We start from the raw sequence: 69,880 nt of genomic DNA, 5'->3' as shown, positions 1-69,880 counted from the left end.
CATCCATCTTCAACCTATCAAACTCTGTCATCAACGTCTGAAGTCTCGCCTCCCTTACACGATCAGCTCCTAGGTGTCGTGACTTGATGGCGTTCCAGATCTCTTTTGATGCGGTTTGTTCTCCCACCTGGAGAATCAAAGTCTCTGGAACAGATTGAAACAAAAGAGCTATCGCAACATCGTTCTTCTTTTGATCATCTGAACCGGGTTCGATTGTGTCCCACACTTCATGAACACGTAGTAGAACCTTCATCCTCATCGACCAAATTGTGTAGTTTGTCGATGACAACATCGGACATTGGATGGATGTAGATCCAAAGTCCTTCGTGCGTGGAGCCCTAGTCACGTCAGCCATCTTGCCGTCACGATCTCTTGTTCACAAGCACCAGGATCTTAAGCTACAACTTAAGCTTAGATCGAGTCTCCAACCTGGCTCTGATACCAATTCAAATCTCTTAGAAACACAAAGAGTTATAAGAACAACTTTTCTTATTAGCTTTAGAAACTACTCAAAACTAAAGCTCTCAATATGTTTCACTTAGATCATATGGAACACCTCTCCATTAGACCTATATTTATATGAAAGACAATTCCCTTTAACATGTGGGATATGGAAAACACAAACCTAACCTAAATAGAAACTTCCTTTTCCTATTTCTAGGTTTCCTTATTGTGTTTATCTTAATATATTAAACATCTAATAATATGTTAAGTTTCCACAAGCTTGGAATTATCCAACACAAGCATCTATAGTCAGTCAAAACAAACAAAGATTCTGCACCCTGGTCTTTATTTCCAGCTATAAACCAATCAGTATCACACAACGGGAAATAAAACGACAAGCCCCCAAATGAACAACACACCAAAATGACATAACACACGTAATAATTACAGAACATATGAAAAACAGAAAAAAAAAACAAGAAACCAAAAGCTAGAGATCATTCTTTTCCTCCAATAACCTCCTCTCTACTTTTACGGGGAGAAATCGAAAAAAAAATAAAAAAAATTTAGTCGGGAATCAACGAAACAAGAATATCGAAATTGATGAAAGTTAGACACGTTTTCCGATTAACACAAAGAATCACACAATTAAGCAAAATCGTGAGAGGGAGAAGAGAAGTGGTTTCCCGGTTAAGATCTCTGATTTTCCGGTTAACGAATCGAATCAAAAACCTTGGAAAGTGTTCTTCATCCTTACGAACGAAACGATGCAGCCTAATCTCTTCACAACGATGCGAAGCTTGAAGCTTATCGAAGGATGCAAAGCCACGCAGGTCTACCCTTCTTCCTCTCCCCCTCCTCCTCCGTCCACCGGCCTCCGTGAAAAGCTATTACATCATCTCCAAGACCACTTTCGCGTAAACTCAACCCGATCCAAACCCTCACATACTCACCAAAACGCTTCCGTTTCGTCAGACTCTCTCCTCCTCCCTCACGGCCTCCCCGTCTCCGATCTCCTCGAGCCTCACATCGATCCTTCCCTCAGATTCGTAGATTCGATCGAGAAGCTCGCCGAAGTCCACCGCCGGATAGAGAACTGTCCAAACCTCGAAAAGTCCGAAGCTTTCTTAGAGCAATGCGCGATCTTCAGAGGCTTAACCGATCCGAAGCTTTTCCGGCGGAGTCTCCGGTCAGCTCGGCAGCACGCCGTCGACGTCCACACCAAAGTGGTTTTATCCTCTTGGCTTAGATACGAGAGGAGAGAAGATGAGCTTATTGGTACCACCTCGATGGATTGCTGTGGAAGAAATCTCGGATGCCCTAATATGTCTCTGGTCTCCGGGTACGACCCGGAGTCCGTTTACAATCGTTGCCTCTGTTCAAGATCAGAAACCAACGGTGGAGATTGTGTTTCGGAATGTTCAACGTGTGACGTGGATTATGATATGTCCTTTTGTATAGGTGATGAGGAGGTTCGTTGCGTGAGGTACAAGATTGCTTCCTTGTCTAGACCCTTTAAAGTAATGCTGTACGGCGGGTTTAGAGAGACTAGACTCAGCGCGATTAACTTCGCGCTGAACGGAGTCTCAGTGGAAGGGATGAGAGCTGCTGAGGCTTTCAGTAGAATTCATAAAGTTGAGATCTTTTCTGTTAATATAGTCTTGGAGCTGCTAACGTTGGCGAATAGGTTCTGCTGCGACGAGTTGAAAGCAGCTTGCGATTCGCATTTGTCTCGTCTTGTTAAGGACCTTGATGATGCGTTGTTGTTGATTGAGTATGGATTGGAGGAGGCTGCGTACCTTCTGGTGGCTGCTTGTGTTCAGGTGTTCCTCAGAGAGTTGCCTAGCTCGATGCGTAACCCGAACGTTGTGAAGATTTTTTGCAGCGTTGAAGGGCGTGAGAGACTGGGTTTAGTTGGGCACGGTTCGTTTGTGTTGTATCTTTTCTTAAGCCAGATCGCTATGGAGGATGATATGAAATCAAACACAACGGTAATGATGTTAGAATGTTTAGTTGAGTATGCGGTTGAGGCGTGGCAGAAGCAGCTCGCTTGTCACCAGTTAGGTGCTGTGATGCTCGAGAGGAAAGAGTATAAAGACGCGGAGAGATGGTTTAGCTCCGCGGTCGAGGCGGGTCATGTTTACTCTCTCGTTGGTGTAGCAAGGTCTAAGTTTAAGCGCGGACATCGCTACTCGGCTTATAAGATCATGAACTCGCTGATCTCGGATTGTTCAGCTGCTACTGGTTGGATGCATCAGGAGAGGTCCTTGTACTGCAGCGGTAAAGAGAAGCTGCTGGATTTGGACATGGCCACTGATTTGGACCCAACTTTGACTTTCCCTTACATGTTCAGGGCGGTCTCATTGTCCGAGGAGAGTCAGTTCGGTGCTGCGGTCGCGGAGCTGAACAAGATCATGGGGTTTAAGGTCTCTCCTGACTGCTTAGAGATGCGAGCGTGGATCTCTATAGCTATGGAGGACTATGAGGGTGCTTTGAAAGATATAAGAGCGCTTTTGACGTTGGAGCCGAACTTCTTGATGTTTAACAAGAAGATTCATGGTGATCATATGGTGGAGCTACTCCGCCCGCTGGTACAGCAATGGAACCAGGCTGATTGCTGGATGCAGCTATATGATCGTTGGTCATCTGTTGATGATATTGGTTCTCTTGCTGTTGTTCATCATATGTTGGCTAATGATCCGGGGAAGAGCCTTTTGCGTTTCAGACAGTCTCTTCTTCTTTTAAGGTACATCCTTTGTTTGAGAAGCTTAGGTTTACCATCATTTATATAAGATATTTTAATTTTTGGGTTTAATTATAAAATTATTTTTGATGAATTATGAAAATCAGATATACAAAACAAAAATACAAAAAAAAAAAAAGACAATTTTGTGGATCTATACTAACATTATTACTTACTTCAGAAGATTTAAACTAATTTAAATTGATATAAACCGATTAAATTGATTTAAAATGGTTTAAACCGATTTGAGTCGTATAAATCCATTTTTTTTAAAAAGATCAAGTTTACCATTTTTAGAACCATGAGGTTTACCATTCAAGGTGGTTTCAGTCAGATAGTGGATGATGTGTTGGTTTGATGTTTCAGGTTAAATTGTCAAAAGGCAGCAATGCGTAGCCTTAGACTAGCACGAAACCATTCAAAGTCAGAGCATGAGAGACTTGTCTATGAAGGATGGATACTGTATGACACAGGCCACCGTGAAGAAGCCCTTGCCAAGGCTGAGGAATCTATTTCCATACAAAGATCCTTCGAAGCATATTTCCTCAAAGCTTACGCTCTTGCAGACTCCGCGCTCGACCCTGAGTCCTCAAAGTACGTGATCCAGCTCCTTGAAGAAGCACTTCGTTGTCCATCAGATGGTCTTCGTAAGGGACAAGTAAGAGTGAAAGAAACTGTTTCGGTTCATTAACATTACACTTTTATCATTTAACAGTTTGTTGTATTTTTTTTTTTTGCAGGCTTTGAACAACTTGGGAAGTGTGTATGTTGACTGTGATAAGCTGGATCTTGCAGCTGATTGCTACACGAACGCGCTAAACATCAAGCACACAAGAGCTCACCAAGGGCTAGCTCGTGTGTACCATCTGAAACACCAAAGGAAATGGGCTTACGATGAGATGACGAAGCTGATAGAGAAAGCTCGGAACAATGCATCTGCCTTTGAGAAGCGGTCAGAGTATTGTGACCGAGAGATGGCACAGAGCGACCTAGGGATGGCCACACTGCTAGATCCTCTGAGAACGTACCCGTACAGATACAGAGCCGCAGGTGCGCTAAGTTTCACAGTCCTTCCTTGTTTCTTACTTCTGTTTTTCTAATGAAACCTGTGTTTACAGTTCTAATGGATGACCATAAAGAAACCGAAGCCATTGAGGAGCTGTCGAAAGCCTTAGCCTTTAAACCTGACCTTCAACTGTTACATCTACGGGCAGCATTCTATGATTCAATGGGTAAATCCGCAGAGGCTATCAGAGACTGTGAAGCAGCTCTGAGTCTTGATCCCAACCACACAGATACCATCGACCTCTATAACAAAGCACGCGAACCACAACCATAGACAAACTAATGTGCAATCTTATTTATCTCCTGAACTACGGCAAGAGCTTCTTCCCTCTGAAACAACAGATACACTATGCTTATAAAGCCGTTTCATACCCATTCTGAACACTCCAATGGAAAACTAAAGCTTGGTTCTTTTGTAATCAAGAAGTTTTGATAGAAGGGAACTATATACTGGGAACAAACCAAAGGAGCAGCGACATAGATTGTAAATAAAAACTTTATATTTTGTGGTTTTGTGATTGATTCTGGTTTGTTGACCGGATAAGATTAATATATATATAGATATATATATATAGTGCATAGTGTTTTCTGGACAAAGGGAGAAATGAAAAAGAAAAATTATTGTTATGTCTTGTTCTTCTTAAAGGTGTTTCACTTTGTGATGTTCTTCTTTATGATGCTTCTTATTTGTCTGTCCTCTTATATATTTTCTTTTTTTGCTAAATACCATTCTTCTTATATATATTTAATGTGCAAGTGTATGTTTAACTTCAGTTTTCTCATGTTTGTTTTGTATTGACCAATGTTTTAAAAATCAGTTTCCTAGTGAACAAAAAAAAAACAGTTTCCTTTGACACCAAAATACTTTTATGCTTCAATGTCGTTTCATATCCGAACCGGAACATTCCAATAGGAAACTAAAGCTTGGTTCTTTTATAATCAAGAAGTTTTGATAGGAAATGTGAACTAACCAAAGGAGCAGAAACATAAAATTGTAAATATATACTTTATACTTTGTTTTTTTATTCTGATTTGATGATTGCATAAGGTTAATACTTAATTTATACTATTATTTGCGAAGTAAATTTTAACAACGGAGTTCTCACGTTGAAAGTTAGAGCGGTCAATATCTATACTATCCTTAACGAATTTAATATATAATTTATTATATAATCAAAAACGAATCTATACTATTATTTGCTAAGTAAATTTTAACAACAACTCTCACGTTGAAAGTTAGAGTGATCAAACACGATGATACCCTTAATGAATTTTATATATAATTAATTATTTAATCATATACGATTTTATTAATAATATTAATTTTTATTAAAAATAAAATAATTCTTATATATTGTGTTGTTATCTTAAAGCATATTTTTCAATTATAAAAGTTAAAAATAAGATATAAAAACAATTTAAAATAATTAAGTGGTTAAAGTCAATATTACCCTTAATGAGTTTATATATAATTAATTATATGATTAAAAACAAATTTTTATTAATAATATAAGAATTTTTTTAATAAGATAATTCTTATATATTGTGTTGTTATCTTAGAATTTTTATTAATAATTTTAGAATTTTTAAATAAGATAATTCTGATATATTGTGTTGTTCTCTTAAAGTAATTTTGTTTTCAATTATAAAAGTTAGAAAATAACATATAAACAATTTATAATTAAATATTAATCAACAAAACATTTTGTATAAAGATATCTCCTAAAATATTTCTAATATTTGAATGTAAAATTTCAACACAATAATAAATATATATATATATATATTGATGTTTGATTTATTTTTTTAAAAACATAAATAATTAATTATCATGCTAGTTTCTAAATTAATAAAAATATAATGTAAAACGATTAACCCAACACTAGCGGACCAAACATCTAGTATACGGTTAGTGCATAGTATTTTCTAGACAAAGGGAAAACTAAATAAGATTGTTTTGTCCATTTCTTTTTTTTTGTTATTTATGTTTCATTTGTGATGCTTCTTCATCTTTTAAGTGCAATTATATCTGTAACTTCAATATTCTCATGTTTGTTTTGTTCTGACTCTCATTTAAAACAAGAAACATAAAAGTGATTTGTAGTATTGAAAACAGTTCATATTTCTTTTATAAATTTGATAGTCTTGGTCAGAACATATATAAAATAATCAAACACCACAACTTCCACCTGGTCCTCCAAAAGAAAAGGAATTTCCAGTCTCATTGGTGTAATCCCGACTTATTAGTGTAAAACACTTAGAATCTGCAACCCCCATTTGTGTTTCAGCTTCGATGCTCTGATACTTATCATTCATAAGTTTCACTTGAAGAAAACTCGAACTCCTTTCATAGTCATAGATCGGAACATAACCATTTCCCATTGGAGGACTAATCCCATCTGGAGACATAAATGTGTTTCCTCCAAAACGCACCCGAGAAGCTCCTTTGTTCAAGTGTGTAAATAGCTCTCCGGGCCAATATCCAATTATTTCGTCGTCTACGTACAGTACCCAGTTTCCAAAAAAGCTCTACATAAAATATTGAAGCAAAAAGAAAAACAGTTAAGAAATACTTGGTAGAAACTACATACACTGTATACATAGGCGTGCCAATGGTATAAGTTTTGAGGTATTAGCCTCAGGCCCCACTTGGTTTAGGAAATTTAGGGGCCCCATATTTGTAGTCATTAGCAAAATGATAATGTAATTAGTGGCTTACTGGAAAAGAAAACCTATGTTTTCTTCTAAATAATTCAAACCTTTTCCTCTGGTTTCACTTATTGTCATAGACACAAGTTTTTTCTTTTTTTTGTACGTTGAATTTTTTTTTTTGTCAGTTTAAAAATTATATTTTTTTTTCCCATCAAAAGTATTATATTTTCACTGGTACTTTCTATAATTTTCCTTTTATAAAATAACTTCAAAATCTAAAATAACAAAATACCAACTTTTATTTAGATTTTGTATTAAAAATTATTGTTAGACTAGTATTAGAATTTGTATTATTATCTATAATAAAAAATTGGACAAATTTGCCTTAGGCTCCTAATACTCTAGGCACGGCACAGTCTGTATACTCCCATTCCCAAAACTAATGTCAAATAAGATGCATATAGAAGATTGTCAATAAATGTTTACCTGAATAACTTGTGGTGTGAAAGTTACTGGTTTGTCACCATACACAGAGGATTGTTTAAAAATGCTTCCAATCGAGGGTTTTCGAGTAATAATAATAAATCCAGGACATTCTGTATTATAGCATCCAGTTTTATAGCCATCTCCCTAATAAATGAAAGACAGATTGATACAATATATTATCCGTATTAGTATTATGTAGAATAAAAAGTATGGTTAGATACAAACATAACTAAGAAAAGTACTAGTTTACTCACAGTCCAATATATAGTCAATCGTGTAGCACTGTCTCCATACACTCTTGGATGTACCTACGCAAAATATGGGATGGGATGTGCCGTCTTGGTTCCACTGCATGTGTATTATGTATAAAGTTTATAAAGACGTACCGCCCAGCCAACTTGTATGCTGTTGAGTTCGGCAATAGGTCCATTCTCTAACCAAATTTGACTTTTACTGTATTGGTTATTTTGTAAAGTTAAGTTATGAATACTTATATCAGCTTGTGCTCCTCGATAGATGGTTTCAAACGAAGATGCATCCATCAACGCAAACTGTACAAGAATGTATAAACGTCACGTCTTGCAAGTTTCATAACACACTGAATAATTTGAATTATTTTTTTTATAAGGAATGAATATATACTCATTTTAAAAAAAAAGGGATAAATATATACTATAAAACAGGAAAAGAAGGATATACATGGTGGCCGAATTGATAGATTGTGTCGAGATGAACGCTCTCAGTTTCACTTCTTTGTCTTAAAATTGCCACGGTTCCTTTTGGACAAATTTGATCATTTGTTTTATATTTATTTTTTCTATCAAAACTTTCATTTGAAGTGAATTTTTCCTGAAACATAACAGAAGATAACAAGATTAATTTAAAGAAAAATATAGGTCAAATATTTCTAACTTGTCCAATTTATTTCATATTTTATTAAAGCAATGTCACTATCATACCGGAATCTTGTGGTGTTTCAACAATGGATGTTGAAAAGCGGGTTGTTTGTATATATCAACACAATCGAACTCCTGTAAAATTGATGAATACAAAAAAAAAAATCTTAAAAGATCAAGTGCTAAGAAATGGAAAACAAAGTAGAAGTCGTAAACTCTAACATCAATGTTTCCTAGGGTCATATGCGTGAGAACCACATAAGAAAATATAACCAGCATTTGACGTGTATCCATTTTAAAATTGTACTTCTATTTCTCCCTCAATATTTATCGCTATATATAATCAATCGGAGTCAACAACTAATCAATTCGTTGATATCCATATTAATTCACCTTTTATCTCTTACCAGAAGTATGATGTACAAACTCTTATTTAGATTTTCTTACTAGATTTGTTGAAATTTTTTTTGGTCAACTCTTATCCGTTTCCGTAATTATCAGTAAATGGATAACACTAGTTTAAGGTCCAGATCATAAGAATGAATGGAATGGTCAAGTCTTTCATTTCTTAGATTTGAAACTATTTATAAAGAATTTTTTCTTTAATGTTTCTTCTCATTCCTTTTAGTTTAAGGAAGCACAGAATAAAACTATTTCTTATCAAATCCGGGATGGAATAATAAAGAACAAGTTTTCTATTATTTTACTTTTTTCGTTACTTTCATTCTTATTCCTCCTATCATACTATCTACGTATTTTTTTTTGTGTTTTGTCTTCATTTTCTTTTGTTTTTGTTTTGACTTAATAAGTACTTTTACTCAAATCTATGGAAAGTAGAGAGAAAACATGAGGATGAGAGTTTTTTTTACTATTTATTGTGTTAATTTTGTCATTTTACAAATGAGAATATACATTTATATGAACATAATCTATACTAATAAAAGAAAAATAGTCCAAAAAAATCTATCTATGAAATGTTACTGCACCCTTTCTTTTTATTATTTTTTTTGATCTTTCCTTGTATATTATAACAGCCCGTGACAAATATTTCACCTTATATATGTATCCGGTTTTTACTCTAACTATAAATTGGTGACATTATTATATAATTGAACCATTTAAATCTATTAATAAACCATCGTACCAAAACAACCCTAATATCAACTTGTTATTACATCTTATATAAGCGCATGTCTCACAAATCTCACGAACATCGCATGTCTCACGAATCTCACGAAAATAAAACCTATCCAGAGAGACAAAACAATTAAAAATTGCCAAAGTGGTTCATGCACCCTGTTTTATGAAGTCATTGCAATACACATGGCCAACTCATGAAAAGGAAAGTTCACTCATGAAAAGGAAAATTCACGTTTCAACACCGCATTGAATTCTTTTAACCAATTCATCATATTATTTTCGGAAGGAGTTAGGCACATGACATAATGAGACATCTTCAGAGCATAAAAAACATATTTCATATGTGTTCATGTACGTGACTTTTACATATTTTTTTATAGTCTACTTTAATTATACTATCTTCAAAATCTTATTATGGTTTCAAATATGTTTCAGGGATCCACAATAAAAAAATTATTTTTCAGACCGGAGAACATTTTGTCAATCTCTTTGATGATCTAAGATAAATCTAAGTTTTTTGGTATGGATGAAAAATAACAAGTTACATCATGAAGTAGAAGATTTTGGGAATCCAGATTGATGTGCGAAAAGTAATTTTCTTTGGAATCCAAAATCTAAAACGTGGAAACCAAAATTTGAGATTTGGAGCATATTATCAATGCACTCTTTATTTGTTTTCTTATTCCTTTTTTTTAATTATATTTTATCAATCAATAATAAAAGCATTTGGTTATTGTCATCAATCAATATCAATAATAAAGGCATTTTCGTGATAAAAAAAATATCAATAATAATAATAAAGTCAATATTGATCTGCTTCAAAAGGATTGTAAAAGAAATATGGACATATAATCATCAATACTATTAAGATATAATAACGTTTTATCTACTTGCAAATAATCTAGGTTGGACTAATACATTAATTTAATTTCCTATTATTTCTCCTCCAACTAACTTAGTTATTATTAAATATACTAGAGACTTTTCTCCACTTCGCGCGGATTGTGTATTTTGAAATATTTACCATTTTTACTTATATATAAATTGTTGCATTTATATTATATTTAATTTTATATTTAGTATAGTCAATTTAGAGCTATTGTTTTATTTGGGTATGTGGCTTGAATCATCTAATTTTTTTTTACAAATCAAAAGTGTATCATTAATAAAAAACGGACTCATAAATGTATAGTAAGAAAAGTTCTCAAGACACTTACAGATATCTTTCTAAGTTTATGTCATCAATTTGAAATCGGTTGTTAAATGTGGTTTTAGGATTGAAACGATTTTTTATATGTTTGACGGTGCAATATTAACTTTACTAAAACAAAATCTAATAGGTTACAACATAATATGAATTATACGTATGTAAAATATAATATTTTATTTTATTAACTTCATTTTTGTTGCATTGATTTGGCTTTTTTCTAGGTTTCTTTTATCTAGAATGTTTAACTTTTCATTTAGGTGATGTTTATTGATGAAATAGAATTTTCAAGCATAATTGTTAATTACTTGCAAATTGTCTCTAGTTATGTTGATTATTATGACACATATAGTTTAATGCGGGAATTTTCATGTTTATCATTTTCTTGGTACCATTATTCATGTTTACCATAAATAAAAAGATATTTTGAAAAATACATTTTTTATTAAATGGTAAAAGATTTTGAGAAATTCCCTAGTATAATTCTTTTTAGTTTTTGTCACAAAAATAATATTCAATGAAGAAAATGACCAAAATAAGTTTTATTAAAGGGTAAAAATAAAACTTTATCTTAGGTTTAACTAATCTAGACTTAGAGTTTAGAGTTAAGAGATAGAGTTTTGGGGATATGGTTTCAAATTTTTAAAAATAAATAATAAATATTAAAAATTTCAAATAAAAAAAAACTATTTTGGTCATGTTTTTTCTTGTGGGCTATTTTTGTGACAAAAACTTAAAAATGACTATTTGAGAGAACTGCCTAAAGACTTATATACCTTTGTTATATATATATAATAATTATTTAAATAAATAAAAAAATTATGTTTTTGAATTATACTTTTTCTAACTTTAACTATGCTTTCTGTTCTTCTACTGGTCTTTATCATTTTATTGTTTGACTAAATGACAATCAAATACATAAATTTTAAGAACCTAACCTGATTTTACATTCGGCATAATGCGAGGCACAAAATTTGAAAATTGTGGTGGAAAGTTTAGCAAAAAAAAAATATTGTGGTTGAATTTATGTTTGTCAGAGCTTACACTTCATTAAATATTGTATTTATATTTTCATAATATGTTTAGAATTACGAAGTCATCATTTTACTTCCTTTTCTAAATGTATCTATCAGTATGATAATTGTGAAAACAATGCTAAAATAGTATTTTAGAGTTTGAAAAGAGATAGTATTTTCAAACATGATTTTGTTTTTAGAAGTTACTGGAAATGTGAGATATTTTCTTAACTAATAACTAATTTATAAAAATACTAAATTTTCCAACACGTCTTAGAAATATTATATTTGCGTAAAATTATAATTTAATTAAGAATGGTTTGACATTTTAAACGACTGAACATCAATCTTTTAGCTATTATGTATCTTTCAACTTTTCATATTTATTTAAAAGCCAGGTAATTATCCCTAACTGGACATTTTCTATCCCTAACTATTACAAATAAGTTTGTCAAGAATTATGGCTTTTAGGTTGTCAAAATCTTTGGAACTTTTTACAGTTTTATAAGACATAATCTATGTTCCTTTTTTTGTTAGTTAAACATTTTTGTATTGAATTTTCAGAGAAATATGATATTAGATCTATGTAGTCCTTGAGAATAATATAATTATATATGCCAATAAGCAATTGCTTTAACTTTCATTGAGTATGTGGATACTCCTCAGAATATATATAATGCCCTCAATACTCTACACTCTCCGTAGCAAAAAGATACTTACTTCTCTTAGCATCCAAACATTCTGCCTCATCATTTCAAAGTCGCATTTTAGATGTTTCACATGTTTATGGTGATGAGTTATGCATCAAAGTGACGCATATAAGGTTTTAATACCGAGTCCATCAAACTCTGAAACGTAGTTGGAGCATTAATATGGTTGAATGTCATCACTAAATAATTGTAGTGACTATTGTGAGTCTTGGAATTTTCTTTTAATTTGTTATTAGGTTAGCTATTTCGATATTAATTAATTATTTTATTTTGATATATATAATTTTTATATTTAGACATACTGTAGGATACATTTTTTCGAAGAATTTATGTTTGATATTAAATTTCCAAAGAGTTAAGTTAAAATTTTAGAAGGATATATGTTTTTTTTTGTATTTTAATTGTATAAATATGATTCTTTAGATTTACATTTCTGAAGACATAAATTACTTTCTATTTTTTTTTTTTACTTTTTAGTTTTGTTAATTTAATATTTTTATTGATGTTTTAAAGATGTGATTCTTGTATCACCTATCATATAAGAAAAATTTTGGACATAATATTTATGTTTTGTTAAACTATTTTAATGTTACTTTTTAATGAGTTAGCACACATGTAAAGTTAATTGTTAGATAATTTATGTTCATATAGTGATATTCTTTCAAAGTCTTGCATTATATAAAATCCTGCATTTTAAGACATATTTTATGTTCATTTTCCAAATATTTAGTATATAAATCAATTTAATTTCTTTTAAAGATTTATAGTTTGTTATTCTGTCTTATTTATATTAATTTCTTTTTTTAGTTTACCTTGTTTGATATTACTTTTTTTTTGAAATAAATATTTTTGGAAAATTTAATAAAATTAAATGCTGATTTGGCATAATTTTATTTTTTAGTTATGTGTGAAATTTCTCATGTCATATAACCTCAACTTTATTTTTTATTTTTAATATATTTTTAATTAATTCTTTGAAAACTGGATTTAAAAGACAAAAATAGTTTTAAGAAATATTTTAGTTATTTTTATGTAGGAGTTCCAAATATTTTGTATGGATAGCAAGAATTATTTTTTTGTGAGTTTACGTTATTTTATATTTATTTCCATTTCTAATCATTTCAGGATTTCTTGACATTTAAAAAATTAATAAATTAAAATAGGGATTTTGCATATTATGATTGATGGTTATAAATTTCGTGTGAACATTTTCAATAGTTTGTAGCTTCAACTTTTAAATAGTTATAGCTTTGACTTTTGAATACTATACCTTAAAATTGTTCTTTTAATTACATAAAATTGATAGAAGACTAATTTATATTTTTGGATTTTAAATTTTCAGTTTTGACCATTTTGTTAATTTATTGTTTTTAATGTTTGGTTGTTTTGTTTATATATTTTCGTGTAGTTTTATATTTTATTTGATTTTCCAGAGAGAAATATAGTCATAACTCTACATTTTCGTGTTTAAAGTTTATATGGTTTTACATTCTGCAAAAGCCAATGTCATTCTTGACCAATTTGTTTAAAAAAATCAGTTACTAAATATCATTTCCTTTGACACCAAAAATATTATTATGCTTCAATGTCGTTTCATATCTGTACCGGAACATTCCAATGGGAAACTTAAGCTTGGTTCTTTTGTATTCAAGAAGTTTTGATAGGAAATGTGAACAAACCAAAGGAGCAGCAACATAAAATTGTTAATTTAAACTTTATACTTTGTTTTTTTTGTTTGATTCTGATTTGATGACTGCATAACGTTAATACTTAATATACAGTTAGCGCAGAGTGTTTTCTAGACAAAAGGAAAACTAAATAAGATTGTTCTGTCATTTTCTCTTTTGTTATCTATGTTTCATTTGTGATGCTTCTTTCTTCTTTTAAATGCAATTATATCTGTAACTTCAATATCTCATGTTTGTTTTGTATTGACTCTCATTTAAAACATGAAACATAGAAGTGATTTGAAGTATTGAAAATAGTTCATATTTCTTTTGTAAGTTTGATAGTCTTGGTCAGAACATATATAATATAATCAAACACCACAACTTCCACCTGGTCCTCCAAAAGAAAAGGACTTTCCAGTCTCATTGGTGTAATCCCGATCTATTAGCTTAAAACAATAAGAATCTGCAATCCCTATTGTTGGTTCAGCTTCGATGCTCTGATACTTATCATTCGTAAGTTTCACATGAAAAAATTCGAACACCTTGAATAGTCATCGATCGGAAAATAACCATTTCCCATTGGAGGACTAATCCCATCTGGAGATATAAATGTGTTTCCTCCAAAACGCACCCGAGAAGCTCCTTTGTTCAAGTGTGTAAATAGCTCTCCGGGCCAATATCCAATTATTTCGTCGTCTATTGTCAGTGCCCAGTTTCCAAAGCCCTACATAAAATATTGAAGCAAAAAGAAAAACAGTTAAGAAATACTTGGTAGAAACTATATACACTGTATACTCCCATTCCCAAAACTTATATCAAATAAGATGCGTATAGAAGATTGTCAATAAATGTTTACCTGAACAACTTGTGGTGTGAAAGTTACTGGCTTGTCACCATACACAGAGGATTGTTTAAAAATGCTTCCAACCGAGGGTTTTCGAGTAATAATAATAAATCCAGGACATTCTGTATTATAGCATCCAGTTTTATAGCCATCTCCCTAATAAATGAAAGACATATTGATACAATATATTATTCGTATTAGTATTATGTAAGAAGAATAAAAAGTAGGGTTAGATACAAACATAACTAAGAAAAGTAGTAGTTTACTCACGGTCCAATATATAGTCAATCGGGTGGCACTGTCTCCGTACACTCTTGGATGCACCTACGCAAAATATGTGATTAGGTGTGCCGTATTGGGTCCATTTGCATGTGTATTATGTATAAGGTTTATAAAGACGTACTGCCCAGCCAAGTTCGCCAGGAGGTCCATTCTCTAACCAAATTTGACTTTTACTGTATTGGTTATTTTGTAAAGTTAGGTTATGAATACTTATATCTGCTTGTGCTCCTCGATAGTTGCTTTCATCCGCAAATGCGTCCATTGCCGCAAACTGTACAATAATGTATAAAAGTCACGTCTTGCAAGTTTCATAACACACTGAATAGTTTGAATTATACAGTATTATTTTTTTATAAGGAATGAATATATACTAATTTTCAGAAAAAGGGATGAATATCTATATATATAAAGAAGAGAAGGATATACATGGTGGCCGAATTGATCGACTGTGTCGAGATGAAGGCTCTCAGTTTCACTTCTTTGTCTTAAGATTTCCACGGTTCCTTTTGGACAACTTTGATCATTTGTTTTATATTTATTTTTTCTATCAAAACTTTCATTTGAAGTGAATTTTTCCTGAAACAGAGCAAAAAAATAACAAGATAAATTAAGAGAAAAATAAAGGTCAAAATATTTCTAACTTGTCCCATTTATTTCATATTTGATTAAATCAAGGTCACTATCATACCGGAATCTTGTGGTGTTTCAACAGTGGATGTTGAAAAGCGGGTTGTTTGTATATATCAACACAATCAAATTCCTGTAAAATTGATGAATACAAAAAAAAAAATTAAAGATCAAATACTAAGAAATGGAAAACAAAGTAGAAGTCGTAAACTCTAACATCAATATTTCCTAGGGTCATATGCGTGAGAACCACATAAGAAAATATAACGAGCATTTGGCATGTATCCATTGTTAAATTTTTACTTCTGTTTCTCTATCGAAATTGATCGTTATATATAATCAAGGGGCCCTATAATCAATCGGAGTGAACAACTAATCAATTCATTGATCCCCATATTAATTCGCGTTTTATCTTTTACCAGAAGTGTGATGTATTACAAACTCATATTTACATTTTCTTACTAGATTTGTTGAAATTTTTTTTAGTCAGCTCTTATCCGTTTCTGTAATTATCAATAAATGGATAACACTAGTTTAAGGTCCAAATAGTGATCAAAAGAATGAATGGAAATGGTCAAGTCTTCTTCATTTCTTAGATTTGATACTATTTATAAAGAATATTTTTTCTTTAGTGTTTCTTTTCATTCCTTTTAGTTTAAGGAAATACAGAAAAATTAACTATTTCTTATCAAATCCGGGATGGAATAATAAGGAACAAGTCTTCTATTATTATATTTTTCGTTCCTTTCATTCTTATTTCTATCATACTATCTGCGTTTTTTTTTTGTGTGTTTTTGTCTTCAATTTCTTTTGTTTTTGTTTTTATAAGACGTAATAAGTACTTTTACTCAGATAATATATAAGAGCCGTAAAAATGGGCGGAAACCAAAACTTGTATCAAATCTATGGAAAGTAGAGAGAAAACATGAGGATGAGAGTTTTTTTACTATTTATTGTGTTAGTTTTGTCACTTTACAAATGAGAATATACATTTATATGAACATAATTCATTTCATTAATTTAGATGGACCCAGATTTCTTTCCCCAAGTAAAAGAATTCTAATTTTTTTTATCACCAAGTTGTTTAGTTCTTCCTTGAGAAACATTGCCATGTGTTTGTAGTAGCTTATCCTCTGTTCTATGTCTTAGCAGCTTTAATGATGTTTACATGTCAAAACTTTGTGTGAAAGAACGAGACTAAAGCTTGGTTCTTCTGTAATCAAGAAGGGAACTGGGAACAAACCAAAGGAGCATTGACATAGATTGTAAATGTAAACTTTGTAGGTTTTGTGATTGATTCTGGTTCGATGACGGGATAATATTAATATATATGTATAGTGCAGTGTTTTCTGGACAAAGGGAAAACTTAAATATTCTCGTGTTTGTTTTGTATTGATACTCTCTCATTTAAAACGTGAAACATAAATGTGATTTAGTAACAATAAAATGATTTGTAGTATTGAAAATAGTTCGTATTTCTTTTGTAAATTTGATAGTCTTGGTCAGTACATATATAAAATCATCAAATACCGCATCTGCCACCTGCTCCTCCATAAGAAAAGGACTTTCCGTTCTCCTTGGTGTAACGCCGGTCCATTAGTCTAAAACACCTAGAATCTGCATTCCTTAATATTGTTTTAGCTTCGATTGTCTGATACCTATGATTCGTAAGCTTCACATGAAGAAAACTCGAACTCCTTTGATAGTCTTTAAGCGGAAAATGACCATTTCCCATTGGAGGACTAATCCCATCTGGAGATATATATGTGTTTCCTCCAAAACGCACCCGAGAAGCTCCATTTTTCAAGTGTGTAAATAGCTCTCCGGGCCAATATCCAATCATTTCGTCATCTACTTTCAGTGCCCAGCATGGAGTAAAGACGTCCTACATAAATATTGAAGCAAAGAAGAAAACAGTTAAGAATTTTCTTCTTTTTTTTTTTGAAAACTGGCCTTGTTAAGAAATATTTGATAGAAACTATATAATATATACTCCCCATTCCCAAAACTAATGTTAAATAACATGCATATAGAATATTGTAAATAAATGTTTACCTGATAAACGTGTGGTGTGAAAATAACTGTTTTATCACCACCATACACGGAGGATAGTTTAAAAATGCTTCCAATCGAGGGTTTTCGAGTTACAATAATAAAACCAGGACAATTTGTATTATAGCATCCAGTGGTTTTATAGCCATCAGCCTGATAAATGAAAGGCAAATTCATACAATATATTAACAATATTATTATGTAAAAAAGAAAAAAAGTATGGTTATCTACAAGCATAATTAAGAAAAAGTATTAGTTTACTCACAGTCCAATAAATAGTAAATCGTGTGGCACTGTCTCCATACAATCTTGGATGCACCTACGTAAACTATGTGATGAGATGTGTGCCGTATTGATTCCATTACATGTGTATTATGTATGAGGTTTATAAAGACGTACCGCCCAGCCAACTTGTATGCTGTTGAGTTCTCCAGGAGGTCCATTCTCTAACCAAATTTGACTTCTACTTAATTGATTATTTTGTAAAGTTAGGTTATGGATACTTATATCAGCTTGTGCTCCTTGATAGATGCTCGCATCCGGATATGTGTCCATTACCGCAAACTGTACAATAATATATTATATATCACATATAGAAGTCACGTCTTGCATGTTTCATAACACACTAAATATTTTTTTTTTAAATAAGGGATGAATATAAACTATAAAACAGGCAGAAAAAGAAGGATATACATGGTGGCCGAAATGATCGTCTGTGTCGAGATGAAGACTCTCAGTTTCACTTCTTTGTCTTAAGATTGCCACGGTTCCTTTTGGACAACTTTGATCAGTTGTTTTATATTTACTTTTTCTATCAAAACTTTTATTTGAAATGAATTTTTCCTGAAACATAACAGAAGGTAACAAGATTAATTTAGAGAAAAATATAGGTCAAAATATTTCTAAATTGTCTACACTAATTGATTTCTTATTTGATTAAATCAAGGTAGTGTTAAAAAAAAGATTAAATCAAGGTCACTGTCATACCGGAATCTTGTGGTGTTTCAACAATGGATGTTGAAAAGCGGGTTGTTTGTATATATCAACACAATCAAACTCCTGTAAAATTGATGCAAATAAAAATTCTTATAAAATCAAATACTAAGAAATGGAAAACAAAGTAGAAGTCGTAAAATCTAACATCAATGTTTCCTAGGGTCATTTGCGTGAGAACCAAAGAAGAAAATATAACGATCATTTGACGTGTATCCATTGTTAAGTTCTACTTCTATTTCTTAATCGATATGGATCGGTATATATATAATCAATCGGAGTCAACAACTAATCAATTCATTGACTGCCATATTAATTCACCTTTTTTTTTTTTATCTCTGACCAGAAATATGATGTACAAACTCGCATTTGAATTATCTTATTAAATTTATTTTTTCTCTTCTGTTTTTGGTCAACTCTTATCAGTTTTTTAATTATATAGTTATGACATTAAAGGCAAGGCGCGGATGACATATACTTTCTCATAATAATTCCTTGTAACTTCAAAATAACTTAATTAGGATTGTATCACGCAAACTTCCAGTAATTATAATTCTTTTAAATATTAATATTTTAATATAAGGTACTGTTATGTTCATATAAATAAGTTATCACTAAAACCGTAACCCTAAATTTAATACAGTTGACTAAAATATGTTATGCATGTTAATAAATAAAACGTTATCTTATCATAAACAAGACAGTAAGACTAATTTAATTTTACTTTTATTTTGGTTATGTCTTCATTTTTTGCTTTTGTTTATATAAGCGCGTAACAAGAATTTTTACTCAGATAATATGTAAGGATTGTAAATTTTAGTGGAAACCAAATCTTGTATCAAATCTATGGAAAATGAAAAATAAAAATGAGATTAGAGGGAGAACATGGGATGAAAGTTTATTTTTGGAAAAATGATTGCTGACTACATTAAGTATTGACCATCATATAGATAGTCATACAAACTTAATTAATGTATATGTAACTACGTGAAATATATGTTACGGATGACAACATCCCTCAATTTAATAATGTAATGTAGTTCACATCACAAGTTTAATTTCGTTCATCTAAAAACTAATGTAGATGTTAGAGAATGTTAAAATATCTCGTTTCATCAATTAAAATATGATTGACTCGATCGTAATTTAACAGAATAATATTTTGATCCATGTTTTAAAAGAGTAATATTATTTTTAACAAAATCTAATTTACAAAATCAACATGTTTTAACATCTTTTGATAAGTAGTGTTTTAACATTTTTATTTTAGTGTATTTAAAAATATATAATTATATTTATTTTATTTATGTTAAATATAAAATTTATATAAGATATTATGTAATTTTGTTTTTAATGATTTTCATCTCTTTTCTTATGAAATTTTAAAAATATTCTGGAATCCATTTTATTAATTGTATGATATATAATTATTTAATACATTTTTAAACAGATGCAATTTTTGTTTATGAAAATATAAATAAAATAATTCATTAATTTTGTTAATTTTTGTTTAAAATTTTATTTTTTAAAAGCGTTTTATTGGATAGTGAGATGCTCTCCGAAAATAAAGTATTTTCTATGGCAAATGAGATCAGGGTGTATGGCTGTGAAGAAGAATTTGCAAGCGAGAGGAATACAAGAAGATATATGTTGTGTTCGATGTGGAGCTGATGAGGAGTCAATAAATCATGTATTTTATTAATGTCCTCCTGCGCATCAAGTTTGGGCGTTGTCAAAGACACCGTCAAACCCATATCTTTTCCCTACTAGTTCTCTCTTCACAAATTTGGATCATCTTTTCTAGAGGGTTATCCTGGAGATGGAAGATCATCATTTTGCGTGGATATTATGGTACATTTGGGAAGGTCGGAATAATAAATTTTTTAGTAATTTGGATATGAACCCACGAGATACACTTAATCTTGCGAAGACCGAATCAAAACTTTGGGTTGGTGCTTTATAGATGGTTTGTGGAAAGATAAAGATCATTATTCAGACCATGGTTGGTATAGTATTCTTAAGGGATTTGATGGGTTTTTTGGTGCAAGGAATATTCGGGCAAGTCTTTCACCCCTCCACTCGGAGACGGAAGCGTTAATATGGGCAATGTCTACATCAATATCAGGTCACATTTGCTACGGATTGTTCTCAATTGGTGAAAATGATTTTGGAACCAGAAGAATGGTCGGTGTTTGAGAGTTATCTGGAAGATATAAAGATGTAGAAGACATGTTTCCTCAGCTCAGAGATCATTCATGTACCCCGGACAGAGAATCAAAAGGCAGATAGTCTACCACGGAGTGCCATAAAAAAATCATCTTTCGTCGTTCACATGGATGCAGAGCTACCAGTTTGGTTCACAGAGTCAGCATGAGTCTGTTTGTTTGGTGACAAAAAAAAAGATATGAAGTTAGTTTTATAATAAAAAATTGAACATATAAGTATATATCACACAATTTATCAAATGATTACAAGTTTTTTATTAAGAGTTAATAACAAAACATATTAAAATAATTAAAAAACCAAAATTAAATAAAATCTTGTATAACTTTCATATTTAGTTAAATTTACCGTCAGGTACATCATATTTTAAATGATAAAAGCGGGAGATTTAAACGACATCTGACATTAGTGCTGGGAATATTAATAATTGCCCGTGGGCCCCATTTCGTTTGACCCGCCGCGAGGCGGATGCGGTTCGAACAATTTTAAAATTGTTAATCGCGGGTGCGGGTCGAGATTATTTTAATCGGAACGGATACATGTCAGCCGAAATTGAGTCGCGGGTATCCGTTAACACGCAAATTTATTTAAAAAATAAATAAATTTAAATTTTTTTTGGAAAAATATATAAAATATTATAAATATTTATATAATTTAAATTATGAATATATTATTTTAATATATATTTTTTTAAAAATAATTATTTTTAACTATATAACAATTATTTTTAATATAATTATATTATCCACGGGTTTGACGGATTACCCGCGGGCTTTGGCGGGGCGGATGCGGGTAGAAAAAAATTTGTATGTGGGTTATGCGGGTTGAGTTTTTGAATCAAAAAAATGATTCTATCCATGGCGGACGAGGCAGGTCAGGGCGGAATAACCCGCAAACCGAGCACTATATGATATCCACATCAAGTTTTGGATAAATAAAATTAAACTCGTGATATTAACTACATAACACATTAAGTTGAGGGATGTAATCATGTATAATATATATTTCGTGTAAATGTATACATTATTTTAGTTTATATGGTTAGCCATGTGATGATTGATACTTCGCGTAGTCAATAACCATTTTTCCTTTATTTTTTACTATTTATTATGTTAAATTTTAGTACCTTACAAATGAGAATATATTGAGATATGAACACAATCCATTTCAATAATTTAGATGGACCCAGGTTTCTTTCCCAAGTAAAAGAAATCTAATATTCGGCCCAATACATACCCTGCTGGTTTCAGGGATGTTGTGTCTATCCCAAAGACAAATGAGAACTTCCGTCTTCTCTATGACACCAAGGGACGCTTCCGTCTTCACTCCATCAGGGACGAGGAAGCAGATGTTTGGATCTCTTGTATGTTCATTTACTTGATTACAGTTAACCTATAACATGTTTCCTTGTTTAACTATTGTGTAGTTCAAGCTGTGCAAAGTGAAAACTTATGTTCTGTTTTTTTTTTTTTTTGCTTCTTGCTACTGAGTTCCTTAGTCTTAGACTTGTAGGCCTTTGTTTTACCGACTTTCTATTGGTCTCAGTGAGTCTATGACCTATTTTATATTGGACCTTTAAGGTATCATTCAGTGTTCTAAAGCGCCTAATTATCGTCTAACAATTTCTTATCAAAATACATTACAATCAAGTCTCCACAATACAAACACTTACATTTTGAGATAAGAAGTCTAAGCAATCGACAGAGTAAGCAGAAAAGGATATTAAAGAACACTTGCACCGCCTTGCTTCACAGGTCTCTTGGCTAGTAGGGCATGATGACCTAACACAAGCAAAGAAGACCACAAACTTTTAGTCTGAGGATACCAAAAAAAAAGACTAAAGGAACTTTGTTAGTTATGGAAAAGTTAAATACCTTTTCACAGCAGAGCAAGAAACGTTCTTCAGTGGCTTTATCTTCCCACTGAACTCTCTCCAACCATAGATCATCACTGTAACTGATGATAAGTTCATCACCACCAACGCAACTCCCAGAACTAAGTGGAAGCTTTCTCAGTGCTGGACACCTTTCTACACCAATCTTACGGAGCTGCTCCATCGTTGTCGGCAAAACTAGATGTGCTTCGTCTCTCTGAAGATCTCTAATACATAACTCTTCGATGCGATACGCCAACCCATGAGCGCTAAACAGTTTCTTCAAAGCGGAGCCTGAGGAGATGTCTCTCTTTAAGCTGTCTGGTCGTTCCAAGTGTTGCAGCTCCTCTATAGCGCTAGCGTCCAGAGTAACGTTCTCCTTTTCAGCCGTTTTAGTAACACTTTCAGATTTGAGATCGTTGAGCTTCTTCGACATCAAAGCCACCCTGTCCCCGTAACCACAGTTGGATCTTAAGTTCTTGGAACATAACCCACTACGAGACAGCTTTTGAAGTTCGGCAGCGCTATTGTTAATCAGATAACTGACTTGCCTACTGATGTTATCAACGTTTTTAAGCCATACCTTGACTTCTGCAGTCCGTTGCGTACTTCTGGTTTCCTCTTCGCTCTCGACCCTTCTCAACACGTCAGTTTGTCTTGCCTTGAGCTCTTCCATGTCTCTCTGCATAGCTGCGAGTTTCTCCTCGAGACTATTAATGTAGTTCGGTTTGAAGCACGAAACGTGAGAAACATCTTTGGATACTTGATCACCTGACAAGGGAACAGAGAAAAAACCTCCCATAGTTATAAAGAGAGCTCCAAAACAAGAAAGAGAGTTCCAAAACAAGAGACCTATATACCTTTGTTATATATATATATATAATAAATAATTATTTAAATAAATAAAAAATTATGTTTTTGAATTATACTTTTTCTAACTTTAACTATGCTTTCTGTTTTTCTACTGGTCTTTATCATTTTATTGTTTGACTGAATGACAATCAAATACATAAATTTTAAGAACCTAACCTGATTTTGCATTCGGCATTATGCAAAGCACAAATTTTGAAAATTGTGGTGGAAAGTTTAGCAAAAAAAAAAATTGTGATTGAATTATGTTTGTCAGAGCTTACACTTCATCAAATATTGTATTTATATTTTCATAATATGTTTTGAATTACGAAGTCATCATTTTACTTCCTTTTCTAAATGTATCTCTCAGTATGATAATTGTGAAAACAATGCTAAAATAGTATTTTAGAGTTTGAAAAGAGATAGCATTTTCAAACATGATTTCTTATAGAAGTTACTGGAAATGTGAGATATTTTCTTAACTAATAACTAATTTATAAAAATACTAAATTTTCCAACACGTTTTAGAAATATTATATTTGCGTAAAATTATAATTTAATAAGAATGCTTTGACATTTTATACGACTGAACATCAATCTTTTAGTTATTATATATCTTTCAACTTTTCATATTTATTTAAAAACCAGGTAACTATCCCTAAGTGGACATTTTCTATCCCTAACTATTACAAATAAGTTTGTCAAGAATTATGGCTTTTAGGTTGTCAAAATCTTTGGAACTTTTTACAGTTTTATAAGACATAATGTATGTTCCTTTTTTTTTTGTTAGTTAAACATTTTTGTGTTGAATTTTCAGAGAAATATGATATCAAATCCATGTAGTCCTTGAGAATAATATAATTATATATGCCATTAAGCAATTGCTTTAACTTTCATTGAGTATGTGGATACTCCTCAGAATAAACATAATGCCCTCAATACTCTACACTCTCCGTAGCAAAAGGATACTTACTTCTCTTAGCATACAAACATTCTGTCTCATCATTTCAAAGTCGCATTTTAGATGGTTCACATGTTTATGGTGATGAGTTATGCATCAAAGTGACGCATATAAAGTTTAAATACCGAGTCCATCAAACTCTGAAACATAGTTGGAGCATTAAGATGGTTGAATGTCATCACTAAATAATTGTAGTGACTATTGTGAGTCTTGCAATTTTCTTTTAATTTGTTATTAGGTTAGCTATTTCGATATTAATTAATTATTTTATTTTGATATATATAATTTGTATATTTAGACATACTGTAGGATACATTTTTTCAAAGAATTTATGTTTGATATTAAATTTCCAAAGAGTTAAGTTAAAGTTTTAGAAGGATATATGTTTCCTTTGTTAGCTTAGTTTCTTATTTTTATTTGTATTTTAATTGTATAAATATGATTCTTTAGATTTTACATTTCTGAAGACATTAATTACTTTCTATTTTTTATATATTTTAATTTTTAATTTTGATAATTTAATATTTTTATTGATTTTTTAAAGATGTGATTCTTGTATCACCTATCATATAAGAAAATTTATGGACATACTATTTATGTTTTGTTAAACTATTTTAATGTTAATTTGCAATGAGTTAGCAAACATGTAAAGTTGATTGTTAGATAATTTAAGTCCATATAGTGATATTCTTTCAAAGTCTTGCATTATATAAAATCTTGCATTTTAAGACATATTTTATGTTCCTTTTCCAAATATTTAGTATATAAATCAATTTAATTTCTTTTAAAGATTTCTAGTTTGTTATTCTTTCTTATTTTATATTAATTTCTTTTTTTTAGTTTACCTTGTTTGATAGTACTTTTTTATTTATTTTGAAATAAATATTTTTGGAAAATTTAATAAAATCAAATGCTGATTTGGCATAATTTTATTTTTAAGTTATGTGTGAAATTTCTCATGTCATATACCCTCAACTTCATTTTTTATTTTTAATATATTTTTAATTAATTCTTTGAAAACTGGATTTAAAAGACAAAAATATTTTAGTTATTTTTATGTAGGAGTTCCAAATATTTTGTATGGATAGCAAAAAAATTTTTTTGTTAGTTTACGTTTTTTATATTTATTTCCATTTCTAATCATTTCAGGATTTCTTGACATTTATAAAATTAATAAATTAAAATAGGGATTTTGCATATTATGATTGATGGTTATAAATTTCGTGTGAACATTTTCAATATTTTGTAGCCTCAACTTTTAAATAGTTATAGCTTTAACTTTTGAATACTATAGCTTAAAATTGTTCTTTTAAATACATAAAATTGATAGAAGACTAATTTATATTTTTGGATTTTAAATTTTCAGTTTTGACCATTTTGTTAATTTATTGATTTTTAATGTTTGGTTGTTTTGTTTATATATTTTTCGTGTAGTTTTATATTTTATTTAATTTCCCAGAGAGGAATATAGTCATAAATCTACATTTTCGTGTTTAAGTTTTATATGGTTTTACATTCTGCAAAAGCCAATGTCATTCTTGACCAATTTTTTTTAAAAAAATCAGTTTCTAAATATCATTTCCTTTGACACCAAAAATATTATTATGCTTCAGTGTCGTTTCATATCTGTACCGGAACATTCCAATGGGAAACTTAAGCTTGGTTCTTTTGTAATCAAGAAGTTTTGATAGGAAATGTGAACAATACAAAGGAGCAGCAACATAAAATTGTAAATTTAAACTTTATACTTTGTTTTTTTTTTTTTTTTGATTCTGATTTGATGACTGCATAACGTTAATACTTAATATACAGTTAGTGCAGATTATTTTCTAGACAAAGGGAAAACTAAATAAGATTGTTTTGTCCATTTCTTTTTTTTGTTATTTATGTTTCATTTGTGATGCTTCTTCTTCTTTTAAGTGCAATTATATCTGTAACTTCAATATTCTCATGTTTGTTTTGTACTGACTCTCATTTAAAACAAGAAACATAAAAGTGACTTATAGTATCGAAAACAGTTCATATTTCTTTTGTAAATTTGATAGTCTTGGTCAGAACATATATAAAATAATCAAAAACCGCATCTTCCACCTGGTCCTCCAAAAGAAAAGGACTTTCCAGTCTCATTGGTGTAATCCCGACTCATTAGTTTAAAACACTTAGAATCTGCAACCCCCATTAGTGTTTCAGCTTCGATGCTCTGATACTTATCATTCGTAAGTTTCACATGAGGAAAACTCGAACTCCTTTCATAGTCCCAGATCGGAATATATACTCATTTTTAAAAAAAGGGATGAATATATACTATAAAACAGGAAAAGAAGGATATACATGGTGGCCAAATTGATAGATTGTGTCTAGATGAAGGTTCTCAGTTTCACTTCTTTGTCTTAAGATTGTCAAGGTTCCTTTTGGACAACTTTGATCATTTGTTTTATATTTATTTTTTCTATCAAAACTTTCATTTGAAGTGAATTTTTCCTGAAACATAACAGAAGATACAAGATTAATTTAGAGAAAAATATAGGTCAAATATTTCTAATTTGTCCAATTTATTTCATATTTAATTAAAGCAATGTCACTATCATACCGGAATCTTGTGGTGTTTCAATAATGGATGTTGAAAAGCGGGTTGTTTGTATATGACAACACAATCAAACTCCTGTAAAATTGATGAATACAAAAAAAATAAAAAATTAAATTAAAGATCAAATACTAAGAAATGGAAAACAAAGTAGAAGTCGTAAACTCTAACATCAATATTTCCTAGGGTCATATGCGTGAGAACCACATAAGAAAATATAACGAGCATTTGGCGTGTATCCATTGTTAAATTTTACTTCTGTTTCTCCATCGATATTGATCGTTATATATAATCAATCGGAGTGAACAACTAATCAATTCATTGATCCCCATATTAATTCGCCTTTTATCTCTTACCAGAAGTGTGATGTACTACAAACTCATATTTAGATTTTCTTACTAGATTTGTTGAAATATTTTTTGGTCACCTCTTATCCGTTTCCGTAATTATCAGTAAATGGATAACACTAGTTTAAGGTCCAGATCAAAAGAATGAATGGAATGGTCAAGTCTTATTCATTTATTAGATTTGATACTATTTATAAATAATATTTTTCTTTAATGTTTCTTCTCATTCCTTTTAGTTCAAGGAAGCACAGAATAAAACTATTTCTATCAAATCCGGGATGGAATAATAAGGAACAAGTTATCTATTATTTTACTTTTTTTGTTACTTTCATTCTTATTCCTATCATACTATCTACGTTTTTTTTTTGTGTTTAGTCTTCATTTTCTTTTGTTTTTGTTTTGACGTAATAAGTACTTTTACTCAAACCTATGGAAAGTAGAGAGAAAACATGAGGATGAGAGTTTTTTTACTATTTATTGTGTTAGTTTTGTCACTTTACAAATGAGAATATACATTTATATGAACATAATTCATTTCATTAATTTAGATGGACCCAGATTTCTTTCTCCGAGTAAAAGAATTCTAATTTTTTTTATCACCAAGTTGTTTAGTTCTTCCTTGAGAAACATTGCCATGTGTTTGTAGTAGCTTATCCTCTGTTCTATGTCTTAGCAGCTTTAATGATGTTTAAATGTCAAAACTTTGTGTGAAAGAACGAGACTAAAGCTTGGTTCTTCTGTAATCAAGAAGGGAACTGGGAACAAACCAAAGGAGTATTGACATAGATTGTAAATATAAACTTTGTACTTTGTGGTTTTGTGATTGATTCTGGTTTGATGACGGGATAATATTAATATATATGTATAAGTGCAGTGTTTCTGGACAAAGGGAAAACTTAAATATTCTCGTGTTTGTTTTGTATTGATACTCTCTCATTTAAAACATGAAACATAAATGTGATTTAGTAACAATAAAATGATTTGTAGTATTGAAAATAGTTCGTATTTCTTTTGTAAATTTGATAGTCTTGGTCAGTAGATATATAAAATCATCAAATACCGCATCTGCCACCTGCTCCTCCATAAGAAAAGGACTTTCCGTTCTCCTTGGTGTAACGCCGGTCCATTAGTCTAAAACACCTAGAATCTGCATTCCTTAATATTGTTTTAGCTTCGATTGTCTGATACCTATGATTCGTAAGCTTCACATGAAGAAAACTCGAACTCCTTTGATAGTCTTTAAGCGGAAAATGACCATTTCCCATTGGAGGACTAATCCCATCTGGAGATATATATGTGTTTCCTCCAAAACGCACCCGAGAAGCTCCATTTTTCAAGTGTGTAAATAGCTCTCCGGGCCAATATCCAATCATTTCGTCATCTACTTTCAGTGCCCAGCCTGGAGTAAAGACGTCCTACATAAATATTGAAGCAAAGAAGAAAACAGTTAAGAATTTTCTTCTTTTTTTTTGAAAACTGGCCTTGTTAAGAAATATTTGATAGAAACTATATAATATATACTCCCCATTCCCAAAACTAATGTTAAATAACATGCATATAGAATATTGTAAATAAATGTTTACCTGATAAACGTGTGGTGTGAAAATAACTGTTTTATCACCACCATACACGGAGGATAGTTTAAAAATGTTTCCAATCGAGGGATTTCGAGTTACAATAATAAAACCAGGACAATTTGTATTATAGCATCCAGTGGTTTTATAGCCATCAGCCTGATAAATGAAAGACAAATTCATACAATATATTAACAATATTATTATGTAAAAAAGAAAAAAAGTATGGTTATATATCTACAAGCATAATTAAGAAAAAGTATTAGTTTACTCACAGTCCAATAAATAGTAAATCGTGTGGCACTGTCTCCGTACAATCTTGGATGCACCTACGTAAACTATGTGATGAGATGTGTGCCGTATTGATTCCATTACATGTGTATTATGTATGAGGTTTATAAAGACGTACCGCCCAGCCAACTTGTATGCTGTTGAGTTCTCCAGGAGGTCCATTCTCTAACCAAATTTGACTTCTACTTAATTGATTATTTTGTAAAGTTAGGTTATGGATACTTATATCAGCTTGTGCTCCTCGATAGATGCTCGCATCCGGATATGTGTCCATTACCGCAAACTGTACAATAATATATTATATATCACATATAGAAGTCACGTCTTGCATGTTTCATAACACACTAAATATTATTATTTTTTAATAAGGGATGAATATAAACTATAAAACAGGCAGAAAAAGAAGGATATACATGGTGGCCGAAATGATCGTCTGTGTCGAGATGAAGACTCTCAGTTTCACTTCTTTGTCTTAAGATTGCCACGGTTCCTTTTGGACAACTTTGATCAGTTGTTTTATATTTACTTTTTCTATCAAAACTTTCATTTGAAGTGAATTTTTCCTGAAACATAGCAAAAAAAGTTAACAAGATAAATTAAGAGAAAAATATAGGTCAAAATATTTCTAAATTGTCTACACTAATTTATTTCATATTTGATTAAATCAAGGTAGTGTTAAAAAAAGATTAAATCAAGGTCACTATCATACCGGAATCTTGTGGTGTTTCAACAATGGATGTTGAAAAGCGGGTTGTTTGTATATATCAACACAATCAAACTCCTGTAAAATTGATGCAAATAAAAATTCTTATAAAATCAAATACTAAGAAATGGAAAACAAAGTAGAAGTCGTAAAATCTAACATCAATGTTTCCTAGGGTCATTTGCGTGAGAACCAAAGAAGAAAATATAACGATCATTTGACGTGTATCCATGGTTAAGTTCTACTTCTATTTCTCAATCGATATGGATCGGTATATATATAATCAATCGGAGTCAACAACTAATCAATTCATTGACTGCCATATTAATTCACCTTTTTCTTTTATCTCTGACCAGAAATATGATGTACAAACTCACATTTGAATTATCTTATTAAATTTGTTTTTTCTCTTCTGTTTTTGGTCAACTCTTATCAGTTTTTTAATTATATAGTTATGACATTAAAGGCAAGGCGCGGATAACATATACTTTCTCACAATAATTCCTTGTAACTTCAAAATAACTTAATTAGGATGTATCACGCAAACTTCCAGTAATTATAATTCTTTTAAATATTAATATTGTAATATAAGGTACTGTTATGTTCATATAAATAAGTTATCACTAAAACCGTAACCCTAAATTTAATTCAGTTGACTAAAATATGTTATGCACTGTGAAATTTACATATGAACTGCAACATCCGAAACCGAAGACCATTTACGGTGAGCCACCTGGTGACATTTGGGTCCATGCTCACTTCGATCTCTAGTCTGGACCACCACGATGGGACCAGAATACTCGGTTAGCAAAAAAAAAAATGTTATGCATGTTAATAAATAAAACGTTATTTTATCATAAACAAGACAGTAGAAATAATTTAATTTTACTTTTATTTTGGTTTTGTCTTCATTTTTTGCTTTTGTTTTTATAAGCGCGTAACAAGAATTTTTACTCAGATAATATGTAAGGATTGTAAATTTTGTTGGAAACCAAATCTTGTATCAAATCTATGGAAAATGAAAAATAAAAATGAGATTAGAGGGAGAACATGGGATGAGAGTTTATTTTTGGAAAAATGATTGCTGACTACATGAATTATTGACTATCATATAGCTAGTCATACAAACTAAACTAATGTATATCCAACTACGTGAAATATATGTTATGGATGACAACATCCCTCAATTTAATGATTTAATGTAGTTCACATCACAAGTTTAATTTCGTTCATCTAAAAACTAATGTAAATGTTAGAGAATGTTAAAATATCTCGTTTCATCAATTAAAATATAATTGACCCGATCGTAATTTAACAAAATAATATTTTGATCCATGTTTTAAAAGAGTAATATTATTTTTAACAAAATCTAATTTACAAAATCAACATGTTTTAACATCTTTTGATAAGTAGTGTTTTAAAAAATTTTATTTTAGTTTATTTAAAAATATATAATTATATTTATTTTATTTATGTTAAATATAAAATTTATATAAGATATTATGTAATTTTGTTTTTAATGATTTTCATCTGTTTTCTTATGAAATTTTAATAAAATTTCTGTAATCCGTTTTATTAATTGTGTGATATATACTTATTTGATACATTTTTAAACAGATGTAATTTTTGTTTATGAAATATAAATAAAATAACTCATTAATTTTTGTTTAAAATTTTATTTTTTAAAAACGTTTTATTGGAAGGTGAGATGCTCTCCGAAAATAAAGTATTTTCTATGGCAAATGATATCAAGGTGTATAGCTGTGAAGAATAATTTGCAAGCGAGAGGAATACAAGAAGATATATGTTGTGCTCGATGTGGAGCTGATGATGAGTCAATAAATTATGTATTTTTTGAATGTCCTCCTGCGCGTCAAGTTTGGACGTTGTCAAAGACACCGTCAAACCCATATCTTTTCCCTACTAGTTCTCTCTTCACAAATTTGGATCATCTTTTCTAGAGGGTTATCCTGGAGATGAAAGATCATCATTTTGCGTGGATATTATGGTACATTTGGGAAAGTCGGAATAACAAAATTTTTAGTAATTTGGATATGAACCCACGAGATACATTTAATCTTGCGAAGATCGAATCAAAACTTTGCGCTGAGGCTCAGGTGAAAAATATTCAGCAGGCATCACAACAAGTTGAGGTTAGGCACTGTCCGAGGAGGGTAGGTCGCTGGTGCTTTATAGATGGTTTGTGGAAAGATAAAGATCATTATTCAGGCCATGGTTGGTATAGTATTCTTGAGGGATTTGATGATTTTTTTGGTGCAAGGAATATTCGGGCAAGTCTTTCACCCCTCCACTCGGAGACGGAAGCGTTAATATGGCCGATGTCTATATCAATATCAGGTCACATTTGCTACGGATTGTTCTCAATTGGTGAAAATGATTTTGGAACCAGAAGAATGGTCGATGTTTGAGAGTTATCTGGAAGATATAAAGATGTGGAAGACATGTTTCCTCAGCTCAGAGATCATTCATGTACCCCGGACGGAGAATCAAAAGGCGGATAGTCTAGCACGGAGTGCCATAAAAAAATCATCTTTCATCGTTCACATGGATGCAGAGCTACCAGTTTGGTTCACAGAGTCAATGATGAGTCTGTTTGTTTGGTGACAAAAAAAAAGAGATGAAGTAAGTTTTATAATAAAAAATTGAACAAATAAGTATATATCACACAATTAATCAAACTATTACAAATTTTTTATTAAGAGTTAATAACAAAACATATTAAAATAATTAAAAAACCAAAATTATATAATATCTTTTATAACTTTCATATTTAGTTAAATTTATCGTCAGGTACATCAAATTTTAAATGATAAAAGCGGGAGATTTAAACGACATCTGACATTAGTGCTGGGAATATTAATAATTGCCCGTGGGCCCCATCTCGTTTGACCCGCCGCGAGGCGGATGCGGTTCGAACAATTTTAAAATTTTTAATCGCGGGTGCGAATCGAGATTATTTTAATCGGGGCAGATACATGTCAGCCGAAATTGAATCGCAGGTATCCGTTAACACGCAAATTTATTTTAAAAATAAATAAAATTTTTTTTTTTTTTGGAAAACTATATAAAATATAATAAATATTTATATAATTTGAATTATGAATATATTATTTTAATATATATTTTTTAAAAATAATTATTTTTAACTATATAACAATTATTTTTAATATAATTATATTACCCACGGGTTTGACGGATTACCCACGGGCTTTGCCGGGGCGGGTGCGGGTAGAAAAAAATTTGTATGTGGCTTATGCGGGTTGAGTTTTTGAATCAAAAAAATGATTCGATCCACGGCGGACGGGACAGGTCAGGGCGGGATAACCCGCAAACCCAGCACCATATGATATCCACATCAAGTTTTGGATAAATAAAATTAAACTCGTGATATTAACTACATAACACATTAAGTTGAGGGATGTAATCATGTATAATATATATTTCGTGTAAATGTATACATTATTTTAGTTTATATGGTTAGCCATGTGATGGTTGATACTTCGCGTAGTCAATAAACATTTTTCTTTTATTTTTTACTATTTATTATGTTAAATTTTAGTACCTTACAAATGAGAATATATTGAGATATGAACACAATCCATTTCAATAATTTAGATGGACCCAGGTTTCTTTCCCAAGTAAAAGAAATCTAATTTTCGGCCCAATACATACCCTGCTGGTTTCAGGGATGTTGTGTCTATCCCAAAGACAAATGAGAACTTCCGTCTTCTCTATGACACCAAGGGACGCTTCCGTCTTCACTCCATCAGGGACGAGGAAGCAGATGTTTGGATCTCTTGTATGTTCATTTACTTGATTACAGTTAACCTATAACATGTTTCCTTGTTTAACTATTGTGTAGTTCAAGCTGTGCAAAGTGAGAACCATCCAGTTTTGTCAGAAGGGAATCCCTTACCTGAACACATACGATGGTCGCACCCCATCCGTTACCCTGACCCGCTCATCAAACCCAACGACACCATCAAGCTAGACCTCGAGGAGAACAAGGTTGTGGAGTTTATCAAGTCTGATGTTGGAAAAGTTGTGATGGTGACTGGAGGGAGGAACAGAGGGCGTGTTGGTGTGATCAAGAACCGTGAGAAACACAAGGGAAGCTTCGAGACCATCCACATTCTATGTTCACGCTTGGGAAAGGAACTAAGCCATGGGTTTCTCTTCCAAAGGGTAAAGGTATTAATAAGCTTACCATTATTGAGGAGGCTAGGAAGAGGCTTTCTGCTCAACAAGCTGCTTAGAACTGTTTTATGTTTTCTCTGTTTCAATAAATCTATGTTCTGTTTTTTTTTTGCATCTTGCTATTGACATGTACTTCATGTTGGTATCAGTGAGTCTATGTTGATATTATTCAGTGTTCTAAAAATTGGTCTAATAGTCAGCAAATCAAACTTAAACGAAACGATTTTTTGTGAATAATTTTATAAAAAAAAATGGTTTAGATTCATCTAATCAATAACCTCCTATAAAGTGTCTAATTACTGTCTAACGACTTTGTGAACATTGGTATTATCACTTGAGGATATTTACAATTCTACCAAAACTTATGAAGCTTTCAAACTCTTCTTTCATACGACCAACACTAAACTCTGACCTCTACTCACAGTACCTATTTCCTTCTCTACTTGTTATGTGTTTTGTTAAAATGTACCATGAGCGATCTAAAGTAAAATATTTGTGATTGATCTCTGCTTACTGCAACACAATTCAAGTACCAACATTCTTACACATTAATAAGTAAAAGGTTTGCTTCACCAGGTTTAGTTTAACACAAGGTGCTAAAAGCATACATAAAAAAACTAACTTGGTAACATTCGTTTTATTATTAATTGGTACCATAAGTTAGAATTTATCAACACTAACACCACACCGTATAACCTCATAAGCATCTCTGCTCCTGCTTTTCTTCATCCCTGCCGTGAAATACACCTTTGATGGGTCTGCTGAGATACAAGTAACTTTCACCCAAATCATCAACTTTGTTTTCAAGCCTTCCACTTCAGCTAGCTTCCCTTTCTCCAGGTAACCCGTCACCGTTGTCGAAAACCGCAGGACCGATGAATCCCTGTACCCAACCTCGCAGGTCTCAGGGATGAAGACAGTCAACTTGCCCGTCTCTTCGTTGAACTCGTAGTTTGTGGCGTCCTGTGGAAAGATCCCAACCGGTAAACCAAATTCCTTTAGCAGCTCAGGTAATGGCTTCTGCATTTTTCCTATTTCAGAACAAGACAAATTGTCAATAATAAACAATTTATAAGCAATGCTACTTTGACATATACTACAAGGAGTGAAGGGGAGTCACATAATAGTACTCAGTTCTGAACTACATACTGTGTTCAGAACTGGAAGAAGTTAAAAAAAACAAACCTTTGAGTTTGTTGACCAACCACTTGGTACCTCCTTCAATACTGCTAGACAATGACTGCAAGAAAGAATGATCAAACTCAGGACACTTTGTGTAGTTAGAGAAATAGAGACCAAAAGTAATGAACTTTATTCAAGATATGTTACCCAATAAGTACAAAACTGTAACAACAAGTGCTAAAATGGGATTCAAGACCAAGTGTAAACATATATATATTTAACCAATCTTCTTCTACAAGGGTTTTCAGTTAAGATACGAGTAACGATAAAGCAGTGAACTTTCAATTAAACACACAACAGAGTTTTCGATTATGTAATAATAAACTGAAACTATATTAAAAGCAAAGAAAGAGACAGAGAAAGGGAAGGATACATTAAAGTCGTCACCGACGGAGTTGAACTCTTTGTTTGCCTTTTGTCCTAACCAATAAGAGCCCACCTTGTTCATTATCTGATCCATCTCTCTTCTGTAATAATCCGCCCGGAGAGATAGAGAAGATGCTAGCTCGCTTTGGCGTTCTACTTTGACGCGTATGATGAAAGACTAGGGGTGGGCACTTCGGTTATTTTATCGGTTCGGTTCGAGTTCGGTTCGGTTTGGTTAGTTTGGTTCTAGAATTTTTTCAGCTGAAGTAAACCATAGTAAATTTGGTTTGGATCGATTTTGGTTCGGTTATGTTCGGTTCGGTTTATATTCGGTTCGGTTTGTATTTCGGTTTAGTTCGGTTCGGTTTCATCAGATTTTTCTTAGTTTATTTATTGTACAAGAAATCTTTTAAATGTATGGTTGTCATGAAATAATCGCGTTGGTCATAATAAAAAATTAAGTATGTAAATTAAATTTAATATAAAACCAAAATAAAAACCTTTTAAAAAGTTACAAATATAGTTTATAACTTTATAAGAATTCAATCAAACGAAAATTAACTAAATAAAAAGAAAAAAAAAACAATATTGTCGTCTCTTATAGCATTAATAATTAAAAAAGCCTCGAATGAATCATCTTTCATGTGATATCATAAAAAAAACTTGCAACAAATCATCAAATACTATACGAGTATTTATCTATATTTTTACTATAACTCTACACCCATGATGATTCCATATTGTTCTTTTCACTAACTAAAATTGAAAACAGAACACGTCTTTGAGAGAATTTGAAGTTATTAGAATTGACACCACCAAAAGGAAAAATATGCAGGAAGGAGAGTAGGAGACGCAGAAAAGAGACGCAGCAGGGAACATTTTTAATTTAGGATTTTAATATCTTGATATTACTAATATTTTTAATTTAAATAACTATAAAAACATTTCGGTTTATCGGTTCGGTTCGGTTTAAACTGAACTGAACTGAACCGTTCGGGTTGGGAAAATCTTCAACTGAATGATTTGAAATGGACTTTGGTTTGGTTCGAATCGGTTTCGGTTCAGTCAGTTCGGTTCGATCGGTTTGGTTCGATTTTTTTGCCCACCCCTATGAAAGACTATACTTGTACCACGGAACAACTCAAAACAGCACAACGTTCACCGTCTAATTAATGAAACGACATGCTCTTCTCCCTGATCTTGCGTGTTCTTTAAAATGTTTTGTATTTAAGTAAAGAAATAGTCAAAGATATTTTTATTAAGGTCAACTTGACCACAAAAAGTTATAAAAACGCCTTAATCACGTTTCAAGGAGTCCATTTTTTCTTAGGCAAGCTCATTTTCTTGCCGTATTCTTTGGAATGTTTTGTATAAAATCTCAGTATTATGATTTCACATATATTAAGTTTCCAAGGTATTTACATTATTGATTTTAGTTATTGTGTGTTTCTCAATAGTATTTCAAAAAAAAGTGTGTTTCAAAAAAGTGTGTTAGCCTCAATTCTTGGTGAAATGATCTGGGATTGAAGTTACCTATTAGAACCTCTCGTACTTAATTGCATTAGTTTTTTAGGCTTATGCACAAAGTAAAAAAAAACATCTGATACATCATGGTCACATTAACCATATGACATATATGATATGATTACTGAAAAGTTGCTCTTGCCACATCTCAATCATCTTCATTTAGCAAACACACTTTGACGATCTCTCTCCCTATTTGGTGCATCACATGACATATGAAATGTATCTGAAAGCGCATCTCTTTCTCGTGACGTGAAATGGACGAGAGGCAGATGCTTTGTATATTCCATACTGTATATGTTAATCAACGCAATGCAAGGATTTAATTTTATCAGACAAACTTGTTCCATCTACTCGTTCATCAAGATAATCAAATATAATTAAATACTATTACATTTAACTACCTAGAAGCGTGTTGGAAGCGTAGTAATATGATTCAGAGTACTAAAGTTTAAATGTTCATTGTGTGTAATTGTATATCCACACAAAAGAAAACTAAAATTGATATATTTTTATACTCAACCTTAAACTGTACGTTAATTAATCTGTAACACTTTACATTTAATATATTAATATTCAACCGAACTGAACTTTTAAAAACTAGTTATTTATAGGGTTATTATATTCAAAACCAAATTCAATTTTCACGAATTTAGATATATCACCATTTAGATTTAACTATTCAAAATTTTCAAGACAAGTATCAAAAATTCAAAAATTGCATCATTTCGTCCAGATTTGTGGTAAAAAATGTAAGAAAACTATAAATTCATTGATATATGTAAAGACTTTTAAAATGCTGTTTATTAAATTATTAATCCTTTATATACTAAATTACAAGTCACATGAGCAATCAGATTTTGACACATAGGATATATTTTTAAAATTTAATTTTAAAATATTAAAGCAAAAAACAGGTTTATTTTTAACTGATTAATATTAAATTTTGATAAAATAAAAAATCCCTAAAATTTCTCACACTAAATCCATGATCTCACCATTTTTGGAACCGTTAATCTTTTTTTTCTAAATAGAATCACAGTGTCTATAACGTAAATAATTTAACAGCTTCTAACTCTCCTAGAATGCAATGAAATTTCAATTTTTAAGCAAACTTCTGCCGACGAATCCACAGTATTAAATCTACAGTTCTGTATCCATCAACATAATTTCTGGCGAAATGTAAGCATACTCCGAGTTGGCTGTTGTAATTTTGCAAAAAAAAAATGTTGGTTGTACGTTAAAGTCCAGGTTAGTAACTCTAAAAACACTTAAACTCTTCATGCTCAATTCCTAATTTGCATCACATCGAATTTCTTTTTCATAAACATTTATCTCTTCTAATCTGCTATATTGTTTTTTCCTCTTTTTCTTTTATAGATATAGGAAAAAGTTACAGCACTGGATGAGAAAGATAAGCGTAAACAAAACAGGTCAATAATTTGAATATTTTCAAAGTTGATTATATCAATTCTAGATTTACTAGAAATGCTTATTTTGTGTGGTGGTGATAGAGATTCATCTTAAAACACACGTACAATAATTAAAAAATTTAAGACGTGCCACAAGAAGAAAAATGTGAGGATAATTAGAAGGCAACAAATGGAGCTTAAGTAACTCAGGTGAGGGGAAACCAAGAAGACTCATCTACTGTCTAGGTAAAAACCTAATCTGATCAGGTTGGTTTTTCTTTCTTTTTTTATTCATGTGTTTTTTGTTTGTTTACTTTGATCAATATATAAATTTTTGCTTTATTGTTCTTATAAAATACTGTAACTAAATTTGTAGATTGTTTTAGAAACAAAAATGTTGAAGCAAGTATAGCACAACAATGAAGAACTGTAAAGGATGCAATGAAAGAAAATAAAAGCATTTATAGGCAAATAAGGTAAACACTACAAAAGATACTAACTTCAATTATCTACAAAACAAAGGTTGGTATTTTAATTGTACTTATGAAAAATTTGTATATTCACCTTATTAACCCTTTCCTTAATTTGTTTTTCATATGTACTAAATTTTTCCATGATTTTGTAAAGCTACCAGTATTGTAAATTCAATGTTTTATATCTGACTATTGTAAGATATAAACCTCAAATTTTTACCTTATAAGAGCATTAATATCCCTGCCTCCTAAGGCTGACTCTTCAAAAAAAAAATAGTTTAAAATCATGTGGGCCCCACTATAAATTAAAACCTGCCTCTTCTACCTCTTCCGTAAGAGGTGAGTTTGTAAGGTTCTATCACTTTTCGCGGGCCCCACTGATACGTGGCGGCCCGCGATTGGTCAATTTTTAATTTTTTTTTTTTTTTAAAAAATCTGACAAAACATAAAAATAATAATAAAAAAAAAAATTAAAACCCACTCTCCCTCTCCCTTGCGTTAATGCTGCTCTAACGTTTCAAAATATATTTTTTCATTGTTGAGTTTACACATATTATACTTAGAATATATATGTATATATAAATAATTAACACCCGTGCATAGCACGGGAGCTGTACTAGTAATACACTAAACGAGAATTATGGATAGCCAGGGGCATATCCGTAAATTCACTAAGAGCAACTTGCTATGTTTTTGTTTACGTTATCACCACTCATCACATGAACTCTGCATTAAAAAGTCTCTCTCTCTCAGATCCATAGGGCACAACCCAACTTTTAGCAAGTCGCTGTAAAGGTTATTTTGCTCTTCATTTTATATACTCACATCACATCTTCTCCTCTCTTAACATCTTCCTCTTGAATCCTCCATCTTGTCTTAACCCTAAAGAACCATATCAAAGATCCATCAAGATTGTATTAAAACAAGAACATTGACCGTCAACATATCTCATATCAACATGCTAGCCGTTCACCGCCCTTCTTCCGCCGTATCAAACGGAGACTCCGTCCAGATTCCGATGATGATCGCTTCTTTTCAAAAACGTTTCCCTTCTCTCTCACGCGACACAACCGCCGCTCGTTTCCACACGCACGAGGTTGGTCCTAACCAGTGTTGCTCAGCTGTTATCCAAGAGATCTCCGCTCCAATAACCACAGTATGGTCCGTCGTCAGACGCTTCGACAACCCGCAAGCTTACAAACACTTCCTCAAAAGCTGCAGCGTTATAGGCGGAGACGGTGGTAACGTTGGTAGCCTACGTCAAGTCCACGTCGTCTCTGGCCTACCCGCCGGGAGCTCTACCGAGCGTCTTGACATTCTTGATGATGAGCGTCACGTCATCAGCTTCAGCGTCGTCGGTGGGGACCATAGGTTATCTAACTACCGATCTGTCACGACTCTTCACCCTTCTCCGATCTCCGGGACCGTCGTTGTTGAGTCCTACGTCGTTGATGTGCCTCAAGGGAACACGAAGGAAGAGACATGCGACTTTGTGGACGTTATAGTACGATGCAATCTCCAGTCACTTGCTAAAATAGCTGAAAATTCTGCGGCGGAGGTGATGAAGAAGACGTCCATGCGATGAGGGTTTGGTCGAGTAGTTTGGTTAGATCCGACGCCGTTTTGTTGTTTTTAAGCCGTCGTGTGATCTATGTTTTTGCCGGCTTATTGTGTGAAAAAAATACATTAGTAAATTAATCTATCATATGCATCATAATCTTATTATCATTTACTTAGTTTTGTACTTTATATCCGTAAAGAACCTATTCGGACTTTCACCACCCCATTCAGTAAGTATATACTGAAGATTACAATGCGTAGTCGACTCGGATATATAGCTCATAACATTTGTCAAACTTATGTATGTATAAACATCTTTTGAGAAAATTCGATGACTAAAGAAAACTTTAAACCTTTTTTTTTGTCAACAAAGAAAACTTTAAACCTAGGCATGATATATAAAGTCTTCCTTTCCTCGAGGATTTTAAATCGTTCCTACAACTTTTATATTTCTTATGATTCCACGATAATTAAAAAAGGATTGATATTTAAGTTTTTTAAATTAAAAACAAACAACGTGTGCAACAAATAGTTAAATTTCTTTTGCAAACAAGAAAAGTTAAATTTCTTCAAAATCAAAAATTGCTTGTTAGAAAATAAATTTAAGTGGAAATGGCTGATGTTTTTTTATAATGGAAGATTGAAGGGTAAAATTAAAATGAACAAATCTATCCACACATATACGCATTTGATATATAGCATAGATATGAACATGTTACTGACATAAAATGAAATAAAAAAAAATCGCAAGTGGTAACACAACAAGCCAAGCTGTTTATTCTGGACAATAAAAAAGGAATGCAAGTTGCAACTTGTTGATCTTCACCTCCTTTCTTTATGCTTCTTTCCAATTGATAAATATAAGATTAATTTTAATAATAATAAAACAATATATAGATTAGAGAAGATAACAAGTTGCACGTCCTTTTTTTTTTGGCAACAAGTTGCATGTCCTTTTACATAACGAGAGTCGCGATATGTTTCGTTTGGGTTCCAAGTGACCTCTTAAAGAATATACCAACATTTAAACAGATTTTTTTTTTGTATACTCAAGTGGTTTTAAAGCATTAAATCATACATTTTTATCCACATAATTTTTAAAGATTCTAGTTGTTATATTTTTTATCCTTGTTTTTGTCAAAAAAAATATTTTTATGCTTGCAATAAATGTAATCCAAAAGCCATGTTCAAACATAAAAAGAACTATAATCCACGTTTCCCACAATTATGTAACCATGGTAGTATAGCACTGGAAATTTATCATGGGATAGGAAAAGTTGAATTCTAAAACCATGTTGATCTTTTATGTGATAAAAATATTGGATATATAAAGTTTTTGGGATTAGTTTAGATTTTGATATTAATTTATGCTTACAACAATTTTCTTGTCCATATCGTAAATAACTAAATATCATAAACAAACACCAAAATGAATACGACATAGCGAAACAACGAAATCAAGTTTAGTGCTTAATCGAGTTCAGGGATAATGCTTCAAGCGATCAAAACCTTTCATCCAACTTCTTTGCTTTACTTCACAAAAGTTTCAAATTATCCAAATCTTTATGTATTCTGGGCATCATGGTGGTAAGAACTTTAAATTAATTTCAGAATAGCTATCCAGTTTGTTTTTTTTTAAGAACCAAAGAAATCAAAACGTTAAGAAAATAAGGTTTCGTAATTCGTACTTTCAATTACTATTTATTGTGAACGTCAAATATTGACAATTATAGCAAGCTTACTAATCATAAGATACATACTTAATATGGCCATGAAAGGTGTAAAAATAAAGAAAATCGTTGCGAACGAGTTGGCAGTGCAAGTGGGACAGGGGTAGCTGCAACATTTTGCAAACATATTAACTGTGATTTGCAAATTAAATTCTCTTTTTCTTCTGATTCAGAAAAATAAAATAGATGTGTGTTTCGAGATCCTTCACGCCACCGTTTCTTCTACCTTGATTGGACCAATTGCTCAAGTTCCCGCTTGTTCAAGAGAAGAAAACTAACAAAAAGAAATCGAATACAAAAAAATTAATATATTAACAAGTTGCAAAAAGATTAGTACTTTCCACCGTCTTCTTATACGATCGGATGATGTTTTTAAATCGAGACTTAATATGGACGTACGGCCTTTGACACACATTTTGGGTCAGGTTAAGGTAGGTTTATCATTTGTACTTAATTCCCTTATTATATTGATTTTAAACATTATCTAGAAGAGAATGTCCTAGGCAATGTAAAAGATCTTAAACCCAATAATCAAAGATTATTCGTGGAAAATTAATTTTTTTTTCCGTGGAAAATACTTTAGATTAATCTACTCTGTTAATCTCAACTCCTACCATATATATTTTTGAAGTGATTTTTTATAAATACCAAACAGAAGTAAGACCTTTAATTTATTTTTAAATTATTCATTGTTATGCATTGATTAACATATTCCACACGGTAGAACCTAGTCTTTTCATATAAATGACAAGTAGTATTAGATCACGGTTCGACCTTGTGGTTTGATAAAAGTAATCGAGAAAATAACAAAAACAAAGAAACTGCATTACAAGATAGGGGATGCTAGGTCCTACCCATAGTTATGCCAAAATCTATGACGACCTAACCACCTTGAGCATGACTGTGGTCTGTAGTTGAATTTGGTGGCAAAATCAAAACCCAAGCGCCAAGGGCATCCGCCTCTATATCCAACTTGAGCCCAGTCTGTATATGGTCGCAAATTCAACTAATGCGTAATAACAATTCAATGCACACGGCAATATGCCATTTCTTTTGGTGTTTCACAGTTTCAGCATCATATATGACACTTGACACATAATAAATGGGAAATATACCTCACTCAAATCTTTAATTATATACAAGTTTCACTGGTTGATAATAGCACATTCAGAGAATCAACAATGGGAGCTGAGCTAGAAAGTTTGAACAAACTATTTCAAGCAAATTGGTCTGAATCTAAACCTAAAGCTAACTAATCTATCATATGCATCATAATCTTACTTGTCGAATTTGGACAAAGGCACCTACGATGATGATATGTAAGTATATGCTATCAATTTCTACTATATATTTTTTTTTTAATTTGGCATGAAATTTACCATTTTATTGGTAGTAAGAATGTCTTTAAAGAGACTGTTAAAGTTGTTGATGTTTTCGTTAGACAAAAAAACTTACAGACGAAGCGATTTAGGCTCTGGATGGTAATTGCGGATTGAACGGTGCGGGACAAGCGGTTCAATTTCGGTGCGGTTCTTACAGTTATAAAAACGTATAGATATATGATATATGTAAAGATTTTTGTTATTATTAATTGCGGTGCAGTGCAACAAGACGGTTTGTAACATTCAAAGCCTTATGGTAGATATATTATGTTTGAGTTTCTTCGAGATACAAAATAGGTAGGCCAATTTCCTGTAATAATCTTTTCTTTTGTGCATTAGAAGTTTTTCTCCAGCAACATTGGCTTTTTTTTTTTGAATTTAGAGCATCTCTAACAGGTTCTTATCCTCTCATTTTTTGAAGGTTTTTGCATTCTAACAGTCTTTCATTCTCTCAAATTTTAAGTGGGTGAATAATGCACTCTCATAAAATTCTATTTACTTTTTAGCTTATCCCTACAATTATATATGTTCGACAATATCATGTAAAATGCTTTAGTCCCTACAATATTTACTTTTTGCTTTACATCTTGCGCGGCTTTTTAACAAGTAAAATGCTTTTTCCATGTTTTATCGGTATGTAACTTTTTATTTTTCCAATTGGTAGTTGCGGCCGGAGAGTGCTTTTCGTGAGAGGGGTTGACCATGATTTACCGGAGGACGTTATCAAGCAACAACTGGAACGAATACTCAAATTGTGTAGAGAAATCGAGAGGATATTTTTCCTATAAACTGTGACACTGGTCGCTGTTTAAGGTTCCAAGTCATCTAGTTCTCAGTTCGTTGTAAAATGTAGTATTGTTTAATATTAAATGCTAACTTAAGATTTTTTTAATACAATTTCAGATACATTATATGGATCAGAAAGGTAAAGAAGCGGAGGAGATGAATTCAACCTTTATTGGAGATTGTAAAATCGAGGTTTGGAACTCCACTTTTGATGTGAGATCCAAGAACATTCAGGCTGAGTCTCCAATCACACTCCATTTTTTTCTCTAAACTGAAGTAAAAGTGAATACAGAGTAAAAAATATTTCAGTCCAATTTCATATCTCACTTTATAATGGAGTAATTTATTTTTGTTTGTTCATCACTCCATTATAAAGTGAGAAATGAAGTAGGATTGAAGCATTTTTATTTCATATTCACTTTTACTCTATTTTAGAGAAAAAAAATGAAGTTTTACATTGGAGATGCTCTAAAAGTCTAATTAGGTACTCCTTCTGTTCCTAAATATAAGATGTTCTAGGTAAAACCCGCTTATTAAAAAAATTCTATAAAGCGAAAATTTTAATTTTTTTTTAAACTTTCTAAATTTGTGAAATGTTACAATATTTTGAATATGGCAATAAAACAATATTTTACTTATTTTATATATATAGTTACGATGTTAATAATGAAATAATAATCTGCAAATATATATATAGAAGAATATACAAATACATATGAAGGTTTGAAACAATTTATTTAATGAAAAAATATACCGTAAACTTATTATGTTTTAAAAATTGATAGATACATATATATTATAATATATACCAATTTAGAATTGAAAACAAAATATTTATATAAAAATAAATAAAAACAAAAATTTGTGCGGTTGCACGGATAGAGATCCAGTTAAACATTAAAACTTGCATGTCCAACTTGACATCACATACAAAAGCCCGCAAAAGCCCAGTTCACACCGCCCAATATATAAGGGAGACGATCTTCTAGGGATGCTATCTCCTCGACCTCCCTATTGAAACAAACCAAAACCGCGCTCAGTCTCTCTCTTCTCTTTTAAATTAATCCATGGACGAGAGCAAGCTCAAGAGATGCTCCACTTCATCCACCCATGTAATTTTCTTCTTCTTCTTAATCACTTTTTTTCTTCCCTATTAATAATTTATTGTTTTGTTTTTTAGGCTGAAGCCTCTGATGAAGCCATAGATCCTTTGCAAAAGGGTAAAAAAATAATTGAGTTTCTCGTTCTTTGCTATGCCATAGTTCTTGTTGTGTGTAATGATACTCTTATTTTTTTGACGCATATATTACCTCTGCTCATGTTTACTTTTACGTGGTTATAGAAGAAAATTAGGTTATCCGGAACTACATTCTGTAAATTTTGAACTTGTGTCTCTTTTTTCTTTTAGCATACAAAAGAGAGTTCGATGATTGGGAGACAGAAGTTAATAATCGGAAGAAGCAGAAGCAGGTGATGTTTTGTCTTAATAATATTTGTACAAATGCTTAGTTGATTGATCTATATCCCTTTAATTGCAAGTAGAAATCCTTGTTTGTTACTTATTTGTCTACAGGCGGAAGAAACCACAGAGAAGAAAAAGAAGTGTTGTTTTGGCACTAAAGATGCAAAGGGAAACAATGAGCATACCATATTCGTCACGGGTTTTGATAATAGCGGTTCTAGGGATGAGATCAGGAGCGCATTGGCTAAACATTTCAGTTCATGTGGAGAGTTGACGAGGGTTTTTGTTCACATCGAGTGTGAAACCGGTCTTTCCAGAGGATATGCTTTTATTAATCTGAAAAACCGTGGTGGTGAGATTGAGGCGGCGTTATCTCTCAATGGAAGCGACTTGGGAGGTCATAAGCTTCTGGTTACAATGGCTAGACTTAGAGACGAATACTATGCCCACTTTAACTTTAATGGCTGTGAAATCTGTCGTGCTAGCTATGCTGCCGGCCGTCAGAGACTGTACAGATGGAATCTTCGAACTGGTGGTGGCAAAGTCAGGCGCATGTACGTCAAACTTCTTATTGTGACTATTTATCCTTGTTATCGGATTTGTCTTGTTTTTAATTTTGTGGTATTATTGCAGGTCTCCACAATTTCAAGAAAAGGCCCGTCTTCATTATAATAAAGCAATGGCTTCTCGCAAGATGGCGAAGTCTAAAACCAACGAAGGCTAATATTTTTACTTGTTTCTCGACCAGCTCCATCAAACGGTTTTTTTTTATATCATTTTTGTTTTCTATTTATAAAAAAAAAACATATATTATGCTATTTTGGCTGCAGTGTTTATGCTTCAATCAGATTATGAACTTTTCTTTAATAAACTAAGTTGTATAGTTTTCTTTTGGTGGTTTGAAAAATTGTTAACAGGGATCAAATACTACGGAACTGTTTTGATGATATCTTGTCTACAAAAGTATGTTGGCTGATCGATGCGAGAAATAAAAATCTGAATCTTAGATAAAGTGGAAGTGTTGTACTGGTTAAAAACTTGGTTCTTCCATGCAGCATAGCCAGCAACTATAAAGTTGACTTCTGTAGGTAAATTAAATAGTATGCTGATGCATGGTTGGTACTCCTTTTCTTCAAAAACAAAAAATATGTAAGAAACTAGCTCGTATATATGATCGATGTTAATCAAAATTCAAAACTTGACAACAACCAAAACTACATTGGTTCTTCTTCCTGTTGTAGTGAAAATATATTAACTAGTTAGTTTCCAATATTTTAATAGTTTTAAGATATTGGAAACTAAATAGTATGCTGAATATTCTCTCTTGTATTTTTGATGTTCAGTAAAATTATGTCGTGTACGTTCAGTGAGGTACTTTTTTGATGCATATGCTCGCAATGCCAAACTAAGATTGTGATGTTGTATTATTTGGTCAACATTCTTATACAAGATAGCAAGTAGAAAGATATGCATTTATGCAGGGCTGAATAATGGGGAGGGAAATCTAACCAGAACTGCTACAGAGTAACTAGTTTAATGGATAAAGAAAGATATAATGGAAAAGAGTGGGATCCAAAAATGATGGGAGTCGTAGAAGATGTGTTTGATGGGTTAACAAGGCGAGCATTAACATGCAGATGATAAACATTACACAATTATCGGAGTATAGAAAAGACGGCTACCCTTCGATTTACAGAAAGCAATGGGGGCCATTGAAAGAAGACCAAGTCTTGAATCCAAGTAGTTACTCCGATTGTATAGATTGGTGTTTGCCTGGAGCTCCTGATGTATGGAATCAACTATAGTTGAAACTCTCCTTAGATCTTTTCTCTTTCTTTGTTATATTCCTCTTCAATTGTACAGCTGATTCACTCAACTTTCAATTAATCTTTTGTTAACTTCTAAATCTTCTTTATTTCGTATCATTTGATTTAAAATTGGAACTATTTTTTCCTCTAACCTTTTACAAGAAAAAATAGAATCTTTTTTCAAATATAATTGCTTTTAGAACATCTCACTCTCAACTTCAAATCTTCAAATTTTGAGATTTTGAATAGTGAAATTTGAAATTTCACTTCAAAATCTTAAAACTACTTTTTATTTTATTTTTGGTCTTTATAATTATTTCTTTTCACAAATACATGTACTAAACTTTATTTAGAATAACCTATGTACACCAAATTAAAATAAATAGAAAAAATATTACATAACATTAAAATAAAGTTCATACAATAAAAAAATATACATTAAATAAAGCTTACATATAATAAAAACACATTAGCAAACTTAACAAAAATTAAGCAAATGGCATAAACACTTAAATTTTACATAATGCTTGAGTAATTTGGTATTTTATATGTAACTTTTTAAAATTTGTGTGTGTGTGTTGTTGTTTTATTATATATGATTTATATTATCTTTTATTATAATATTAAAATATTGTGTGTTGTATAATATATTAAATGTATATTTTATTTGTATTTGTGAAGTTTTATCATTATTAGTAATTTTTGTTAATAGTAATGACTATAATACAACTGAATAAATTATTAAAGATTTTTTTAACGATTCATGGTTAGAGCATTCACTCCTCAAAAATTCATTTGAAGTTTGCTTCCTTAAAATAAGGTATTGAATTGGAAATGCTCTTAGTGTTTTTTTTTTTTTTTGTACTTTTGACTAGTACTTTACTGCTGAATCATTTTTTATTGACCATAACTATGTCCTTCAATTTAATGGTATAGATTAATTAGCCTCGGGAAAGATGTTAATTCATCAACTTTAGATCAATTCCAGATGAAAACTAAGTTGAAGTTTCGACAAAGGTATGGCATCATGGTTTTGCTCTCGAGAACCTTAATTGATTTCAAGAAAATGCTCATTATTTAGCACAAAAGATTTGTGATTTCAAAACATTTTGAGTTGAGTCACACTTGTTGTAAAAATGGGGGGGGGTTTTAATATGAATAAATATAAAATTCTTCAAGTTCTTGTTGTTTGGAGCAATGTCTAAAATCTTATGAAATTATTCGAAATTGTGTTAGTCATTGATATTCTCTTCTTGTCTGTATAAATTAAACCCATTCTACATTACCGCTACATAAGTCTTTTTGATTAAAAAGAGTTTATTGATTCAACAGCTATATTTGATGTTGGTCCGTTGCTAATTATATCACCAGTTAAGTTATTGATAATTTCGAAATATGGTTATCGTCATACCCTAAAGCAACATGTGCATGAAAAGCTGTGTATATTAAATTCTGTGTCACGAAGTAGAAGGTGGAGTAACTGCAAAGTTGGCAGGAAAGAATCATAAAGCCGCCCTGAAATGACGCTCCAATAATTGTTTCGATTTCCTCCCATTATTTCCTCTATCATATCTCGACCTTTTTGGATTTATCGAAGAAACTCGTTCTTCGTTTTTTCTTTCTGACGTATATAAAGTGATGAAGACCCCCATTGATTGAAGAATGTGCGGATGATGACCATTTTAACGAAAAGCTGATCAGATGAAGTTAAATTTGTCAGAGTGAATGTCTTTGCAAATTTTCGGCCAATTATACTTTTGAATGTTTATTGTTTCCTTTTATATGGAGGCTTCCCCCACTATCCTGATTCTATGAATTGCTTCGTTTAAAGATTTTTAAAGTTCCATAGAAACAAACACTTGATGAAAATAGAAGATATTTCAATTTTTGGGTGTCTCAAATTCTTGATTATAAATAATACAATAAGTTCACATGGGTGTAACTGGTGAGCGGTGACCAAAAGAATCAAAGGAATCAAGAAAAATAGTATAGTTTTTAATATTTCTATTATTTTACCAGAATAATTTTTTTTTTCATTTTTTTAATTGTAAAGTAAAATAGAACAAATTTTTTCTTCGTTAAATTGATAATGAATAATCTCTTTTCGTTATTCCTCATCATTCCTATATTTTTATTCTTATCTGTTATTTTTCTATTTTATTCTAATACGCATAAAACTGTTAAAAATGATATTCTTAAGCTTAATTAATCATTTGGTTAACTATTTAAAATCGCACTTTAACCGGTTAAACTTTCATGATTTTATAATTCATAGGTATTGTTATCCAAAATTATTGATATAGTTTATTTAAGATTAAATATTTAAGGTGGATTTTTGATAATTCGTTGCTAGTTAGAAACATAATTGTAATGGTTTTAAACCAAATGTCATAAAAGTTTGTTACAAAAAATTTTTTGTTTGTTTTGATTGTTTAGTCTCTTTTTCTGAAAGTAATTATATGTAATCCTAAAATAAAATATGAAATTGATAGAAACGTGAAGTTGACTCTTTCTTTCTATTATGGTACAACCATTAATTTACAGTAACAAATTATATAGTTTAAAAAGCCAACAACCAGATTTCCAAACAATCACTTCTTTACTTCTTTTATAACATCAGAAAATTAGATTGTCATGACGATGTCAATTTGATTCACTCGAGCCTTTAACATCTATTTATCCCTTGAACGCCAAATATTCTAATAACATTATATCCCAAATCAAGTGTATAGGATTTAGGGTATGACATCTATTTATCCCTTGAACGCCAAATATTCTAATAACATTATATCCCAAATCAAGTGTATAGGATTTAGGGTATGACTGGTTTCCCCGCTATACCCGCAAAACGCAATTTTTGTGATTGTTAGCGGTTGTTGGTGTTTTGCAACAATCACTCAAACCGTTCTAAACTGCTTTAAATTGCTCTAAATCTCATAAAATCAAAAGATGGTTTCAGCTATCGTTTACAGTTGCGGGCGGTTGCTGCAGGATAATTTTTTCTTAAGCAATATAATACCAAAAATAAAAATATTCAATAAAAATTTTAAATTGGAATTATAAAAATACTAAAATATATCTATTATATTTTAGTTAATATTGTAAAAAAATTTAAAAATATTTTCTATAATTTTCAAAAATTTAAAACTATAACTTTCTAAATATAATTTTTATATATATTATAATATTATAAATCTTGATATTTTTATGATTATATAAAATGTAAATATTGTTAATTTATTATTTAACTATTGTTGCATTGGGTAGTTAACCAGTCATAAGCTTCTCGTAAATACACCAATTTTTAACTGCAGAACCAGTCGTACAAATATCTCAAAATCGCTAGAAACCGCAACCATCCGCATCCGCAAACTCCTGCAACCGTAACCGTTATCGATGTGTTTGAACCAGTCAAGCCCTTATTCATAATGTTCTAAACGCGATGTAAAATTGTGAATGTAAATACTAATATTCTTACCAACCTCGGTTTGACTGAAGCTACTATACATGCAAAAATATACCAAGGAAAAAAACTTATATTCATCTATATTTCATTTTAAGTTTGTACACACATATTAATGAAATAATTAATTTTGTATATTTTTTATATAAAAACAATATTACCTATACATCTAGCCAAATTTCAACAAATAAAAAATAAATTGCTGAATAAATTAATAAAGTTTGCATTGAAAGTCGAAAATAACATTTATTTTGTAACAAAAAATATTTTCTACAACTACACTTAATATAAAACGGAGGGAGTATATTTTTCGATCAAAAAAAATAAATATATATCCATAATTAAGATAGCTCATAGCTGTATTCATAAATTCAATGTCGTGACACCACAAGAGAACAAGTGCACAACTGTGTAGAGACTACATAATTCATGTATAGCAAAATAACACTCCAACTAATTATCAGCTATCTTTCTTCTTCATTTATTTATGTGCTTCCCAAAATCTTTTTAGCATTAATATAAGCGGCTATTTGATTGAGAGCTGTTGTCTATGATAAAGACCTAAAGAAAAGCTTAGCCAAATGAAACTGAATTATGTCTGATTGAATATTTGTAAACTCAGCCAATAAAAGATTTCTGTACTTTCACCCCAAAAAAAAGATTTCTGTACATATATCTATTGATTATTCTTGTGTGTATTTTTGTATTTTATTCTTCTTATATTTGGGAGTTCTCCTGCTACTTAGAACATATGGACGTTGCTCCAAAAAGGGGACGCCCTCACCTGATCCTAAAATATTCAGATTAATTATGTACGAATTTCTGAGTCTAATGTCGAAAAAAATCAAATGTTGTAAAATGAAAAAACAAAACAAAATCATTAACATTCATTTAATTATATGAATTGTTAACAAAATCATTAACACTAAATATTTATACATCTCTATTGTAGATGTATAAATTGTTACATATATTGAATCTCGAATCAACGATTTGTGGTAGACAAACAGGACTGGCCGTGCCTGAATATTTTAGGCTCTCAAACATATAAATTATATAATTTTTTTTGGTAATAATTATATACATTGATTTGAACTCATGACCTTAAACATGCATACAAGGACAATTACCAATATAGCTTTAGAAGTTTTTACACTAAATATTGGCTTCTTAGAATCTTAAAACAATTTTGACCCCCAATAGATGGTTGACTAGCTTCACCGGCCTTTAGAGAAATATGGTTATGAAGAATAAAAAGCAACAGCAAGTTAATATAACTTTCAATAGGTTTCTAGGTTTTTTAGACCTTCAGTTTTCCATTGATATACACAAATCTTTGAGTCCCTGAAAATTTCATTAAACTACTGTAATACTAATATATAATTATATATACATACTAATGTTGATATCTAATCATATACTTAAAGTCCAGGATACTACGATATCATAGTGTATTAGAATATATGCATCCAAAATTGATTCGTCAACAAAAGCATTTATAATGTATTTGAATTTAGCCTCCTTCATTTCTGTAAATCAGGACCTGAGGAAAATAATGAAAGTCAAACAAACTACTATATGGGATCCAATAAATCACATCTGGACTATATAGTATAAGTAAAGCAATAATTTTCCCACCAAAAAAGCTAAAAATTTAAATAAATAATTTTAGAAGTAGAAATTGTTACAGAAAAAAAGGAATACTTCCAAAACACTGCTGTTAAAATATGCAATTGAATTATTTCATGCTCAACGAAGAGAAGATGACGTGTGTTCCTTTGAATTCCTTAAACTCGCATCATCTATCTATAAATAACACAACCTCTTCTCCTTCTCCACTCCCATCCTCTTACCTTCATCACTTTCCTCTCAAGTCTCTTTATCATTTTTCATTTTTAGTAACAAGAAAAAAGAAAGTAGAGAAGAATCTGTAAAGCTCAGGAGGGATAGCGCCATCATAATCTCATTCACATCGATATTTTTGGCGCTGTCCATCCTGAGTTTCATTGGCTCTCCTTACTGCAGTGAAAAAGGCTTTCACAGATACATCAACAACTTCAAAAATCAATATCAATTTTGTTTAGAGTTTCACTTTAGCACTTTTAATATCACCACCTTTTTCTTGATTTCTTCCTTTTTCTCTTTGATCAAAGAAAATTAGTCTCTTTCTCCGGTGAAGTCAGCCACCGACAGGTATCTGTATCTTGTTAATTACAATTAGTGTTGTTATTGGCGTTTTGGTAAAGCATGATTGATTAATGCCGGGCAAAACTTTCAGAACCAGTTATTTTGAGAAAGTGCGAAACCCCAGTCAGTGACGTAGATGTATTCGTACATTTACTCGCCAAAGTTGCAATATCATTAGCAAATTATTTTCTCCTTCGCTTTTAGATTTGTTAGGAATTACTTACTTTGTAGTGCCTCTGGCTGGGGCCAGGCTAGGTGGGGAACAGATATGCTCTGCTGCATGAACCACGTGGGCCAACATGCATATATATATTTATATACAGTAACGTTTTTTTTCTTCTCATAGGTTTCATTTTCAGCCTTTTCATTATATTTAAGCGTATATTATCTTCTTGGACCTTGATGGTTCTTCATCCACGCTTACACTCCTTTCCTTACTATATATGTATCTTTATTGAATTAAAATTAGATAATATTTAAGAAAAAAAGAGAACACTGGTAATCTGTAAATTTTAGTTTCTAATTTGCATTATGTGTTTGCTTCTCTTCCAATTTAAGTTTAGCAGAACCTTTTATATATTTTGTGGTCATATATTTGTGATCCTGAGTTAAAGAGTTGCTCTCTATGAGTATATTGTACATACTAGGGAAAGTGTATCCTAATGGACCTTACAGATATTTTAACAAACAAAAAATGGACCTTATATATAGATAACTACTAGTGCCCACTAAAAGTACCACTTAGTATAAGCTCGTTTTATACTATTTTGAATGTAACACTGATAACTTTAGAAGGCTGACTCCCGAAAATACTATCACTATTTCGTGGAGGTAGACGATATATTTGAAAGGACAGAACTTAGGTTCACCTCCTATCCTATTTGAAACTAACAAAAAGGAGAATACATGCATGTAGCAAAATCATTTTCTTATAGACAAATAAAGAAAAAGACTCGATGCTTATGTATACAGTATATAGCTTATACTATAGCAGAATCATTTTCCATGGCATATAATGTGATTATTTGTTCTCAACGTGGTCTAGTGATTATACTGTTGTTATGTAATATGATATTTTTTTGAAACATTATGTATATGCTTTCAAAAACAAAACATTATGTAATATGATCTTTGCCATATCGCATTAGTGTTTCTGTATACTAACGTGCAGTCGTGCATAATCAGGTATTCGAGAAGTAAATAATGTCAAAGGATGGATAGGTCTTCTTCTGTATATTTTGCTGGGACCGCAAGTCATGCGAGGCTGCTCTCTGCCTGATGCTGAACGGCGTCGCAACACTATAATATTTAATTATTATAACGAAACGCTCTGCACATTTGCCCAATATACGATGTAAAAGGCTGGTTTCAGTTTCCTGGCTTACTCGTGTACTTTATAATTCTTAGGCCTATTAAATCCAACTCTGCTAAATAACACTCATTCTTTGAAGATAGTGTATTTCGTAAAAATGCATTCTTTGGGATATTGCAGATTAGTATACTTCCAAATTGTTGACAAAAAAAAAAGTATACTTCCAAATTTAAGTTTGTTAATGGATTATAAATATATGAGCATCTTTTATGGTCCCCCCACTTATACGAGCTAATTAAAAGTTGTTAGACCACCTGCAACGGTATATTTTGAGGGTCCTTAGCACATAATCCTAGATTAATTGAAATAAAATAATATATATTAACTAAGCTCAGTTTGGTAAGGAGCAGTCCTAAATTAAGAGGTTTTAAGGAGCAAATCCTTAGTGACGTGGCAAGTTCTTTTCCGATCATCATCGGAGCTAACGTCTTCCGATCACTTATAGAAATCACTTTTAAAACTCATTAAAAGAGTAAAATTGCTATAGAAACTTGAATTTTTTTTAAAAAAAAATAACTTATAGAATCCACTTTTAAAATTGATTAAAAGATTAGAATTGCTATAGAAACTTGAAAAAAAAAATAACTTATAGAAACCACTTTTAAAACTCATTAAAAGATTAGAAATATTTCTATAGAAACTTGAAAAAAAAATTAAAAAAAAAACTTATAAAAACCATTTTTAAAATTGATAAAAGATTAGAATTGCTATAGAAACTTGAAAAAAATTAAAAAAAAATAACTTATAGAAACCACTTTTAAAACTCATTAAAAGATTAGAATTGCTATAGAAACTTGAAAAAAAAATTTTAAAAAAACTTATAGAAACCTCTTTTAAAACTCATTTAAAGATTAGAATTGCTATAGAAAATTGAAAAAAAATTTGAAAAAAATAACTTTTAGAAACAACTTTTCAAATTTCTATTAAATCATGTTATAAATAAAAAATGTTAATTTCACTTTTTTCTAAAATATAATTTTTTTATTAATAAGGATTCCAAAAGTGAGACTCACCATTAGACTTACATATTGGATTAGAGTCCTTAACTATTAGAAAAAGAAAAAAAAAAAGTAAAATAAGCCTAAAGACTCCATGGTAAACCTCACCATTGCGGATGCTCTTATATGGCTAGTTGGCTACTAGTATCAGCTAAAAGATGTATGAATAAATGAATGAAATATATTGGCTTCCGTGCAACAGATAAACATCACTACACATTTGAGCAAACCAAACTTTTGCATCGATCATGTGCTAGTTAAACCAGTGAAATGAAATATTTTTTGAACCGATGAACCTCTCTTATATCATATCTTCTTCTTTTTTCCCTGTATTTTTCATTTCAATTTTTGAGTTTGTAGCATTTCAGTTCAAACTCCAGGTTAAAATATAGATCTGATTCATCTGAACTGCATTCTCTCGGGGATGGTTAATAAAAGTTACATGAGCTACAAGCACAATAGAAGCGGTTCACATATCTAAGAATTTTATGATTATGTTTCCCTGAGTTATGAGGATTTCAGATATATGTCCAAAATTAAGATGTCAACTAATATACGAATATTGATCCAAATCCATACTAAAAAAATTGAGATGTGCAAGTAATATGACCAACATCAGATTAATATACACACAAATAGATCCACAGAATTCTAACATGGTTTACCAATTAGTTACGTCTACCAGCAAGATAAAGATATTATTAATTGAAAGCTGAAAATATTTCAAACTACAGTTTAATGATGCAACGTAAAAACCCTTGCTAAAACCTGAAGTGCTCTAAATAAGGATCAAATCCACCTCCATGGTAATAACCAGGTTCATTGTACAACAGTCCCTTATCCAATTCAAATCCATCAAACATGTAATCTTCCTCTGATTTCACTATCTCGTTATCAGCCATACGACCAAGTTTCTCAATCTTGTCTTGACCAAGTTCAATACAGTCTTCATATAAATAATCCTCCCCATCTTTCTTGTCCACCACCACGCTATTACCTGTTTCAGATACGTTGCAAGTTTCTAACCAATAGCTTCTAGAACTCTCTGCCTCATCCGTTTTCTTCATTTCATCATCCTGACCGTTTACTAAACCGTCCGGGAAATTTAACCGGGCATAGCGACCATACATGGCACTAGCAGCTCTATCGTAAGCCAAGGCGGCTTCAGCTGCAGTATCGAACGTTCCAAGCCAAAGACGCTTCGAGTTTCCGCCACGTTGGTTCACAGGCTCGCGTATCTCAGCCACCCATTTCCCCCAAACCCTTTGTCGAACGCCTCTAAACCGGCAAACCGGGTTCTCCGGTCCGCCTTTACCTCTCATGCAACCTTTCCTCGAACCTTTGGCTTGAACCCTACGGGTTCTCTTCAACCCTTCCTCCTCCTCTTCTTCCTTCACCCATCTACTTAACGTCGTATCAACTGGCTCAGCGACTCTTCTTCTTCTTCTGGAGGGTTCTATAGAAGCAGAGGAGCTCTGGTTTGGACCGTTGTCTTCTTTCTCCATCGTTTAGACACAGAAACAGCAAAACAAATATGCGGAAAAGCTAAAACGGGAGGCACCTATATAAAAACAAGAACAGTAAACTAGAAATTTCTGTCTGATAGATTAAGGTGTGAACAGCTCTTTGTCTCAAATATCGTCTGGAAACACGCGTGGCGCTGGTAGCAAATGTACAGCTGCGGGACACGTGAGATTTCTGTGTGCTCTTTATAAGGTTTTTATTTTATTTTATTTGTTTGCTTTTTATATTCCTTTACCAGTTTATATAGATTCGATTTCTTTGCGATTAAGACTTTGAATTGTTCGTGTTCTTTCTGGAAAAAAACTATATATTATAAAATTTTGGGGAACAATTCACAATTGATAACTTCCTTCTTAGGGTTTTGGCTTACTGTGCAAGCTACCATTTTGTCATCTTCCATTTTTAACTGATAGACGTGTTTGCTTTTGGAGGAAACTTTCTTCCCGAGCTCGTTATTTTCTAGTAAAAAAAAATTAACTTGGGATATTATATGTTATTTGATTTCTTTGCGATTAAGACTTGTTTTGACAAAAAAAAAAGACTTTTTCATAATTTATTAACTTTTGTGTTATGGAAGATGTCAAATTGGTGGCTTGTACCCTAAGCCAAAACTCTAAATATCAACTAAGGTGGATTGTCACCTAATAGTATAAATCTTTTTCGTAGCCATTCACACTTCAAACTAAACATTCCTTTTAAAAGTTCAGGCTTGTGGCGCAAGTTACCATTCGACATTTTCCCACTTATTAAAGAAAGTTGGTCTCTTCCCAAACTCATAAACTTTATACATAGATCATATATTATAGAAAATATATTATAAGTGATGAAATTAAAGTGACTATATAAGAAAACGATGTTGTTGGCAGTTAAAGATATCGTTTTTTTTTCTTATTCTGTTTTCATGGTACGACAAGATCAAAGATATGTTGAGAAGTTAGATTATTTTTCTGTCCAATGTTACCTCAAGGTTTGACATTAATTGGAGTCTTCCCATTTCAAACCGTAGTTTATTGCCTTGGCAAAAAAACAATATGTGAAAAGTAGTTATCCCATTGGAAAGTAAGCATTATCTTCAGACTGATCGCAGCAGCCAAATTCAGAAGTCCCTTATTAGAACCTAGACGAAACACCCAATAAGGCAAACACATTGTTCTCTTTGAATTATCATTTCTTGTAAAATTTAAATCCTACGCTGCTGTTTTCATGTCTTAGCTCATTTCACTCAGTTACCAACGAAACATCTTAGAGAACCTTCATTATCACCTATTGTATTTGCTTCTATGATGGGGAGGTTCAAAAACTTATAACTTTGGATATCCCCATACAAAAGGTCGACTACTATTTCAACAAGATCCAAGAGAAACAAAGCTCAAATCTTGAAAACAGATCCAACTCTTCCAACACAATTAGACTGTTATAGATCGTAAAGGTTGAAGAAGCTAAAGATTAGACAAAAGTTGTAAAACATATACTTACATGCAAAGATAAGAAATAAAAACAAGATTATATACTTAGGCACGAGCGGCAACGACGGCAGGCGCGGCGGAGTAGGAGGCGTTACCGAGGAAAGAGAGAAAACCAGTAGCTGCCGTCTCTTGCTCATCCAAGAACAAATCTTCCGGAGCCCTAAACGCGCCGTGAGCACATACCAACGCGACGCCGACCATCACAGCCGACACAAGAACGGATCCAACGTCAGTAAGAAACACCACAAAGACGCTAAACAAGATCAAGCACCCAAGCGTCTCCATATCAGAGAACGTACGCCCAAAGACGACGACGGGGTGATCGGAAGGACGGAGGAGGTAGAAGAAGAGCCAAGAAGCGAGGAGACAGAGGAGGAAGGCGAGGGGGAAAGGATGAGTCACCAAAGAGAACCCGACGATCGCCGTCGCGACGGCGAGGTAGTTCACTTTGAAGTAGGAGTAGTTTGAGAGGTGGAGATTGGGAGGATTGGTCGTGACGTGGAAGCCATTGTCGGGAAGAGTTTGGCAGGTATGAGATAACAAATTGAATTTAAAAGAATCGAAGAAGATGGCGTGACAAGTAAGTGAACAAAGAGAGGGTATATAGCCCAATTTATAGTTATCATATTTTCTCTAATGGAAATCGAATTCATAATCTTTTAGATATCTACTAGGTGATCAAAAAGATTTAGTCACTAAACCAATTAGTTTGGTGTCCTTCCATATCTTTCATAGTTCCAATGTCATAAAATTTGATATTTAAGATGTTTTCACATGTATTCATATCCAAATGTTGACGATAAAAGATTTTCATATCTTGCGGGTAGATTTGGAAAATTTCAGCTTAATTCATACTTTACCTGTGCTAAATAACGATACTAACACCATTGCAAAATAGGCTCATGTACACGTAGCAACCAACTTACCTAACAAAATAATATAATGTACGGATATTAGAAGTCGACAACAAAAAAACATTAACCAAAATAATATGGCACACTAACAATACATGTAATGCTATTAACATTTTGTACACACGCTGTTGATAGAGTATATGTATTCAATAACCGTTTGTACACACTAATGTCTTCAGTTCTGTAATTATTCGTCCATTCAGATTTAAACTCGGTGCGTAGTAAACAAACTTTTGACAAAGAAAACAAAGTCTATGACCTCAATCTTTATTTAATAGAGAAAATATAATGATACATCCCTTGATGCTCATCGGTCTAAGTGAGTTAGCTCACGCCAAACAGCAAGCAATTAAAATTTAGACGTATTGGTTACAATACTAAAGCAACGCATAATCTAAACAACTAATTTCATTGGTACAAACAAACCCGCAGCTCCACTGCAACTGCATGCACAGATCACGTGTCCCATACAAATATGACCCCCTCCATCTCGATACATAGTATATTATACAATGTTGTGATATGGTTTTGAGACTTGTAGCAACACGTTAAGAAAAGGTAAGACAACTACTTAGGTGTCCTATCTTTGGAATATATTCATTTGAAGTTTGTAAGTTTTAATTGACAACAAATTATAGTATCGTTGTAGACCGTAGGTGATCAATCTCATGAACGATTGACACCCATCCAATTTACCACTGCATTACTTGACTTTTTTGGTACTATACCAAACACACAAATTATGATAATAACGTTTACAATACGGAACACGATAGAAAATCTATTACGAAACAACTGATGTCATGTACTACTAAACATTACACTGCTTTATACTGTCGTGAGGAAAATGAGTTGGGAGTACGAACGTGCGTTTACTCGTTTTATTTTTAGATATGTGAAATTCGGAAAAAAGATTCATTATAATTTTAGCCTCTCTTTTTCAATAGGTTTTTGATAATATGTGTGGTAACATAAACTGAAACTGTGAGGGGAAATATGAGTTGTTGAGCTATATATCTTTGATATAAAAAAAAAAGATGATGTAAACATAAACACTGGTTTTTTTTTTCCAGAATTAGAAAAAAAAAAACACTTGGTTAAATATCAGTGGAAATGAGTTTTGAACGAAATGTTTTGTGGAGATGTACATTTCAGCGGTTACCATGTGTTTACTAATTCACTGAATGTCTTTGTCAAAAAAAAAAAAAACATTCACAGAATACAAAATAGTAATATTTTCATTTTGCAGGATCTTTTGTTTTCTGTTACCAACTTGCGGAGACTGATTTATGATTAATAATAATTTTTTTTTTGAAAATGATCGAACTCGTTTTAATAGGTTAAATATTCAAATATTTTTAGAAATACGCTATTTTGCTGAGATTCTTACCATTAAAAATAAATTATTAGAAGATATGGCTTAGAAATTTGAATTTTTAAAATTTGGCTTTCAGAATTTAGTTTTATGGTTCCATATAACGTACGTGTTTAAAACATAGTCTAATAAATAATCTAATTGTTTCAGTTATGCGTTAAAAAGGCCAATTTGTCAAATCAAGTTCCGTAAGCCGTAAGCATATAGGTTCGGCGTCATCAATCTCTTTAAATAGACAGTAACGTCATCTCTCTCTTCTCATCATCATTACAACCATCGAAACAGTGTCGTACCTCGTACGTAGTCTCTCCAAACGTTTCATATTTCATCAAGAGAGAATCGTGAGAGATAAGAGACGATGCAGAGATTCTCGGCGAAAAGTACGTTCCAAAACATCCCCATTTCCCTCCTGCGACGATGCATCTCGTCGACGTCTCAGACGGCAATGGCTGCTTCCGACGAATTTCTTGGGAGGCTCCCGCCGTTTGAGTACATCCCGCCGCCGTATACAGGTCCTTCCGCTGATGTCATCCTTAACCAAAGGAAGGAGTTTCTTAGCTCTTACACGTCTTGCCTCTACAAAAAGCCTGTAACGTTTTTGATCATGTCTCTCTGGGATACAATATATATACATATATTATAGCGTTTTCGAACTAATGGTAACGGCTAAAACCAAATTGCACCACAATAGTAATAATACCAAAAATCTCCATCTATATGCTTTTGTTACTATTCAGATCATTTTGCATCTTACTATTCGGATCCGCACCTTACAACTATTACTGTTAGTATATTATACTCTCTGACCTATAGTGGAATCTAAATCATTGTTGAATCTTCTTTGTTGTTTTGATTAAGTTAAACAAACAAATATTTTTCTTATTTTTAATTTTTCCTTTTGGAGTTGCAGTTGAACATAGTGGATGGGAAGATGCAATATCTATTCGACGAGAGTGGTCGGAGATACTTAGATGCGTTTGCTGGTATCGCAGTTGTGAACTGTGGGCATTGTCACCCTCATGTGGTTAAACCAGTCATCGACCAAATCAAACGTCTCCAGCATCCTACCACTCTTTACCTTAACCATGCCATTGCTGACTTCTCTGAAGCTCTCGCTTCTAAACTCCCTGGTGATCTCAAGGTAACGTAACACATGCATGTTATGTTCTTTTGTGTGTCTTGTCTGATCCAAATTTGGAACAGGTTGTGTTCTTCACTAACTCAGGGACGGAGGCTAATGAGTTAGCACTCATGATGGCTAAGTTATATACTGGATATCAAGACATTGTCTCGATTCGAAACGGGTATCATGGGAATGCTGCTGGAACAATGGGTGCTACTGGTCAAAGCATGTGGAAGTTCAACGTGGTTCAGGTGCGTACTAAGAGTCTTTTGTTTCTTGAACTAATATTCAAATCTAATATTTGTTTTTGTTTTTTGGCTGGTGGATAGACTGGAACTCATCACGCTTTGAACCCTGATCCATATAGAGGTGTGTTTGGTTCTGATGGAGAAAAGTATGCAAGAGAGTTGCACGATCTTATCCAATATGGCACGACCGGACACATTGCTGGTTTTGTTTTTGAAGCTATACAGGTAACATTAATAATAACACAAGTTTTAAAAAATTGTAACAACTCTCATCATTGACAATATCCTATGTGAATAGGGTGTTGGAGGAATTGTGGAGCTAGCTCCAGGCTATTTATCAGCAGCTTACGACATTGTAAAGAAAGCTGGAGGGTTGTTCATTGCGGATGAAGTACAGTCTGGTTTCGCTCGAACCGGCGATTTCTGGGGCTTTGAGGCTCACAATGTTGTCCCTGACATAGTAACCATGGCAAAGGTTGGAGCTGATCCAACTTTAGTTCTCTTGATAATGATAATAGAAATGTTCTAAAAACTGCTAGGCAGTGGTTAGCTGTCTTATAGAAGATTATTGTTTTGGCGGCGCCTATGCCGATTTTTTGAATATCTGAAAAAATCGTTTCGTTCATATTCGAGCCTAGACCGATTTTTAGAACACTGGTTAAAAGTGTTGATTTGTTTGTTTATTTGATGATGCGGAAACAGGGGATTGGGAATGGGTTTCCTTTGGGGGCAGTTGTGACAACTCCAGAGATTGCAAGAGTATTGACACGTCGATGCTACTTCAACACGTTTGGTGGGAATGCTGTGGCTACTACAGCTGGTCTAGCTGTTTTGAATGTGATTGAGAAAGACAAGCTTCAGGAAAATGCGTCAATGGTCGGATCTTATCTCAAAGGAAGACTCGATCAGCTGAAAGAGAAACACGAAAGTAAATCTCTCTCACACGTTCTCTCTTCATATATAGTTTGGTCTTGAACTTTGTGTTTATGCATATGCTTATGTAATGTAGTTATTGGGGATGTACGGGGAAGAGGACTGATGCTTGGAGTAGAGCTGGTGAGTGATCGCAAACTTAAAACTCCTGCAACTGCCGAGACTCTTCACATCATGGATCAAATGAAAGGTTTGTTGGTTTTGCGTTTTTTCTAGTCTTCTCATGTGAAACTAGCAAACATAAAAAATGTTTATTTATGAAAAAATGTTTTTTTTACAGAGCTTGGTGTTTTGGTTGGGAAAGGAGGCTTCTTTGGAAACGTGTTTAGAATCACACCACCTCTCTGCTTCACTAAGGACGACGCAGATTATCTCGTGGAAGCCATGGACTATTCAGTGTCCAAGATGTGAAGAAGAGAAATAAAACACAAAATAAGTTTGTAATTTTACTTAAACAACCAAAATGATTGATGGACCAACATCTCGTTGCTTCTCAATCACTATATTTTTCTTTATGTAAAACTTTTTTTTTCTTCCATCTTAAGCTACAAAATGAATACATTGATACAAACATATCAGGTCATTGTCGTAAACAGAGATAATCAGAACAGGAGGAACATCTGAATCGGACCTGCTCATACCACCTGACAATATCATCAATTAGCTTCAGATCCTGGTCTTTCACTAACATACTTGTTCCTGTTCTATTCCACTATCATTTGAGTTGTCCCATGAACAAAAACCTCATGAGAGACTTGGTGCAGCCATTTAAACATAGCTAAAAAGCATGGCACTATTAACGACCACTATGCAAAACTGCCATTAAGATACTAGTCTCAGCTGCCCATTACAGGACCCAAACAAGTCTCTTATAATCAGACAAGAAACTGACTAGTTTCCTACTTCTCACTTCCAAGTCCCTTATTATTCACCATCTGCTGAAGCTTTCTCACCAAAACCAATAGTTCAGACAACTCAACAAAAGGATAAAGAAGATAGAAGACAAATAAAAAATCTCATGGTCTCATCAAATCGTTTCAGTATGTCATACCAAATCCTAAAATCAAACAAGATAAAAAAAAACGAGGGAAAAATAAAATGTACATTCAGTTGTACACCATTATATTCACAAATGAGAAAATAACGAAGCGTGCAAACTTATGTTAAATCATTTTCCTCCCTCCTATCATACTCTGCTGCGCCTGAGAAGCATTATTACTGTTGGTAGACTTATTATTGTGCTTCCCCTCTGTGCTACCAAACACATCCAGATCTTCGAACAATCTGTACGATGGCACAAACGGCTTCTGTCCTCCAGAGACACCTGGATTGCTTGCAGCTGAGGTAGCCTGGGGGTCTCCGCCTCTCGCGGGGAATGAGTTGGACTGCTGCAGTGTTCTCCCGGCACTTGTCTCTGTGTATGACGCAGTCGCGTTAGCCCGTGGAGTGTAGTATGCATTCGCTGATGTTGAAGCCCATGGCGGAGGCGGATATTCAAATGGACTCTGAGGTCTAGCTTGCGGTTGCATCTGCTGGAACTGAGCTTGCTGCTGCGGATGAGTGCCCTGCTGTGTTTGAATCTGTTGTGGTTGAGAATAGCCTTGATGTGTTTGAATCTGGTGCTGCGGTTGAGAATAACCCTGCTGTGTTTGAGGCTGTTGCGGTTGAGAATATCCCTGCTGTGTTTGAGGCGGCTGTGTTTGAGGATAACCTTGTTGTGTTTGAGGCTGTTGCTGTTGCGGTTGAGAATAACCTTGCTGTGCTTGAGGCTGTTGCTGTTGAGAATAACCCTGCTGTGTTTGAGGATAGCTATGCTGTGCTTGAGGATGTTGAGGTTGAGAATAACCCTGCTGTGTTTGAGGATGTTGTGGTTGAGAATAGCTCTGATGTGTTTGAGGCTGTTGCTGTTGAGGTTGCTGGGGCTGTGCCCATGGAGCGACATAGCTCTCAAACTGTGGCACAGCCTGCGGATAGACATGGGTGTTTTGATCTGAGACAGTGGGAGGAGGAGCAGGTTGAGAGGATGGAGGTGGAGGAGTTGACGTCAATGCCAAACTCAATAAGTCAATCATGTCTTGTTCCCTTGTGGTGTTAACTGGAGGCGGCGGGTCAGGCAGAGCAAGAGCAAGAGCATTATGAGACTCTGAACTGGCTGGGTCTGTAGTCACAGATGCTGGTGGTTTAGAGTGCCTGAAACAACAAAGCATTTCTATGTCAAATACTAAAAGTTTATGATATGCACAGTTCCTGAATCCAATTGTAAAACAGACCTTCGAGCTAATTGCGCAAACTCATCTTCCTCCTCGTCTTCCTCATCAACTGGGCTTTTCCCCGTAGAAACAGTGGCGGGTACTGGGGAACTAGAACCAGCTATGGAGCTAGAATCTTTAGCTTCAGAAGATTTTGGGCTCGAATCAGCGGGTTTTAAAGCTAGAACTGGCAGAGGAGAACCAGAAGCTATTGCGTCATGTCTAGCTAGCAGAATTTGAAGACTGTCATTTAGATCGAGTCCCCGGCCTAAAAGTTCATCATCACTGCCAAATAAATCAAGAACTGTTTAGCACAACAATGGAACCTCTCAAGTCAAACACATTCTAATATGTTTAAATACTAAGTGATTCCTGAAGAATAGAAGACTAACACAGTGGTGGTTAGCATCTGCATCAGCTTTTTCTGATTGGAACGACAACGCTCGACCAAATCAACAATGACCTCATCTTTCACAGCCTACATAATACGAAAAACATAGGTAAGAACATTAGATTTCGTTCCCAAAGCCTCAATGTAGCTGTATAACACATTCCAATACCTGACGGTCACTGGTATCCACAGCGCTTAGCATGTCGCCCAAGAGATCCATCACGTCCCTCATGGCCTCGATACTTGACAAGCTACGGTTTAACAAAGAAAAGAGCATTGAAATTGATGAAAACTATGTACAAAATCTAGAACTGCTGCCAGTCCACATAACAAATAGACTTACCTTAAGCCCTCAACCTCACTTGCCATTGCCTCATCAAGCCTTCTAGAGGAGCCACTGGGCATTCCGTAACCCACTTGAGGTATTCCATAACCTGCTTGAGGCATTCCATAACCTGCTTGAGGTGGTACTCCATAACCAGCTTGAGGTGGTCCATAACCAGCTGGCGGTGCTCCATAAGCAGCATACGGTACTCCATAACCAGCTTGCGGTGATCCATAAGCCCCCTGAGGCTGTCTTACCGCTGGATGACTCACTTGTGGAGTTATTATAGGGGACGCATCAGGTGAACGCTGAGGGAACACGACTCCAGAACGCTGACACATACAAGAGCAAACATAAGAATAAGAATTCCATGCAAATGACAATCTGCATCTATATAGAGATCTCCAGTAGATCAAAAGCGCATAGTAACAAGACTCCACAGCTATAAACTAACTTTCGTTTAGAACATGGTTAAGAACCCGTAAGAGGTGTAGCAGCGAAAACCATTATCTTTACTAATACACAGTACTTGGAAACTTATCACAAGCAAGTCTATGAAAGGTGACCGATAATAAGTAAATTTCAAGCAAGTTACTCACCCTTAACTCATCGTACGCCCAATAATAATGAGGATACTTTCCCTCTGGACCTCCAAAAGCCTGCTGCCAAGAGTCCAGCATGACCAATATTTTATCCCTCACTTGCATATCCGCCTATAAAAAAGATCCAAAGTTATCATCAGCAATCAATATGAAGACTCACAACTACGGAAAACATATTCATACAACCCTTAAACAAGACCTACCTTCTTCTTAACAATCTTGACCATTTCCCCCAATATGTTCTTCTCTGCAACTTGATGGTGCAAGTAATCTCCACAGTTCTTCACCAACGCCTCCAAAAGCTAACACAAAAGAGAGTCAAAAAGAGTCCAAACAAAATAACTAGCCAAAGAACAAAAGGTCCCTAGTCACAATACCGTGAGTGCAAGTTGCTGAACTCTCGGGCTCTTATGTTGCAGCCTCTTTTTCAAAGCTTTAACCACATCCTTCGCTTGCCTGAGCAAGTCAATAGGCACAAAAACGTCAATTGCAGATAATTCTAGCGTAGAGCAATCAGTACAATCAATGATTGTGCACTGGAACTACATGATCAATACATATATTTTTTTCTTAATTAAGTCCACACCTCTATAGTACATATTAACCAATTAAATTTCGGAGACCAAGGCAAAGGTATCATCTAGATTATAGCTATACCTAGGCCCTGATTGTAGATAATCAAATCAAATTCTAGCAAAAAAACAATCAATGTTCTAAAATTGCTAGCTAGGCGCCTAAGTGGTTAGGCGCCTTATAGAGAATTATTGTTTAGGCGGAATCCTAGACCTACTTTTAGAACACTGGGACGGCCCTGGACCGGACCTGGGATTTACAGGGCCGGTCCTGGACCAGACCTGGGATTTACAGGGCCGACCCTGAACCGGACCTGCAATTTATAGGGCCAGCCCAGCCGGACCTGAGATTCTGAGATTTACAGGGCCGGCCCTGGACCGGACCTGAGATTTACAAGCCGGCTCTGGACCGGACCGGCCGGCCCTGGACCGAACCTGGGATTTACAGGGCCGGCCCTGGACCGGACCTGGGATTTACAGGGCTTCTCCTCTATGCATATTAACCTAGGGACCAAGAAGGATGTTTCATCTGGCTATGCCTAGGACCGGCCCCCTAGGTAATCAACCCAAACCATAATCTAATTCTACCGAAGAACAATCAAACAGTTCCAGAATCCTAACACTTAAATCGAAAGCGAAGATCAAAAGTTTTACCAGTGAAGAGAATTGACGGAATCGCAGATTTCCATGTTGGTGGTCCAATCAGGACCTAGAAGAAGATCGCTCGTTGCTTTATCAACCGCCACCGTAGCCGAAGCTGAAGACGACGCCATACCTTCGCCGAGAGAGAGGAGACGAATAATCTGCGGCTTCTATCTTTTTTTCCAGCGCAGAGAGAGAGAGAGAGAGACGGAGTCAGCGGGAATCTTTGCTTTTCTATCTAAGGAGGAAGGAAGAAGAAGAAAAATAAGAAAAAGAAAAATCTTTTATTTATTTGTTTTTCTGATCTTATATTTTGAAGGACGGCCAACCTCTCGCTCCACGCTCCTCTTTGGCGCGTGACGCCACGCGATTGTATAATGTGGTCAACGTGAAAAGTCTGATAATTATAGGTGGATACTGGATAATGCGGCTTTTAATGCTGTTTTTCTGTGTCATTACGTCGCTTTTTATATGTTGTTCATTGTTGTAATGTGATCTGATATATTTATTTATTTATATGGTTAATTATTTATACGGTTACGTGTTGAAACCCAGCCAAGCAAAGTGTATACAAAAGGTTTTTGAAAGTATATAACAAAAGTTGGGATACAAATTATTTAGATATTGACGACACGTAGATTCAAGTCGGTGCCACTTTGATAAAGATGAAAAGGAAGTTATAACATAAATTTTATAACTTTGAAAATGTATTCCAACCAAAAATAAAAGAACCTGTGAATTGCATACGATTATCCAAATCTGTTTTTCATGAATAATAACAGAAATAAATATCCATCATTATTAGAGAGAAGGAAAAGTTACAATTCTTTTTAAAATTTAATAGTTGAAAAGTAGAATATGCTAATATGAGCATATATATTTGCTTTTTTGCTAATTTTTTCCAAAAACTGTTAATTTTTCAAAAATATGATAAAATTCACCGGAGTATTTGTAAACAAGCAAACCCTTTCTCAAAAAAAAAAAGAGTATTGTAAACAGAAAAAAACAATTACAAAATTTATATAGCTATTCAATATTTAGAGACTATTATCTATAAATACAATTATGCTTCTGTAAAATTATTTTATAATTATCATCAATATCTAGTTATTCCCAAAAATTGTCGAGCTATGAACTAGAAATGACCAAGGTAAGACATAGGATTGGAAAAAATGCTCCAAGAAAATTTATAAATGGTCTGTGGAAATGTATCCAGAACATTGTTTAAAAAAAATGTTTCCAGAACAGCTGACTTCGTGGTCGAGATAGTTGAAATGTGTGATCCAGGTGGCCAGAGTCAGCTCAAGGGAGCCAAATTAAGTCAAATATGGTGTAAGATAGAGATATTGGTCGCTGAA

General features: G+C 32.8%; 10 protein-coding genes and 2 pseudogenes across 10 annotated transcripts; 5 read left to right on the top strand and 7 right to left on the bottom strand.

Moving 5' to 3' along the window:
• The first annotated feature begins 781 nt into the window (after positions 1 to 781).
• LOC106450948 (ethylene-overproduction protein 1-like) lies at positions 782 to 4,879 on the top strand. The gene is made up of 4 exons (XM_013892774.3): positions 782 to 3,190; positions 3,554 to 3,845; positions 3,928 to 4,237; positions 4,306 to 4,879. Exons 1-4 carry the CDS (start codon positions 1,212 to 1,214, stop codon positions 4,524 to 4,526), a joined length of 2,802 nt encoding a protein of 933 aa, XP_013748228.2. The 5' UTR covers positions 782 to 1,211; the 3' UTR covers positions 4,527 to 4,879.
• Positions 4,880 to 6,324: 1,445 nt separating this feature from the next.
• Positions 6,325 to 9,888, bottom strand: LOC106453406. Its single transcript, XM_022720253.2, has 7 exons — positions 8,509 to 9,888; positions 8,350 to 8,421; positions 8,090 to 8,239; positions 7,777 to 7,941; positions 7,645 to 7,698; positions 7,391 to 7,534; positions 6,325 to 6,781 (listed from the first exon to the last, which is right to left on the bottom strand). The coding sequence occupies exons 1-7, from the start codon at positions 8,578 to 8,580 to the stop codon at positions 6,422 to 6,424; spliced, it is 1,017 nt and encodes a 338-aa protein (XP_022575974.2). The 5' UTR covers positions 8,581 to 9,888; the 3' UTR covers positions 6,325 to 6,421.
• A 3,520-nt stretch (positions 9,889 to 13,408) lies between these two features.
• Positions 13,409 to 15,921, bottom strand: LOC125609270 (annotated as a pseudogene).
• A 9,067-nt stretch (positions 15,922 to 24,988) lies between these two features.
• On the bottom strand, positions 24,989 to 30,765 carry LOC106454641. The gene is made up of 7 exons (XM_013896750.3): positions 30,396 to 30,765; positions 30,242 to 30,325; positions 29,946 to 30,095; positions 29,651 to 29,815; positions 29,517 to 29,570; positions 29,251 to 29,400; positions 24,989 to 29,082 (listed from the first exon to the last, which is right to left on the bottom strand). Exons 1-7 carry the CDS (start codon positions 30,465 to 30,467, stop codon positions 28,720 to 28,722), a joined length of 1,038 nt encoding a protein of 345 aa, XP_013752204.2. The 5' UTR covers positions 30,468 to 30,765; the 3' UTR covers positions 24,989 to 28,719.
• Positions 30,766 to 33,968: 3,203 nt separating this feature from the next.
• LOC106453407 lies at positions 33,969 to 34,621 on the top strand (annotated as a pseudogene).
• A 312-nt stretch (positions 34,622 to 34,933) lies between these two features.
• Positions 34,934 to 36,176, bottom strand: LOC106454642 (uncharacterized protein At5g01610-like). Its single transcript, XM_013896751.3, has 3 exons — positions 36,009 to 36,176; positions 35,639 to 35,693; positions 34,934 to 35,484 (listed from the first exon to the last, which is right to left on the bottom strand). The coding sequence occupies exons 1-3, from the start codon at positions 36,093 to 36,095 to the stop codon at positions 35,114 to 35,116; spliced, it is 513 nt and encodes a 170-aa protein (XP_013752205.2). The 5' UTR covers positions 36,096 to 36,176; the 3' UTR covers positions 34,934 to 35,113.
• Positions 36,177 to 40,095: 3,919 nt separating this feature from the next.
• LOC106410560 (abscisic acid receptor PYL4) lies at positions 40,096 to 41,146 on the top strand. The gene has a single exon (XM_013851077.3). The coding sequence runs from the start codon at positions 40,369 to 40,371 to the stop codon at positions 40,993 to 40,995; it is 627 nt and encodes a 208-aa protein (XP_013706531.2). The 5' UTR covers positions 40,096 to 40,368; the 3' UTR covers positions 40,996 to 41,146.
• A 4,538-nt stretch (positions 41,147 to 45,684) lies between these two features.
• Positions 45,685 to 47,895, top strand: LOC106454644 (polyadenylate-binding protein 2). Its single transcript, XM_013896754.3, has 5 exons — positions 45,685 to 45,980; positions 46,049 to 46,088; positions 46,277 to 46,338; positions 46,442 to 46,884; positions 46,964 to 47,895. Exons 1-5 carry the CDS (start codon positions 45,936 to 45,938, stop codon positions 47,052 to 47,054), a joined length of 681 nt encoding a protein of 226 aa, XP_013752208.2. The 5' UTR covers positions 45,685 to 45,935; the 3' UTR covers positions 47,055 to 47,895.
• Positions 47,896 to 56,837: 8,942 nt separating this feature from the next.
• Positions 56,838 to 57,894, bottom strand: LOC106450949 (dehydration-responsive element-binding protein 2E-like). The gene has a single exon (XM_013892776.3). It carries the CDS (start codon positions 57,661 to 57,663, stop codon positions 56,920 to 56,922), a length of 744 nt encoding a protein of 247 aa, XP_013748230.2. The 5' UTR covers positions 57,664 to 57,894; the 3' UTR covers positions 56,838 to 56,919.
• Positions 57,895 to 58,140: 246 nt separating this feature from the next.
• Positions 58,141 to 60,036, bottom strand: LOC106453409 (PRA1 family protein B4-like). The gene is made up of 2 exons (XM_048781115.1): positions 60,004 to 60,036; positions 58,141 to 59,781 (listed from the first exon to the last, which is right to left on the bottom strand). Exons 1-2 carry the CDS (start codon positions 60,034 to 60,036, stop codon positions 59,194 to 59,196), a joined length of 621 nt encoding a protein of 206 aa, XP_048637072.1. The 3' UTR covers positions 58,141 to 59,193.
• A 1,448-nt stretch (positions 60,037 to 61,484) lies between these two features.
• LOC106449228 (alanine--glyoxylate aminotransferase 2 homolog 2, mitochondrial) lies at positions 61,485 to 64,314 on the top strand. The gene is made up of 8 exons (XM_013891018.3): positions 61,485 to 62,026; positions 62,348 to 62,578; positions 62,641 to 62,811; positions 62,890 to 63,033; positions 63,107 to 63,283; positions 63,511 to 63,736; positions 63,818 to 63,931; positions 64,022 to 64,314. Exons 1-8 carry the CDS (start codon positions 61,796 to 61,798, stop codon positions 64,150 to 64,152), a joined length of 1,425 nt encoding a protein of 474 aa, XP_013746472.2. The 5' UTR covers positions 61,485 to 61,795; the 3' UTR covers positions 64,153 to 64,314.
• A 428-nt stretch (positions 64,315 to 64,742) lies between these two features.
• LOC106450950 (TOM1-like protein 6) lies at positions 64,743 to 68,799 on the bottom strand. Its single transcript, XM_048780525.1, has 9 exons — positions 68,535 to 68,799; positions 67,686 to 67,764; positions 67,512 to 67,610; positions 67,306 to 67,419; positions 66,725 to 67,038; positions 66,551 to 66,632; positions 66,383 to 66,468; positions 66,012 to 66,275; positions 64,743 to 65,931 (listed from the first exon to the last, which is right to left on the bottom strand). The coding sequence occupies exons 1-9, from the start codon at positions 68,651 to 68,653 to the stop codon at positions 64,905 to 64,907; spliced, it is 2,184 nt and encodes a 727-aa protein (XP_048636482.1). The 5' UTR covers positions 68,654 to 68,799; the 3' UTR covers positions 64,743 to 64,904.
• Between the last annotated feature and the right edge of the window lie 1,081 nt (positions 68,800 to 69,880).

This window comes from Brassica napus, chromosome A5 (genome assembly GCF_020379485.1).
Source record: "Brassica napus cultivar Da-Ae chromosome A5, Da-Ae, whole genome shotgun sequence".
Classification (NCBI taxonomy): domain Eukaryota; kingdom Viridiplantae; phylum Streptophyta; class Magnoliopsida; order Brassicales; family Brassicaceae; genus Brassica; species Brassica napus.
Note: the sequence above shows the minus strand (reverse complement) of the source record. Positions and strands in the feature narration are given on the sequence as shown.

Excerpts from the sequence above, each read along its gene's own strand:
- LOC106450948 (XM_013892774.3), top strand. The coding sequence starts at position 1,212 with ATGCAGCCTAATCTCTTCACAACGATGCGAAGCTTGAAGCTTATCGAA. Across the intron at positions 3,191-3,553 it reads CAGTCTCTTCTTCTTTTAAG|GTTAAATTGTCAAAAGGCAG; the intron begins GTACATCCTTTG and ends TTGATGTTTCAG. Across the intron at positions 4,238-4,305 it reads GTACAGATACAGAGCCGCAG|TTCTAATGGATGACCATAAA; the intron begins GTGCGCTAAGTT and ends CTGTGTTTACAG.
- LOC106453406 (XM_022720253.2), bottom strand. The coding sequence starts at position 8,580 with ATGGATACACGTCAAATGCTGGTTATATTTTCTTATGTGGTTCTCACG. Across the intron at positions 7,699-7,776 it reads GCATACAAGTTGGCTGGGCG|GTACATCCAAGAGTGTATGG; the intron begins GTACGTCTTTAT and ends TATTTTGCGTAG. Across the intron at positions 7,535-7,644 it reads GATTGACTATATATTGGACT|GGAGATGGCTATAAAACTGG; the intron begins GTGAGTAAACTA and ends TTCATTTATTAG.
- LOC106454641 (XM_013896750.3), bottom strand. The coding sequence starts at position 30,467 with ATGGATACACGTCAAATGATCGTTATATTTTCTTCTTTGGTTCTCACG. Across the intron at positions 30,326-30,395 it reads TGACCCTAGGAAACATTGAT|TCAATTTTACAGGAGTTTGA; the intron begins GTTAGATTTTAC and ends TTTTTATTTGCA. Across the intron at positions 29,571-29,650 it reads GCATACAAGTTGGCTGGGCG|GTGCATCCAAGATTGTACGG; the intron begins GTACGTCTTTAT and ends TAGTTTACGTAG.
- LOC106454642 (XM_013896751.3), bottom strand. The coding sequence starts at position 36,095 with ATGGATCAGATAATGAACAAGGTGGGCTCTTATTGGTTAGGACAAAAG. Across the intron at positions 35,694-36,008 it reads CCGTCGGTGACGACTTTAAT|TCATTGTCTAGCAGTATTGA; the intron begins GTATCCTTCCCT and ends TCTTTCTTGCAG. Across the intron at positions 35,485-35,638 it reads GTTGGTCAACAAACTCAAAG|GAAAAATGCAGAAGCCATTA; the intron begins GTTTGTTTTTTT and ends GTTCTGAAATAG.
- LOC106410560 (XM_013851077.3), top strand. The coding sequence starts at position 40,369 with ATGCTAGCCGTTCACCGCCCTTCTTCCGCCGTATCAAACGGAGACTCC.
- LOC106454644 (XM_013896754.3), top strand. The coding sequence starts at position 45,936 with ATGGACGAGAGCAAGCTCAAGAGATGCTCCACTTCATCCACCCAT. Across the intron at positions 46,339-46,441 it reads ATCGGAAGAAGCAGAAGCAG|GCGGAAGAAACCACAGAGAA; the intron begins GTGATGTTTTGT and ends ATTTGTCTACAG. Across the intron at positions 46,885-46,963 it reads GGTGGCAAAGTCAGGCGCAT|GTCTCCACAATTTCAAGAAA; the intron begins GTACGTCAAACT and ends GTATTATTGCAG.
- LOC106450949 (XM_013892776.3), bottom strand. The coding sequence starts at position 57,663 with ATGGAGAAAGAAGACAACGGTCCAAACCAGAGCTCCTCTGCTTCTATA.
- LOC106453409 (XM_048781115.1), bottom strand. The coding sequence starts at position 60,036 with ATGGTGTTAGTATCGTTATTTAGCACAGGTAAA. Across the intron at positions 59,782-60,003 it reads CGTTATTTAGCACAGGTAAA|AGAAAATATGATAACTATAA; the intron begins GTATGAATTAAG and ends GATTTCCATTAG.
- LOC106449228 (XM_013891018.3), top strand. The coding sequence starts at position 61,796 with ATGCAGAGATTCTCGGCGAAAAGTACGTTCCAAAACATCCCCATTTCC. Across the intron at positions 63,284-63,510 it reads ACATAGTAACCATGGCAAAG|GGGATTGGGAATGGGTTTCC; the intron begins GTTGGAGCTGAT and ends ATGCGGAAACAG. Across the intron at positions 63,737-63,817 it reads GCTGAAAGAGAAACACGAAA|TTATTGGGGATGTACGGGGA; the intron begins GTAAATCTCTCT and ends TATGTAATGTAG.
- LOC106450950 (XM_048780525.1), bottom strand. The coding sequence starts at position 68,653 with ATGGCGTCGTCTTCAGCTTCGGCTACGGTGGCGGTTGATAAAGCAACG. Across the intron at positions 67,611-67,685 it reads TTCAGCAACTTGCACTCACG|CTTTTGGAGGCGTTGGTGAA; the intron begins GTATTGTGACTA and ends CTTTTGTGTTAG. Across the intron at positions 67,420-67,511 it reads TCAAGATTGTTAAGAAGAAG|GCGGATATGCAAGTGAGGGA; the intron begins GTAGGTCTTGTT and ends TCTTTTTTATAG.